This window comes from Erithacus rubecula, assembly GCF_903797595.1.
Source record: "Erithacus rubecula genome assembly, chromosome: 9".
Lineage (NCBI taxonomy): Eukaryota > Metazoa > Chordata > Aves > Passeriformes > Muscicapidae > Erithacus > Erithacus rubecula.
The window spans coordinates 3,170,798-3,240,848 of NC_136660.1; the positions used below are offsets into that span (position 1 = coordinate 3,170,798).

Here is a 70,051-nt window from a genome sequence, read left to right on the forward strand (position 1 = left end):
TGGAGTAATTTCTCCTTGTCCCAAGTCTATCTCCTCCCTGAGGCCTTCTCTTCTCCAGAACACCCTCCGCTCTCCCAGGCTGCATCCACAGCAGAGAGGCTCCAGTCCATGATAATTAATAACCAGGGCGAGCTTACAAACTGTTTTCTTGTTGTTGCTGCTGTCGTTTGTTTGTTTGCGGTGGGTTTCTCTTGTATTTTAACAAAAACCGCGCCTGTCTTTAAGGTTTTACTGCCTCCTCTTCCTGAGGGGAGCGCGGCTTTCCCGCCCTTTCCTCGGCCGCTAGGGGGCGCTGCTCTCCCGCCTTCTCTCCCTGAGGGGAGCGCGGCTTTCCCGCCCTCTCCTTCGCCGCTAGGGGGCGTCGCTCGGCCTGAGGGGGCGTGGCCTCCACGCCCCGTGGGCGGGGCCAGCGGGAAGGGCAAAGCTCGGGGCGGGGCGCGGGCGCGCCGGGACCCCGCGGGCAGCGGGCGGAGGAGGAGGAGGAGAAGGGAGAAAAAGAAGGGAGGAAGGAACCCAAGAGCGGCGGGAGCAGCGATGGTGAGCGCGGAGTGCGAGGCCGGCGTGAGGCGGAGAGGGAGGCGTGAGGCCTGTGAGGCAGCGAGGCCCGGCGCGGGCTGGGAATCCCCTCAGGGGATGGCGGGCCGAGCGCGGCCGCCGGCGGGGTGTGAGGGTGGGCGGTCAGCACCTCTCCGAGCCCCGGACCCTTCCCCTGAACCGCCTCTTATTCCTGCATTCCTGCCCTTATTCCCCGCAATCACCGAGTTTCGGGGCAGATCAGCAGCGGTGTTGTCGCCCGGCTCTGGTTATTTCACATGGGTGGGGCAGAGTGATGTTTTCCTCAGGGTTTTGGCGAAGGTGCTGGTCGGGCCCACAGAACTCGTGTTTGCTGATTGATTGTTGCTTTTTAAAGACGCTGTTTGCTAATTGGCTGTTATTATTTTAGCTAGAAGCAAACTTTGGCATTGTTTGCAGTATAGCTTGCCCTAACCCACATTGGCACGGCACGAATCTTTTGCAATTCCTCAGACCTGGAAGAGGTGCAGGTTTTGATTGATTCTTTGGGACTTTTTTTTAATTTTTATTTTTTTCCTATCAGTGAGGGAAATTGAAATCGCAGCTGCTGACTGATAAACGAAACATCATTATCTTTGTCCCACTCCTTTGTTACTCCATTCCCAAGCATCCAAGTGCTACTGCTGCTTCTTGCTTTGGCATAGCCTGGGACAGCACCAGGAGTCTGCACAGCTTGTGTTGGGGCTGCTTTCAGCTGCCAAAATTTGGCACTGGGCAAATACTTTGCTTTCTGTGCAGAGGAAGGTCTAGATTGTCCTGGGGCTGCTGGGGTCAGGCTGTTCTCACCTTAGTCCCTTCTGTGCCAAAGCTTTGTGGAGAAAATTGCTGCTTATTGCACCTGAAAGACCTGCTCAGGTTCTGCTCTTTTATTCCCTAGATTAGACAGTAGCTACTGCTCAGGGTTCCTGGCTTCTGGAAAGCTTAGGAAGTTGGCTTTGTACTCGGGGAATGAGGCTTCCTCTAGAGACACGCTGATACACAATGTTTTTCCTGAACTGTGGTTTCACTCTGCCATCCTTCCTGTGACATTAGCAAAAGGCAGCAAGAAGCACTGGGATTTTTCTTACCTTGACAGAGTAAAATCTTTCTTTTTCCGTGTTTTGCTGATGTACAGCCCACTCAGAGTTCCCCACTCTCTTCCTACCCTTGGAAGTTGTGTCTGAAGATCTGCTGAGGTTGTGCCTCACTCACTTCCTGCCTTGGATTTCTCCAGCAGTGCTTGGTGGTGTGAAGATAAACCTAATCACAGCATTTATTGTGTGTAGTTTGCCTGGTGTGGCAGCAATCACAGCCTTGCTGTGACTCCTGTGCTCAAAGAGATTCCCTAGAGCCCCTGAGTAAGGATTTTGGGGTTCTGCTTGTCTCATTTTCCAAATGGCCAATAAAAAGATGTCTCTGTCTGATCTGCTGCCTCCTGCCTGGGGGGGCCCAACACGGGAGGGGCCTGGAGCTGTTGGGGTGAGTCTGGAGGAGGCAACAGGACGATTAAAGGGATGGAGCAGCTCAGCTGGGAGAGGTGGGATTGTTCAGCCTGGAGAAGAGAGGCTTTGGGGTGACCTCATTGTGGCCTCCAGTATCTGGAGATAGGTGGAGAGAGACTCTTCACAAGAGATGAGGGGGAATGGCTCCAGACTGACAGAATGTTAGGTTTAGATTAGATATTGGGAAATAATTTCTCCCTGTGAGGGTGGGCAGACCCTGGCACAGGGTGCCCAGAGAAGCTGTGGCTGCTCCTGGATCCCTGGAAGTGTCCCTGGGCAGGTTAGACAGGGCTTGGAGCAGCCTGGGACAGTGGAAGGTGTCCAGGGGGATGGAATGAGATGATCTTCACGGTCTCTTCCAAAACAAATCAATCTGTGATTTTATTGCTCCTGTTCTTTGCATCCCACACAATGAAAGATATTCCCTTTCAAGTTCTGTCAGGCCTTGTATATGCTTTGTCCTGCCCTTAGAGCATGAAGTGAAATTTAGTATTCTTTCAATTGATGTAACAGCAGGTGTTCTGGTCTATTTGCTGTGGTGATTGCGATACGGTTTTCTGTATTAGAAATATTTGTATTTCTTAGAAATTTGAATGTAAAAGTCACTCAGAGTTCTTTGTTTTCTGAGTGTTTCCTTTGCCCCTCTTTGCTCATCAAAATTTATCCATGCCATATCAGAAAGGGCTTGTGACTAGATAATGCAGGGGTCAAAGAGTTTTACATGTTGGTATTGATAAGATAATTTTTGAGGATTCTGCCCTATGGTCAGAGTTGCCCAAGAGCAGGGCCCTTAATGTATAATAGCAGCATTCAGTTAGTGCTGATACTGGGGGCTTTGTCCCAGGCTTGCATAACCCTGCTGGGAAGCTGTGCCAGGGCTGCCTTTGTTCATGGATGCCTGCTCCCAGAACAATTGCCATGACAGGCTCTGCTCCCAGACAGCTCCTGCCAAGACTTCGTGTCTGAGTGCTGTGGTGGCACCCAGGTGCTCACAACATATTTCAAAGAAATGCCCATTTTATTCTCTGGAAGGCATGCAGGGATCTGAGGCTGAGAGGGGCCTAGTGAGGAATGAAATATGTCCAGATGAGCCCCAGCATGCAGGGAGCTGGGCGCTTCTTTAACCCTGATTATTGTGGTGTCAGCAGAGAAGGTTTCCTTGCACATTCTGGTGACCCACAGAGATCCACGAGGTTGGATCCTGTCTCTGTGCTGCCTGGAGTGTGCCTAGATGTTTGCAGAAACTTTTGTAAATTGGTTTACCTAAGCGAGCAAAGTCAGCATGACACCTTGTGTGTGTTTTGGGTTCAATGAAATTTGAACTTGGTTTTAGGAGTCCTTTGGGCTCCTGTAAAATCATACCTTTTGTGAGCCTCCAATCAGTCTTTTCCCATTTTGTTTTGGTGGTTTTGCATTCTGTCTCCCCAGTGGAAGCTGGAATGCTGCTGCTCTTACTGTGACTTGCTGCCTTGTTTGTTTTTGTGCTGAAGCTATAATTAGCCATTGTTTAGCCACTCCTCTTGAACTCTCAGGGTTGGTGGTACAGTATGTATACGTTCATTTTGCAGACACCATACGTGGCAAACACCACCCTCCCCAAGTTGCTGTCATTCTGGAAAAATACAAAATGGTGGTGAAAATAAATGCAATGCAGACAAAACTGGTGGTATTGGGGAGCTGTGGTAAGATGATAATGTGTTTTTAGTTTCACTTCAGCCCATACACCCAAAAATTGGTGATTTTTGATTTCTGAGAGATCACACATCCGGTGTGTCTCTGTCTGCCCACATCCTTTGGTCAGGCTGGGGCAGCACGTGGTCTGAACCTGGAGCTGTAATCAGGAGCTGACTAACAAATATTCCCTGCCTGCTGCTTATGCAAAGGTATTTGTCAGGCTGGGGCTGGCAGGGAGGGCCGGAGGAGCAGAGTCATTGCTGGGCTGCGAGTCAGAGCACCGCAGGCACAGGCAGCGCTCTGAGGAGGCCGGGCTGGTGTTGCTCAATCCCATTCCCATTCTCGGGGAGGAATTCGGCTGCGAGTCCAGCGCTGGTTACTCCGGTCAGATGTGCCTGTTGTGGCCAGAGCACGTGCAGGCAGTGAGGTGTCAGCAAAGGCAGGGCTAATTGGAGTCTTCCTCCTGTTTAGGAGCAGAATAAATGAGCCAGGCTGCCGTGTCCTTGCTGGCTGTGATTCAGGAAGCTTCTCCTCAGGAGAACTCGTTGTGTTGGAGCAGGAGCCTTAATTGCAGTGGCACTACCGGTGTTCCCGTGCTCCCGTAATCGGAGCTGACCTAACCCGTGTTTGGAGCCATGGATTTACTGTGTGACAGCCACCTCCTGCCTCAGCTCTGGGGACATCAGGGATCCTGGTGGCAGAGTGTGGGGAAATGGTCAGAGGGTCCCTAGTTGGGAATATGTGTGGATGCAGGTGAAGGATGAGGATGTGGTATCAACTGACAGAGTGAAATTCTTCCCTATGAGGGTGGGGAGGCCCTGGCACAGCATGCCCAGAGAATCCATGGCTGCTCCATCCCTGGAAGTGTCCCAGGCCAGGCTGGACAGAGCTTGGAGCAGCCTGGGATAGTGGGATAGAAAGCATCCCTTTAAAGTGTCCCTTGTTTGGAACAAGCTGGTCTTTAGGGCATTTTCCAGCCTAAGCCTTTCTGTCATTCTTTGATCTTAGCACTTCTTCCTTGCACAGTCAGCCTCATGGTATTGCATTACATAAACTTGCCTTTAAAAGCTACTTTTATTCTGTGGCCCCATTTTAAACCCACTTTAAATGTTCTTTTAGAGGAAGGAAGATTCAGCTGGCAGAATCTTTCTTCCCGTTTTTCCCACAGGTAAATTCGGACAGTGTTTCAATTTCCACGGAAACAGAAGGCACTTGTAACAAAAGTCTGAGCTTCTCCAGTTTATTGCCTTTTCTCTCTCTCTCTCTCTCTCTCTCTCGCTCTCTCACTCTCTCTCGCTCTCTTTCTTTTAAGCTTTTTTTCTTCCTAAAACTCACAGCTGGGGAAATGCTGTTCTGGCAAAACTGCAAAATGTGCTCTCATTAGCTTTGGCATTCCTCCCCCCTCCGTTTTCTATCATCTGGGACAGAAAGGCATTACCGCAGTTAATTTGTGCTCTTTTGTAGTGGCCTAAGTGCTATCCCTGGAACCAGCTCAGCCAGCTAATGGCTTTTAGAAATAAAGTACTAAGGATGTATTCCTAATCTGTGCAGCTAAGAATTCAATATGTAAACTGCTTAGGTAGCTGAGTGCATTAATATCAGTACAAATGAGCACTGCAAGTCCTAATGATAGCAATTAGAATTTTATCTGATACCTGGGTCTGTCTTACTGCTCTGAGAATTAAAAACAAATCCTCCAGTAGAGTTATTTTTTTTTCTCCCTGCTCTTTATTGTGCTCATAAATCAAGTTTTTAAACTGCTTCTGAAATAATCCTGTGGCCTGTGAAGCTTTTGTATGGGGAAGGTTCTCTTACGGAAATAAAAACAGCTTATCTACTCTTTTCTAATGGGAAGGAGAACCTTTATTTTTTGATGCCTTCACAAATAAGCAGGTTATTGTCCTACATGAAAATTTTAACCCGGCATGTTCCTGGGTATAATAAAAACATTCGATTGCAACCTTCTAAATGGCCTCAGGTTTCTGTGGGAATAAGTGGATAATTCAGAAAGTTAAGGTCTCTCATGTCTTGATGGATACTTTCAGGGAAAGGAGCATTTGGGAAAAACTGAGCCAGGGATAGCCAGGGAGCTGAGAAATTGTAAATTACTGCTAACTCATCTTCTGTGCCAATTTTCACTGGGTTTTTTAATCCCAGTTTTTAATATCCTCCTAAATGGATCAACCTCATCCTTCAAACTCATCTAAGTATGAAATGAGTGAAGAAGGAAAGTGAGAAATGCAGAGAAAACTTTACCTGGTCAAGCTGTAACACTTGTGGATGGATTTCACGTTGGGTTTTTTTAAAGCAAGAAAGGGGAAGAAATTCTGTTAAGATTGAACATAATGAAAATCTTCTGTCATTTGTTCAAAACTTGGATATACTGCTGAGTTCCTGTGTGCCAGTTCTCAAGGGTTTCACTGACAAGAAAATGTGCAGACAGCTGAGACCTTCTGTCCAGAGGTCAATCTCTTGCCAGTTTTATTTATTTTGACCTGGCCATTGACTTTTGTCAAGAAGGTCATGTTCCATTTTGATTCAGAGCTTACAGTGTCCTCCATCTTCAGGAAATAAAAAAAAAAAAAGAAAAAAGCACAGCCCACTTTATGTTAGATGCTGCAGCATTTTCTGGCCATTTCACCCTAGGCAAAGAACCAAAGTCATTCTTGCTGGTTAAACGCTCATTTCCAGGGATTTGCCACTGAAGATTGTGCAAACTCGCTGAAACTTAAGCACCACCTCTGGTTAGCTGGGAAAGGTGGCTCTTCCCTTTAATTCTGGGGTTGGATCGGCTTTGTGGTGAGTGGCTTGGAGGACGGGCCGTTCATTAGCTGGGACATTGCCTAATTGCAGCGGTTTGTGGAGGCTGAAGTGGCTCTGATGTATTTTTAAATCGCCCTTTGCCAAGTAAATAGGTGCTAATTTTCCTTCTCAGAGCTGAGCTTGCCTGCTTTTGCTCGATTCAGTCCGTGTCCCTTTAGCCTGTGCTGTGACATGGGTGAAAACTCTCCTCTGCTAAGGGTAAACGCTTTTAATTCTGCTGGAATTTATGTTTGGGTTGCTTAAATACTTTCAAACTCTGCCGTGTTACATGCATTTTACTGCTTTTCCAAAATAGTGAGTATTTAATAGTGTTGCCTTCTGGTAACAAAAGCTTCCTCCTTTGATTATTTGGAAAACCTTGTCTGTTTTTTTGACTGTTAGTAGCATTTCCAGTTGTATTGGAATGACCCCCTAAGAAAAAATTAATTAAATGCTGCTTTTGTTGTTGGCCTGACCCAGAAGTGAGTCCTGTGGGGTGTCCTGAGAAGCAAAGCTTTAGCAGTTTTTAATTCAGCAATTTGTTGAAAAACTGCTCTATTCCTACCTGAAGTCCAACAGCACAGGAATCAAGGATTTGTTCCTTTCAATCTTTTGAAAGGCCCCATGTACTTTCTTTCCCTGTTTTTTGGAGGGTGAAGCTCTCCAGTGCTGGAGATCTCTCCAGTAAAACTGGGCAGAACTGGGCTGGTCCAGTTCCCCAAAAGGGAAGAGGCATTTGGAAGAGGATTCTGTTCTTGCTTATTCTTCTAATCTCTAGAAAGCTTTTCCCAGAGGATTGGATGGAAGATCCCTGTTTAAGGGGAAATGTCCTTTTTCTCCTGTGCATATCCAGTTTTCCTCACCCTGTTCTGATGCTTTTGAAGAGCATCTGGTTTGAAGCTATTGATTAGGAGCTTGGGCTGTGTCCCGACTGTAATTCCTGCTTTGACATTGTAATTGTGCTTGCATCACCATTTTCTGGGGGTTATTTTGGCAGCAGCAGTGTTTTCCTCTCCCATCCCCCCTTGGTGTGTAACATGCTAATTAGATCTTTAAATTAAGGACTTGCTGAGTGCTTCCATCTTCATTGAAAATTCCAGCCCGAGGTACTTCATGGACCTGTTTTGGTGGTACCTTCACTCAGCACCTGAGAATTCCTTGGAAAAAAATTCTTAGCACAGTTGCTCCTCTTGGGCAATGGTAAGATTTGGGATCTCACATTGCTCATCTGCTCTTGGTGCTTCTCTCTCAGTATTTGAAGTCTCAAGGTGTGTATTTTATCGAGTGGAAGTGAATCAAAACAATCTCCTGCCTGTTGTGTTTGTAGGAATTAAGGAAACCATGGGGTCTGCATACCAGAAAGCACCTTTTTAATCAACAGTTGGCATTTTGATGACCTGCTTGTTTCCATTTGCACTTTCCTCAATATCCTGGTTTTCCTTTGCACAGGATGCCCTTATCCCCTACAAGGAAATCCTCCAGATGTACTGGGAGAAAGTGACAAGCATTGTGAACGCCTGGTGTGATGGACTTGAACCCTGGCAGGTCATTGGGTTGTCAGTTTCTTCCACACTTGCAAGTGTGTGGCTGCATGGCTTCCTGTGCCAGCCTGAGAGTGAGTATTTGGCATGGGGGATTTTCTGACCTTTGCAGGGAGGGGAGGTGGCCCCGAGTTGTTGCTGGGCAGTGGAAGGAAAGAGGGTGGAACAAGGCCAAACACTTGTTAAAACAGACTCTGTTGCCACCTAATATTTACCAAACTCTCTTCTGAATTAAAGTCAAGCCTGTGTGGTAAATGAAGCTCCCCCATTCTGTCAGAGGGTGCATGGAATGTGCTTCTGTCTCCTTCCCTTTTCCTGGTCTCCCTTTTTCCTTTGGCTAAACCATTTGCTTGTCTCGACACCCTCCTCTTGTCCAAACCCTGGGGAGATTCATGGAGAGCTGGGTTCCTGTGAGCTTAGTCACTGCTACAGAGTGTCTGGATAACTCTTGGTTGTTTCTCTTCCTGCTGGGGGAGGAGATGTTGTCTTGATTTCATGTTGAGAGCACATTTCATCCTCAGAACGTTCAAGACAATTGCATGTGATAGTGTGAGGATATTTTCTTCTTGTAATATTTTTTTTTTTTTTAAATTTCCGGAGTATCTTCCTGTTTTGAGTGGTTTCTGATACTGGCAGCTCTTCAGTGGAGCTGAATTCTGCAGAACCTGCAGTTTTCTCTGGTCCTATGGTGGCCTCAGGGTTGCACTCTGGAAAAACAGCCAAGTTTTTAACTTGATGTCTCCTTCTGTGTCTCTGTTTCTCAAGCAGCCTTTCTCTTTTCTCTTTTGAGAACAGTGGGAATGTCTGTAAAGAGCAAATTGGTATGAAACTTTTGTTCAGGACAGTTACCTTCCCAGCTAGTTTTTGTACAATGTATTTTGTTTAGGTAGGGACTAGCTCTTAGAAGATCTGATTAGATGGTCAGAATTTTTCAAGAGTTTGCAGTCTTTTCTCACTGTAAAAGTTATTAATGAAACAAGTGTGCACACTGAGATGTGCAATGGAAATTATATTATCAGGGCACTAACAAGTATTTACCACAGAATGTGCCAATTAGTGTGCTTGGTAGCTTTTTAAATTATATATATGAAGTGTAAATAAAAATGCTAAGTCTTAAAATGGTTGATTTGTGAACTTTGTTTAGTTTTTTTTTTTTTTTTCTGTAACTGTTGGGGTGCAGGTAGGACTGGGAAGGCATTTTTGGTGGCTATAAAGCATCTGTGTCATCCTGATTTCATTCCTGCCTTTAGAACCTGAGGAGTTTCCCAGTGCTTGTCATCAGTGGCTTCTCTCATTTGAGTCTTTGTGCTGTGGTGGAATTTCTGCTCTTGCCTCTGTCCATCTCCTTTCCCTGAGTCACCTCCCAGTGTACCAAAAGGGGCAAATCCATGTTGTTTTGTGACTGACATTGTCACAAGCATCCTTTGGTCTGGGAGCCTGTTTCACACTGCTCAATGGTTTTGTTTTCAAGTAACTATTCTGGTTTGCAGAGGCAGAAAATGATAATAATTTTTGACCTTTAACAAACCCTGAAATCCCTCTTTTCCCTGTAAAATTCCACATGTGGGTGTGAATTCCCATGTAAGTAAGAAACAACTAACTGATTTGTGTATGTGGCTGCTGTTCTGCAGTCCAGATGTTTCCATGGCATGGTCCATCCCTGAGAACCTTGCTCTTGGATTCCTTCATCTGTCTCACCATGTCCCCTGGGTCACTGTGTTATTTCAGCTTGGATCAGCAAGGCTGAGCCTGGATCATGAGCTGCATCAGAAGTTTTTGTTTTATGGGGTTTTTTTTTTTTTTTCTTAGGTTCCTTTCTGCCTTTTGTCTTTCAGGTTTGACATCCCGAACTAAAAAACAGTTCTTTAAACTGCTGAGAAAAATGCCATTTGTTGGGGCTCTAGTAAGTATTTGAACAAGTACTTACAGGGTTATTCCAGGTCCTTGTTTCAGCTCTCTTGGAGAATACACAGTTCTGTGCATTTTTGTTGTCATGTCACTGGGATCCTAATGACCCAGGGTTCAGATCTGGGATGAGCTTCTGCTGCCTCCTGCTTTAATGACACATATGATTTCTATGCAATCATTTTGCCAGTGTCACTCCCATAAGAAGGGGCTTCCACCTCTTTATAACTTTTGAGCTATTTATATTAACCAGGAATGAGTGAATTCTCCAGTAACGTTTCCTCATTGTTAGATTTTAAGAAAATGATTTTTAATTCTTGAAGAGGAGATAGGATTGAACTGGAGTTGTTCTTCTGAAGCAGTGTGAAATGTGAGACAAGGGTTTCTTGGGTGTTGTGGAAGGGTGTTTATTTTAATCAACCAACTGGCCATGATTAGTTCAGGGTTTAGATAACTATTAGCAAAAGTTAGCAGAAGCATATCAGCACTTTGTGTAATCATTAAAATGGCACACTAACTGTAGCATTTGGAAGCTGGTGTGGGGTGTTTCGTTTTTGGTTTTTTTCCATAAAAACTTGAAACCACAACTGTCAGCATGTTTTAGCATGTTAACTACCCAGGATGAAGAAATGCACAGCTGGGTTTATTTTACCTCATAAACGATGGTATCACACTTGATTGCATTTCCTGCTGCTTGCTGTGTTGGTGTATTTGCACATTGATTCCAGAGGTCAGAGCTGTTCCAGGCAAATTTCTCCAAAGAGAGTAGCACAGAGGAATTTTTTTTTCTTTTGCTGTGGAGGCAGAAGGAGTTCTCCAATTTCTTCCACATCTCTCTGGAAGGGGTTAAATCCCCTCCCTGGCCTGTTAAGTGCCCCAGCTTTCACCTCCTAACCTGAGTAGCATCTGTGTCCTCTTTCTGCTCTTTGGCAGGTGGATACCTGATAACTTATCAGGTGCACACAAGAGGCCTTGACTTTGAGGCATTCCAATGTCCAAAAGTCAATATCCCAACACCTGTGTTGCCTGGAAGAAGAATCTTTACTTTGGAATGTGTTGTGAGAAGTCTGGGATTTCCTGAGTGCAGGGTGTGGTTGGGAAGAAAGAAATCTCTGAACTGTGCCTGTGGTGGAGATTTCTTTGTTTTTCTGTTTTCATGAGTTTCTAAACCTTGTGTGTGGTGGTAGAGGAGGCCAAGTCCAAATGCATCTGAAAACCTCTAGATTTAAAAACTGTGACTTGAAAAGGTTTGCTGGATAAAAATTCAGGTTTTTTCCTTGAGTTGTATTTTCTCAAGCACTAAGGAAAGGGGTCAGAGCTCCCAGCAGAACAGTTCTTTCTGTTCCATCAACATCACAGATGTAGGCAGCAGGTCCTGTCCTGCACACACTCAACAATTATTCAGAATCTGACCAGTGCCATTGTTTGATAGGCTTTTTTTCTTTCCTTTTAGATTCAAAAGAAGATTGATGAAGCCTTGAATGATGTCACTTCCAGTTTATCCTTCCTGAAAGATGAAAAGGATTATATCAAAGCACTGCCAGAACAAGGCATGAGCCAGCCTGAAGTGCTGCAGAAGATGAAAGAGTACAGCTCAAAAGGTGAGTCTGTAGTGCAGCAGACACCAAACATGACATTTCCTCTCTAAAATGAGTCCCAGTGATTTTTGCTCATGCTTTCCCCTTGCAAATTTTTGTCTGTTTTTTCTTCTGGATGTGACTAAGATTCATGAGTTCTAATGCTGCATTCAGGTATTTACACTGAAATTCCATTTCTTCCACAAGAATTCTAGGCTGATGGAGAGATGGGACAGCTGAGGACAGGAGAGATATGGAGGAAATTCTCTTTTTGGATTGCATTTCTGAGCAGCTGCCTTGATGCTTGACTTTTACCAGAAATGTAAAGCCTCAGAAAATAGTCACAATCAAAAAAAGCAACTTCCAAGTAGGATTGTTAGGGGATTTCCAAGACTGTCACCTCAATTAAGAGAGACAATAGTTTGTGCCTTGAAAAAGCCTTTTTAGGAAGAGTGATGATGATGTTCTCCTGGCTCAAGTCCACACAAGCAGTGTCTGACACTTAATTTGAGTTGCCTCTCTTATATAAAAATGTTCCCTCTGATTTGTGTGCCTGTTATTTATTCCTAATGAGCAAATTTGGGTGATTTCCTGTCCAGAGGAGAAGACATGACTGCCATGGTCCTATCCCAGATTTGAGAAAAGCCTTGCATTTTCTGCTAGAACAGTGCATCTGCTCCAAATTCAGAAACAATTTCATGATTGAGTGTCCTGGAACAACTTCCTTCTTTTCTACTGCTCTCTATTGCTAATGTTGCTTCTATCTGTGTGTTCTCTTAATTTATTGTTTCCCTCCTTCACTGGATTTTTTTTTCTCTAAAGTCTCCCCTGTTTCTGCCTCCCCTGCCCCCAGCTCCCCTTTGGAAGTTGCCTGGAAGTACCAGCTGAGGTAAAATTTAATTGATGTGCCAGCATTGTGGATTTTAGCAGTACAAACCTGGCTTTTCCATCTCTCCTCAGCTTACAGTGGTGGTGGGTGCTCTTTGAAAGTGGCTTTAATTTAGTGTCCAGTTGGTTGAACAGCAGTTTGGGGAGACTGCTGGGGATTAAGTGGATTATTTATTAATATAACTGCTTGCTCCAGCTACATGTTGGTTATGTGCTGACTCTTTAGTCATCATTTACTTGCTGCTTGCTAAGTCCACACAGTGCCAGGGGCTCAGCTTCACATACAGCTGTCCCTGGGCCACAAAACTCAGGAAAACCTCAAAAGCTGAGTCTCTGTGGAGCTGAGGGGGTTTTCCATGTGCTTTTCCACCCTGGCTGGGAATGGCTGTGTTTGTGAGCAGTGTGCTCTTCCCTCTCTTCCAGGGGATGTACGCTGGCAGGATGGGAAAGTCTCTGGGACTGTGTACAGTGGTGAAGAGAAACTCACCCACCTGCTGGTGAAGGTAAAGTGCAAGCAGGCAAACTTTGCATCTTCAGGGTGACCAGAAACCCCTCAGGGCTGTTCCAGCATCCCAGAATAAATTGGGAGGATCCAAAACTGAAGTCTGGGAAGGGGAATTAGTGGGCAGTGTAACTCTGGCCATGTAACTGTCCCTGTGGAAACACCTCCTAGAGATAACTGGGATCTAATCAGATGAGGTGCTCTTTTGGGTGAGAAAGTAATTAGTAATTACAAGTGAGCTGGAGACTGGTACTGGAACAACTCCCACTGAGCCAAACTAAACTCCTCTTGGTTTGAGCATAAGAGAAGCTTTAGGAAGTGTTTTTTGGCGTGGCTGTGTGGTCTAAATCTTAGACAATGGAGCACTGGCACGCTTCAGTGGAGTTTTGTGAGGTCTGTTTACCTGCTCAGGAACTTCTCCCTCTGAGAAGGCTGCAAAATAACCTAAAAGCCTCAAGGTTTGTTTTCAAGTACATCTCCTTCCAAGGTTGTTTTGTTAGAAAGGGAAGTCTGGCCCTCTTGCTCCTGGGAACAGCTTTTGTAGCAGCTGTAATAGGCTCTGTTTGGTGGCTGCTGTTGCTGTTTTCTTCCTCATGTTGACATTTTCTGTGCCACTTTTGGAGAAACAAAGCTCAGAGCAGCCTTTCTGGAGGGGCCTCAGCTTGGATCACTTTGTGGAAACATTCCCTTTGTTTGTGCTGATTGTTCACTGGTTTGTTTTGCTGTATTTTATTTAACATCCCTGCAGTTGCTTTTTGATCTGGACTGCAGGAGGTTGGGACTGACCTGTTCCAGCCTTGTAGCCTGTGAGTCCACAGTTGTGGAAAGAGCAGAAATACTGGTTTTCACAGCCACTTTTATTGTGGTGTGAGTGGGCATTTGTGCTTTACTGCCTGCTTCAGGACCCCCTCCTAATAGTAAACTTGAGAACAAGTTCTACACAGTAATTTTTTGCCTGATTTGTGTAAAGGAATTGCAGGATGTATCTTGTGCTCTTCAAAACCAGCAAAATTATTAGATCTCTTCTTATACCAAGAGATTGCTGTGCTGTAGTCACTCCAGAGGTCTGAATGCCTTAGGAAAATATTTCTTTTTCTTTATTTTACTCCTCAGCTTCCCAGCTTGTGGCATTTGCTTGCAGGAGCAGTTAAGTCCTGTAATATTCTTACTGTAAAATGCAGCTAATTTGCTTCTACAGTGCACATGGAAAGTTCTCAAAACCTCATCTGCATGTCTAACTTTCTCTCTGTGTTTTCTGAAGGTGTATGAAGAGTTTGCCTGGAGTAATCCTCTCCACCCAGATATATTCCCTGGTCTGAGGAAGATGGAAGCAGAAGTAGTGAGGATGGCCTGTACGCTCTTCCACGGGGGCCCCAACTCTTGTGGTGCTGTAAGTAGCCTGTCTTTGCCTCCTGAACATTTTGGGTATTTTTGACTTTGATAAATACAAATGCACCTTGTGCTCTCCAGATGACCATGAGGGTAAGTTCATTCTGGTGTATTCCATGCCAGCTATGTGGAAGTTGCTTAATTCCTCTTCTTGGTGAAGCTTTATGAGAGAGAATTTCACTCAGAGAAACAAGTTCTCTAAACAAGACCGTTTACTTCAGCTTTTTTTTCTCCACTCTAAAGTGACACAGGCTTGATGACAGTTGGCAAAGAGAACTGCTGTAATGCAGCCTGGCTGGATGGCAGTGAGGAATTGTGAACAGAGAAGTGTCACTCTGAGAAGCTGCCCTCGGTTTTAGTCTCTGAGCTGGAAATCTGTGAGCCTGCCAGATTGCTGAGCTCGAGGGCAAGGCCAGCTGGCTGGCTGGCTACTCACCAACAAGCAGGCATGGCATGGATTGTCAGCTGTCCAGCTGGAAAGCTGTGTTTCCAGGCTCCTGTGGCCTTCCAGTGCAAACCAGTTTTACAGCCTTGATAAAACTTCCAACAAGAGTCCAAATGTGTGTTCTTAAAGTGATGCTTTCAGTGTTGGAAGGCAGTGTTGACACGAGCTTATGAGCTGAGCTGGCCTTGAGTGAGCTTTCCCTGTCAGCTGGAGGCTTGCCTGTGGAGTAGCTTTGTAGAAGGTGTAGTTGGGATCAGACTCCCAGTAGGATTGAGGATGATATCAACTCTGTGGGAGTGCAAGATGTGATTGCCTTTGAGAGGAGGAGGTGATACCCTCTGACCTGACTTTTCTTCTCAGTACCACCACTTTTCTTTCTTGTACCCCCTTCAAGTTTAGAGGAGGAACGTGCCTCTTTGCTTATGAAAACCATTTCACCTCAGCTCAACTCCTCCCTGTCTTGCAGTGCTGAGAACATTGAGGAGATTATCCCTGGAGTGGGGCATGAAGCTGTTGGAACTCGTTCCTATCAGCAGCTGGGACATCAGCTGATCCAGCAGGCAGAGAGCTGTGTGCCTCTGATGGCTGCTTGGGGAGCTTTGCTTGCTGAAGCCTGCACCAGGGACCTGCAGGTTATGTTACATAAAACACCACGTGAAAGTGTCAACCTTGGCCCTGGGTGCTCTCCCACTGAAATGGAAAAGTGGAATTGCCTAAGAGAGGGTCAGAACAGGTATAAAACTGCTGCAGCCAAAGTGAGACCTGCACAAATATACTCTAGAGAGTCCTGCTTTTCCTTCTGTCCTCCTCCTTCTGCCAAGGATGGTGCCACAAAGCAAAGGGGGAAGTGCACAGCCTGCTGTGGAATTCTGGCCTAGCTGCTTAAACACAGCCCCATTTGCAGGAAAAGGGGAGGGCTGGGAAGTAGAGCAGCCAGAAATGGAAGATTAATTGCATCCCTGTAATTATCATGTCTGAATGAGTGTTTCCAGTGGACTTTTTGTCTTCTTCCCACTGCTCTTCCTGACTGTGAAGTGGCCAGAGTTGCTGATCACTGATGGAGAGATATGGGTGGGTATATGGAGGTCACATGTTTTTTAAGTAGTAGGGCTCAAAGACTTCTCTTATTTTCTTTCCTTCTCCCCAGCACTGAGTTAACATTGTAGAATAATTTCTGGCTTGGACAGTTACAAACTCAATTAAAAATAGCATTTTTTCAATCTGATGATTTGCTTTCTGTATTGAGAAGGCCCTGCTGCAGCTGGTTGCTCAGTGCTGCAATTACACTTCTGTAACTGGTGAAGCAGAGAGGTCTTAATGCTAAAGGTGCAGTGCTCTGAGTTATCTTCAATCTGTTCAAGAGGGGCTGTTGGCTCATTCTGCTGAGAATAGTTTGCTCAATTCAACTTTTGCAGTGTTGAAATTTAGATCAACTGTTTTTTTCTCCCTGAACTTCCTCACTGCCACCTCTGAGAGGCAGAGTGTTGCAGTGCCAGACCCCTGTCCACTGGATTTACTAACCTGATTTAAGCAGCAGGGACTGCTTGGCCAATTGTTGGTGTTGGTGGTGGTTCCTGAAGGCACATGGAACTAATTGAGAAGGTGTCTGTGTCTGTGCTGCGTGGAAAGCACCAAAAAGTTTCTGTCTGTGAGGTGGTTTCACTTCCTTTGTGCTCTGATTTCCATAGCACATTGCAGAGCAGCACTTTGTGGGAGTAATATTCTGCTGCTCAGTCTGGGAAAAGCAGCCCAATGACACATCCATGCTCTTCCCAAGGTTTTCAGCAGCCTGGGATCTCTGTGTGGTCCTGCCCTGTGTCATGTGGACACCTCCCTCAGCAGCATCTCTGGGGAGCTTCCTCTTTAAAGGCCTTTGGTGTGTTTCATAAATGCTAGGATGAAATCTGTCTTTTTTACATTTCTGAATGTTAAATTGGATGAGCAGCTTTCATTATTTACAGGAGTTGCCTTTAGCTGAGCCATGTGGGCTGTAATCCTCCTTTGTTGACATGGACATAAAAGCTCTAACAATGCCCTGGTGGTTTGAGGGGGTTCAGACATGCCTTTGCCTTAAATTGCTCTGAGAGAGGTTTCAAATTTTTAAGCAGTTTTACAAGTAAAATTTTCAGCAGTGGATGGATGCTTTATATTTCTCACTAATTACTACTATTGTTCTTACTTTAATTGTGTTATGCAAGAGCAAAGAAACAGGAATTGGTGAGTTTAGGCACCTGGAAAATTCTAATCGTGTTCTTGCAATGATTTGGAAGGACTAATTAAGCTCAGCACATAGAAGAGGAGCAGGGGAGTTTGTTCTTGTCTGATATGCTCATGTTCACAAGGTGCTTTGTTTTGCAGTGTTGGTTGTGTGGATCTCCCCTGTAATTTGGGGAGAAATCACCACTTTTATGCACGCTGCAATATTTTTTTAAGTAGCTTTTTGAACTTTGAAGAGAAAGGGCAGCTTTGAAGTGTAAGGAAAAATTCTGTGGGTGACTGTGAGTATTTGATGTGGATCTCTGAATTCTTCTTCCACCTATTCTACAGCTGAAGACAGAAGAGAGAAGGCAAAATCACCAGATGCAAGCCTAAACCTCCTGTAGAAACCTATTTTCTCTCTTCTCCCCAATTCTGTGGCTTCCAAACTTTGGCTGCACTTTTGAAGCAGGGAGATGTGAGTGATGTGTCTTGAGGGGGGCTTAAACTGTGCAGATCTGTCAGTTTTTATCTGTAGTGATGAGAACATCACCTTGAGAGACACAAGTTGTGGAATTTACAACCTGCACAACCTGCAGGTTTCCAGGGGTTTTATGGGAGGCTACCACAACATTATGACCATGCAGTGGATTGTGGTGTGGGTTTTTTTTTTGGTTTTTTTTTTTTTTTTCTTTTACTGTTGCCCTAGAAATAAATTGTAGTTTGCTTTTTTGTTTTTAATTCATGGGGTGGTTCAGCTTAGTGAAACTCTTGGTCATCTTTGTCTCCAGGGTCTGAATGGGCATATTTCTTCAGGTGAAAATGGAGCAAAACTTCATCACAAACCCAAGTGGTTCTTTAATGTCTGAAAGTTTGACAGTGGAATATTCCAGCCCAAAGGAATAATGGAATAGAGACCATATCTCTTATTGCTGTTGTAATGTTGAGGTTCCAGAGCACTGGGATTTAGAGGGAGGGAAGCAATGGAAGTGATACAGTGAGTTTGGAAAGCAGGAGGGATATTTATCCCCTGTGCTCTCTCTCCTCCCATTTGCAAAACAACAAATCAAGAACACAAAACGTCTGTTTACTTTCCCTTTCCCCCCACGTTTTTCCTGGCCTTTGAAGCTAGTGCAGAGTTGCAGAGCTGTTTAAAACAATTCCTGCTTCCAGCCCCTTTTCCCCATGGCGTGGCCCGAGCCTGTGACTTTGATTGAGGGGAGAGAAGAATGCGTGTGAGCCCTGGGCGGTGCTGAATCACCGCGCCCTGGCCGGGCGCCGGCGCCGCAGGCACTGGGGAACTTGCATCCTGTGACAGTGATTCAGGCTGCAGCAGAACGAGTTTGCTGTCAGTGGCCGAGCTGACAAAGCTTCCTGTAGAGGAGCAGGCTCCATCCACAGGTATAATCCATGTGGACCAAGAGGGTTTTGCTGTTGGAGCTGTGCTGGGCTAAAGGTGCTGCTCCAGACTCGGGCACTTCTCTTTGGTGGACACTCATGATATGCTGACTGTGGGCCAATTTAGGAAGCTGAGCTGGCTGAAATTTGGCTTTTTGGGTGGATTTTCAGCTGTCTGAACAAGCTTTGTGTGGTTGTCTGGGAGAAGAATCCTAGATCTCCTCCTTACCCTGCATGTGACAGATTGCTGACAAGTGTTGACTCTGACCTACCACAAACTGTGTGTGGCTCAGCATTCCATGCAGGAGATAAAGCCAGACTTTGAGGAAAGGCTTGTCACATATGAATGCAAGGTGTTTGGATTGAAATGGGAATAAGACTGTACAGAGGCTGCTATTTCAAGAGCAGATTATCTAGGTGAGCATAGGGAATGCTGCCCAACAAGGAGCAGGCCTGGTGTTCAGTAACATGAATCCCAAGATCCCCACGTCCTTCCTAGCAAGGTTTTCACAATCATTACCCTAAGCAGTGTTGCAAGGATAGGCACAAGTATGCAATAATCCCATTCCTCTTCTCCCACCCAGTAGGAAGGCAGTCTATCACTAGCTGGATTTTTTTTTTTCCCCCCAAAGGTAATCACAACCTGACTGATGTTTTAGTAAAGGACATTGAGAACTGAGTGGCACAGCCCATAAAACCCTTTAAACATGGTGTTCCTGCTGCCATCCATTTGCTCCACAGTTAATGCAGCAATGTCTTTATCCAGTGTGAAGCTCTGTTAGGTTTTATCTCTGACAGCTGTTGCTTTTAAACATCCCCCAAAAAGCAGGAATTTTCTGTGGTGTGACAGTTGCTTCCACACTGCCTGTGGCAGCAGGTGCTGCTGGCTTGGATTGTGTTAGGAACAAATCCTGGCAAGCTGTGAACTTTGTTCCTTATATCTGTACCTCATGTTTAGTCATTGTCACACAGTCACACTTCTTGGCATTTTCAGGGTTTGCAGCTGTGTCAGCAGGGAAAAAACAAAGGAAAACCCAAACTTAGAGATGTCATAAGGCATACCAATGGGATTGGGTCCTTTTTATGTTTACTTTTGTGGGGGAAGAGGTAAAAAGGGGAAGTTGCAGTTGGTTCAGCAGGTCTGAAGAGCTAAATTAGTTCCCCATAAGCAGTATAAGTAGATTTTGATTCCTCATTTCCCTGAACCTCTGTGTAAGTGTCCCAGCTACCACATATCCTCAGGTTATGGCTCACCCAGTCAGTCGTGCAGGCTGCTTGACAAACCAACCTCACATTTTCCCAGGTTAAAATTTTACTGGGGAAGGTTGTACCCCTGCATGCCAGAACTCATAAAAGCTGACTACAAGAGACCTCTCACTTGAGGAACTCCTCCCTGTAAAGAGTTTAATTTGTATATTTGCACCAACTCTTGAGTTCAAGTATGCAGTAGTAAAGCTGTGTGTGTCTTTCTCTCTTCCACCTCCTGATGCAGACCCAGGGTTAGTGGGTGGTGTGGGTGCTGAGGGACTGGCTGAGGAGAGGAGTGCACAAATTCCTCCTGGTGTAAAATTTCTTGTGTCCCTGAGGGCTTGGCAGCTCTGGTGTACAGCAGGCGTACTGCTGGTCTCAGCAGAGAGGAGGTGGGTGAGAGCTCCAAGTCCTGCAGCATTCCAGGTTCTGGGAAGGTTTTGGAGCTCAGGGGTGGTGCCAACCCTGAAGTGACTCCATGCCTTGGCATGGCACTGCTCCAGACCTAATAAACCCTGCTGGACTTTGCTGACTCAGCACAGAACCAACTTCATTGTTTCCATGTGCGTGGCATAATTAATCTGTAATGCAGATAAACAGTCCTCAGGTAATCAAGAGTTTAAGTGGGAATAGTTTTGTGAGGTGAGGTGACTGTGCAATGTGATCCCCTCCTCTTGGGCTCTGGAATGCTATACTGTTTGTTTGTTTTCCCTTTCCCCCATCCCATTTAAATATTCAGCGTCTAAATGTGTATTTTCAAGCTGAGTGTCAGAAAGCTGCCCTGTGCTGTTCAGTGATTTCTGCTGCCCTTTAAACCCCGAGTTGTCTCATGCACCTCTGAAGCAGAGCCAAGAGATGCTGTGCCTACACCCCCTTTCTGCTTTTCCCTCCTGCAACACCCATTGTTATTTTTCCTTGTTTGCTTCTCTTCTGGTGACAGATGACATCTGGGGGGACTGAGAGCATCCTGATGGCCTGCAAGGCATACAGAGACCTGGCTTATGAGAGAGGCATCAAACAGCCAGAAATGTGAGTGCTGCCACCACAGCTTCTTCCTTTGGTGACTTGTGGGATTTACTGTCCCCTTGAGCCGAGATGGTGCTGGTCCTCAATAATCCTTAATTTCATAGCTCATTGCCACCTATTCCTTGTCCATCTCTGTCTGGAGGAGAGAAAAACCTGTGTGGAAAGGAGAGTTCCAAAGCACAGGAAGCTTTAAAGCAGCCCGGGGGGCACCGATGTTGTTGGGGGCTGTGCTGAGCAGCTGTATTTTGGCAATACCTGTCTGCTGCTCTAGACAGCCTGCTCAGATTGTCAGCCCCTTTGAAGTATTCAAGGGGTTTGATTTATTCAGATCAAAGAAGGCTTAGCTTTCTTCTTAGCCAGCTCTGAGGCTGGAGTTGGGCTGGTTGGAGCTCAAAGGGGGAATTGTGCTAATCATTACACTGCTAATAGAGGATTTGCTGTTTCTAATGTGCTGCCTCTTTTCTAGATGGTGCATGGAAAATATTTCTCTGGTTAATTGCTTTGAGGAGAAAACATAAAAAGAAACAAAACACTGGTGGTTCTTTTCTTCCCTCTCTAACATTTAAGGCTCTGATAATGATATGAGGCCTCAAAAAACAGGGTTAATTAGGGCTGTTCAGCCACTGTCACTCAAGATGGGAGACAGCAAATGTTACATTCATTTCATCTGTTCCTTTTCCAGGCTGGTCCCAGTGAGTGCCCATGCAGCCTTTGACAAGGCAGCACACTACTTTGGGCTGAAGCTGATCCAAATACCACTGACCAAGGCTATGGAAGTGGATGTTCAGGTATCACTTTAGTCTCTCTCTGTGAGGAAATTAATATTGCACAGCAACTAGGCAGGAAATCTACCTGTCCAGGTAGGGAGTCAGTGGATAAAGAGGGAGGAGTGCTTTCTGGAAAAATGAAAAACAGCATGAGTGAGTGCCTGTCATTGCAGATGAAACTGTATTTGAATTAACTGGATGTTATCCCTTTGTCCCATGGATTTAATTTAGTCTCAGTAATTTGTTTTTCATAAATAGCCCAGATTCCAGAGGAGGGTGAACAAAAATATGATGGTATTTCCAAGTGGATGAGTGCTTGCAACTCATCGCTTTCCTCTCTCTACACTTTTCTTGCATTGGTTTTTAAGACCAGGCTCTGCACATTCTCACTGTTTATCTTTTTTGGCAGGATGGCACTTGGTAAATGGAATGTGAGCATCTTCTCTCTTTAAATCTTCAGGCAATGAGGAGAGCCATCTCGAGGAACACAGCCATGCTGGTCTGTTCTGCTCCCCAGTTCCCACATGGAATTATGGACCCCATTGAAGAGGTGGCAGAGGTAGGACACCCCTACCTGTAAGAACTTGTGTGTTGTAGCAGTAAAGCCAGCACAAGAAGAGTAGAGGGGTTCCAGGATGATGAGCAGTGAATTTGGTGGGGGAAGAGTATTACTGTCCTCAAATGAGCTCAAATGTAGGATGTAGCAAGTGCTCTTTCTTTGCTGCCTGAGAGGAAAGAACACCCAAATGGCTCACCTGGTGAAAAGGCTTTGATTTAGGGCCTGCTGGTTGCAGCAAAATTGATAAGGAAGTCTGAGGAATGTATGGAGAGAGTAGGAGTCAGAGCTGGGATCTTATTTTCCAAACACACCTCTTGATTTCTTTCCTCTCTGTGTTCCAGTTATTTATTTTGTATGTGACCAGCCAGGGCCTCTGACCTTCTGTTCATTTAGCTCACACTCTTTTACTTTATTATGGATACTCCTTTCAGACAATGTTGTCACATTCCTTTGGCAAACACAGCAAACTACCAAAATGCCAAGTTGTTTTTCCTGTGTGTGGAATGCAGGAAAAGGCACATCACCAACAGCAGCCCTTCCACATTGCCACATTGAGAGTGCTGTGATGTTCTCAAAGGGCTCAATGGACATTGAACTGTGAAATGCCAATACATTTTGGTGACTGGAGTTTGGGTGCCCCAGCCACATCATTTTGTTCCCTGATCTCTTGTTCACACACAGCTTGCAGTGAAGTACAAAATCCCCTTCCATGTGGATGCCTGCCTGGGTGGATTCCTTATTGCTTTCATGGACAAGGCAGGGTTCCCCTTAAAGCGTCCCTTTGACTTCCGTGTGGAAGGTGTGACCAGCATTTCTGCTGACACCCACAAGGTAAGGAGAGGGGAGAGGGGTCTTCCAGTGCTTGCATTTTTGGGGTGTGACTCCTGTTGCCATCCTGCCATCTTTGGACATTTCTTCCCTACTGTGTGGAGGAGCTCTGAGGTGCAGGGGTAGGGGCTGCTCTGTTCACGTGCTTTGTGCAATGTGCTGAAGTACAGAACCACTCAGGCTGGAAAAGACCTCCGAAATTGAGTCCAGCCTGTGACCAATCCCCACCTCATCAACCAGATCAGTGCACTGAGTGCCACATCCAGTCATTCCATGAACACCTCCAGGCATGGAGACTCTACTGCCTTCCTGGACATCCCCTTTTCCCCCTTCCACAAATAAATTTCTCCTTATTTCCAACCTTAACATCCCCTGGCACAACTTGAAGCTGTTTCCTCTTGTCCTATCACTTGCTTTCTCTGAGCACAACCTGACCCCCACCTGGCTGGGAGTTGTGCAGAGCCAGAAGGTCCTCCCTGAGCCTCCTTTTGTCCAGGCTGAGTCCCTTTCCCAGCTCCCTCACCTGCTCCTGGGGCTCCAGACCCTTTCCTGGACACGCTTCAGCCCCTCTAAGGCTCTCTGGATGTGAGGGCCCAGAACTGGACACAGCACTCAAGGGCCCCAGCACAGAGGGACAATCAGTGTCCTGGTCCTGCTGGTCACACTATTCCTGATCCAGCCCAGCTGCCATTGCCACATGTACAGCCACTGTCACCAGCACCCCAAGGCCCTTTCCACCCCTCTGCCCCAGCCTGGAGCTGCAGAATGTTGCTGTGACTCAGCCTGGCACTTGGCCTTGTTGAACCTCTGCCCATGGATCCAGCCTGTCTCAAGCCCTCTGCAGAGCCTTCTGCTGTCCAGCAGATGAACAAATGGGATCTGGGTGAGGACTTGGGTGCATCCCTGTGCCCTCTTGCTGCTTTCTAACCCTTTCTGTGCTCCTTGCAGTATGGCTACGCTCCCAAGGGCTCCTCGGTGGTGCTCTACAGTGACAAGGAGTACAGGAAGTACCAGTTCTTCATCGCCCCAGACTGGCAAGGGGGAATTTATGCCTCCCCCTCTGTGGCAGGCTCCAGGCCTGGTGGGATCATAGCTGCATGTTGGGCAACCCTGCTGCACATTGGAGAGTCAGGCTACGTTGAGGCTACGAAGAGGATCATTCAAACTGCTCGTTTCCTCGAGTCTGAGTATGTGGGTGCCTCAGTGTTTGGATCCTGCTCCTCAGCCCTGGGCTGGACCCCTCCTCCTAAACTGCTGTTGTTTTGTTTTGTAACAACCTGGTATCTGCTGGGGGGGACCTACTGGGCAGTTCTGGGAGAACATTTGTGCCCAGATATCTGAGGGACACAGATGGGAGCAGTGTGCACACCTTTATTCAGCCTGGCTTTGAGAATTCCTTCTGCTTCAGCTGTGGCTGAGGGGGAATCTGGAGAGAGGACAAAAGAAGGGTTATACTCTTCTTTGTTGGGGTGCTTGGGTGGCTGTGTAAGAGAAGCTGATTTTCTGTCTTCCCTTGCTTTTCTGCCTTCCCTCCTTTCCATTTCTTCCTGAGTTTACTTGACTTTTGGGTATGTAATGACCCAGGTCCTCTGGCAAGTCCCAATGGCCCAGGCTGGGTGCAGGGTGGGAATGTGCTGCCATGTGTTCCCTTCTGTAGCTTTACCTTTAAGGCTCTAGCTGAGTGGACAGAATGCCTGAACCCTGTAACCCTGATCAGTCACTTCTTTTTTTCCTTCTTTTCAAGGTTGAGAAAAATTGATAGCATCTTCATTTTTGGGAAGCCAGAGGTGTCTGTCCTCTCCATTGGCTCAGACACTTTTGACATCTATCGATTATCTAATTTTCTGGCTGCAAAAGGATGGAACTTGAATGTCCTGCAGTTTCCACCAAGGTGAGTGTGTGGGGACTGTGGAGTGATGTATTTAGGCAGGGTATGCAGGATGATCAGCTTCAGGCCACACAGCTCTTGTGATTTGCTGAGTACTGTTGTCCACAGCTGATAAATTGTATGTAGAATTTTCCTCTGCAGAGCAGAAATCACTTTTGTAATTGCCATTATATAGCAGTGAAGATAAAGTACTACTAATTTTAATGAGCCTGGCAGAGGACATATCTGCGGCTCCCTTTCTATTTACCTCTATCTAATACAAGCAGAAAAATATAAATAACCAAGGCTCTATCTCTTGTTTAGTTAACTGAGGATTTGTAGATCAGTTTATTTATTTTCACTGTCATCCTCCTGCCCACTGAAGATGGAGGAAATTAAAACAACAGTGAAGGGCTGATCATTTTCAATGTAAGATTAAGCTTTGTCAGAGACTTGCCTTAAGTGGGAAATGGGGCTTTTGTTGGCAAAAGGGGCCAGTACTTCCAGACTGAAAAAAAATTTTTGACTTGCCATGTGAAGCAAAGTCCAGAGAGCCTGAGGTGATAGTTCAGAGTTGTGTGCTTCCTTCTGGTGATGGCTTCAAAGCTGCAGAGGAAGGAAAGGGTAGCAGGGGTCATTGTGCTTGCAGGCAGCTGCATTTTACTCACCAAAGGTGCCTGGAATGAGGTGAGAAACTAACCTAACGGTGAAGTAAGGAAAGAAGAAGGAGCTGGTTCCAGCAAGCATTTTGCAGGAATTACCCTTAGTGGGAATGCTGTTGTAAGGAGATCCAGAGTTATCCCCAGGCCACAGAAGGGCTCAGCTGCTGCTGGGTGCTCAGAAAACGTGGAGCTGTGTGTAGTGGAGGTGGTTAATGTCTTCTCTCTGCCCTGCCTGCCCAGCATCCATCTCTGCATCACGCAGCTGCACACGAAGCCCGGTGTTGCCGAGCAGTTCCTGAAGGATGTCAGGGACAGCATCCAGGACATCATGAAGGACCTCCACGCCAAGACCACTGGCATGGTGAGGAGGGCAGCACAGTGTGAGGGGCTGTTGGGCTGAGAGTGTTTCTCCTGTGTAACAGCCTGCTCTTCTCTGCTTAGGGAGCCATCTATGGAATGGCACAGTCTGTCCCAGACAGGAGCCTGGTAGCAGAGATTTCCCAGGCATACCTGGATGGCCTCTACAGCACGGATGTTCCCAGCAGTGAGAAGCACATGAACGGCTCTCCCGGCCACCACTGACTGCAGTGCAACAATCAGTGCCTTGCCAGCCAGCACTGGGGTGGTTCCAAAGGTTTCCTAGGCAAAGAGATTGCAGTTCTTACAATTGCAGGTCTGAGGGTGGCTTGGTCTGGAAAAATTCCTCCTCTGTCTTAGTCTGTTCTGAAATCTGCATTGTTTTCATGCCCAATTTCAGTTTTAGGGCTTTTCCTCCCTCCCCCCTGCCTGTTTTCATCATGGCTGTTGATGGTGAATTGAATGTCCATTCCACACCTCCGAATTCCTCAGGTATTCTGCATGTCACTTCATTCCTCAGTTGTTGTTTCTCCTCAGATCAGTGTCCAGCCAAGTGTTAAATTTGAGTTCTCACATTGTGTTCTGCGGCTCCAATCTTTCCAGAAGTTAATGGTAGACAGCAAATTGGAAATTCTGTGTTCTCTTGAGTATTCCTGTAAGCTGCTGCATTTAACAGACCGTGCTAGGAGCCTTATATCTGTGTAATGCAGAGCTGATAAATTGGCAGAGAGAAGGTAGTCACTGCCTCCTTTTGAAATCCCCTCTGGAGATCTCAATGAGGCTGCAATCAATATCTGCTGAGGGGGAGGAAAAAAACAACACAGAATCCTTTTGTGGAATCTCTTGAACAACAGCAGAAATAGAAATCAAGCAGGTGGTGTAGGGAGAGGAACTGGATGGTACTGAAAACCCCGGCTACATCGTGGCTGTTTTGCTCCCCTGCCTCTTGTAGAAGACATGCATTGACCACCCAGGAGTGCTGTTTTCCTTGCACAAATCTAGAGGGAGGTGCAGAGCTCATTTCATGTTCAGAACTTGAAGGTTTTACACTGTCCCCTCATGCTGTAGCAGAGCCAGGCCTGGCCCGTGTCACAGCCAGGGACGTCGCGCAGACGGTTTTTATAACCACGGTCTTTTAGTATCAAAAAGGTGACTTTTGTAATAGCAGTAATCTCAACTCTTTGCACTGATTCTTTTAAGGCACATTCTCAAAAGGGCATTCACCATTGTGCCTTGATGCTTCTCTGGCTTTTTTTTTTTTGTGGCATGCCAGGGATGGTTGGAGGGTTCAGCTGTTTGACCATGACCTTGGTTGTGGTCGTTTCTTTATGGTACTAATTCTGAAAACAGACCTCAAAGGCAGGCTGGCCTCAGAGGAAGCACCCTTGCCTGTTAGGTAGTAGTTGTAATGAGCCAAGTCCCTTCACAGTATTACAAAGATGCTGGGAGAAGCTGAGGAAAGGATGCAGCAAGTCAGAGGTGTTCCAGCCTTGGGCATGTGGCTCAGCCTTCCTATTTTTCCCTGCTGTTTTTAGGGTGAGAGAGTTTTCCCAGCACAGCCTTGTGAGGCAGTTGTGGCCTCGAGGACAAGTCAGAATCTCTCAAGTAGTGTTGGAGTTTCTCCTGCAGGGCTTTCCCATGTTTCCTCTCAGCTTTTTGCATGGAGCAGAGAGTTTCCCAGGCAAAAATCCCACATGTGGGTGAAGACTTCATGCTGTGTCTGCACAGTCCTGTGAAGGACATCTGAAGGCATCTCTCTGCTGTAGCCTGTTAGCCTGAAGCACAGGAATTTTAAGGAATGAGAAAGTCGCTGACCAGCTTCTGCACAAACCAGCCCAGCCTTGGGCCCAGCCACTGTAGGAAGGATCCTGGCTTTCCAACAGCTTTATTCCTTGTGGTGGGAGACACAAGCATTTTGGCCATCTGCCCTGAGCTTGATGACTTCATGCAAGTCTCTGAGCCCTTTTGAAATCATTGAATTGCCTGAGAGTCTCTTGATGAGAGAGAGACTCTCAGCTCTGGCAGTTTGTATTGGACCTATTTGTTCCCTCAAGGTCTTGCCAATATGACCATTACTGTGTCTCTGAGTTTGCAGTACTTTGGAGACAAGTCTTCAGTGTCTGGCTACTGTGATGGTTCTCTTTGGAACCGAGATTTAACAAAACAAAAAAAAGGGAGGTACTCTTTTTGTTTCTGCTTTAAAAGAAAGAAGGGGTGGATTGGGGTGGGCTGAAGGAGAGCGAAACTCCCTTCTCTTCCTTCCCTGGTTGCATTTTCCTCCCAGGAAGTAGGTGGATCTAACAGATCAGTGCTCCATTTCACATTTTTGGATGTATTTGAAGATGTTATTTGTAAGTCAATGTATTCTATCCTGGGCTTTGCTTATTAATAATATTTGTGGGTTTAATTGTTCCACGTGTATTTGTCCTGTACTGTAAATGTAATCCTGTGGTCAGGAATAGGCCACTGTAATTCCCTGGTGTGTAGTTTTTATTCATCCTTGTCATCTAACATGTAATCTGCATTTACTTTATCATGCCAAATGGTCTTGGAAATACGGATTTACAGGCTGTGTGATTGTTTCAAGGACAAAAAAAAAAAAGAATTTGATGAACTGGATTATGATCTGAAACTGGATGGTACTTTTAGACCTGGAGGGATCCTTGCCACTGTTAATTCATGCAGGATTTTCAGGTTTTCCAAGCGGGACACTCAATCTGTTGCTTGTGCAAAGAACTCCCAAGGGATTCACCTGTTTTTAGGTACTAGAATGAAGAATATCCAATGGGATGGACCAAGAAGAGATGTGTGTCTTCATGCCATGGATTTCATCTGCACTTTTCTGATGACTCGGGGGAGAGGGGAGCGGAAGGGTTGCATACAACAAAATAATACCTTGCCCAATAAATCCACAAGGACTTTTTAATGGACAAATGGGATGAGTTGATCTGCCAGCAGTTTTCTGCTTTGCTCTGATTTGCCACTGTTGAACTGGAGGCAGCTGGAGAGCTGGTGAAAATGGGCCTGGTTTGTATTAAAATGGTGCGTTTAGTTATCTATGCTAACTGAGCTCTTGTTTTTCTGCTTCAGTGCTTGTCTGAATGGATAGGGACCTGTTGTTCCTGGAATTTGCTCATGCACAGCCTGGTCTGTGGCAGAGAGGATGGTTTATGAATCTTACTAACTCTGCCTGAGGGCTGCTCTGTCCTTCTGGGAAAATGAAGGTGGTGTCTGTGTCTGCATCTTGTGTGTGATGTTCAAGGATGCTGGAAGTTAAGAGCTATGGATTTTCTATTAATACTTTGTAGAACTTGAAAGGGTTAAAAAAGGAGAAGAAAAAAAGACATGAACTGGGTGTTTGTAGTGTTTTTCCCCAGACTTGTGCTGAAAGCAAATGCTGTTGGCTTCATATGAGATTGCTCATTGTATTGGTGAAAATCTTGTACCACCAAATCCACCCACAACCTCTTCTTGGGAAGTATTCCACCCCAAGCAACCCTTGCCCTGATGCTGTGCTGCTTTTATGCCTTTTGGTTGTACTTTGCCTGTGTTTGTACCTTGGCTGTGGCACAGCTGTGATTTTACACAAGCAGTTTTTACCTGCCCTGGCTTTGATCATCTCTTTGTCTTTCTGACCCAATCACTGTGAATTGAAGGCACCTGCCATTTCTGTGTGAAATTTTTCTGTGGCAGAAGCACCTCCTTGAGAGCAGTCAGGGCAGTACCTGCCCTCAGGAAAAACCTGTTGGTGTAACTTGATCAGTGAGGCCCCTTTCCAAAGAGCCATTGGGTTAAATGAGATGTTTATTGTAAACACTTGCAGTTGGTGCCCTGCTAAAGGCTGGCTGCAGTCAGGGTGAGACCACGTGCCTCATGTAATACTGCTGGAGAGGGTTACAGCCATGACAAATTGCACAGCATGTTTGCTGCTTGGTTACAGAGAAGCCAGAGGGTTCACAAAACATGTTTTGGGCAAAAAGCACGTTCCAGGAGGCGAGCAGCAACAAGAGGGGCTGGATGGGGGCAGGCTCTGGACAGATTTACTGGTGCAGTGGTGTTACTTGACTCTGGAAGGGATCGACCTGTTGGAGAGAGTCCAGGGGAGGCACCAAGATGATCAAAGGGGATGGAGCACCTCTGCTGTGAGGGAAGGCTGAGAGAATTGGGATTGTTCAGCCCAGAGAAGAGAAGCTTTTGGATGACCTAAGTACAGCCTTCCAGTACCTTGAAAGAACTGACAAGAAACATGGAGAAGGACTTTTTACAAGAATGTGTAGTAAGAGGACGAGGGGGAATGGATTCACACAGAATAGATGGGATATTGGGAAGGAATTCTTCCCTGTGAGGGTGGGCAGGCCCTGGCACAGGGTGCCCAGAGCAGCTGTGGCTGCCCCTGGATCCCTGGCAGTGTCCCAGGCCAGGCTGGATGGGACTGGGAGCAGCCTGGGATGGTGGAAGGTGTCCCTGCCCATGCCAGGGGTGGAATGAGGTGATCTTTAAGGTTCCTTCCCACCCAATTCCATGACTGTGGTATGAGTGATTCCTGTTAAGAGGCTCAGCAGTTGGGGGTGTGGGATCACACGGCTAAGGAGGGGCTGTAGGATGGAATTGGCAGGATCAGAGATGGATACATGGCACCAGGAGAAATGCCTCCATCCATCTGAGCTGCACTGGGGGAGGTTGGCGAGGTGTTAGCGCTGTCTGGATCCAGGATCCAGCTTGGAAGTGGGAAAAGGCTCTGGGTGCAGCCATCTAGGCAGGGCACAGTGGGATTTTGGCAGCATGGATCCCTGCTCAGGAGAGGGAAGCTGCCACCTGCTCGATGAAGCTGGCCAGGTTGATGTCCCGCTCCGATAAACCCCCGCAGTCGTGGGTGCTCAAGGTGATGTGAACCTGAAGCAGACAGACAGGCAAGTGTTGTTGACAGAAACAGCAGGGCTGGTTTCCCCAGTGCTGCATCTGATGAGGCACAGGAGCTCCAAATTTGTTAGCAAAGTTCCTTGGGGTGGAAGAGGTGCTCTGTCACTTTGCCTGATTTTTCTTCTTCCTACAGCTCATCCTGGCCATAAGCTGTCACTGCCACCCCTGCCTTGGTCACAGCAGCCACCTGTGCCCATTCTCAACTCACTCTTTCCTCAGAAGCTTTCCTGTGGCTGCTACTTGATACAGATTTTAAAAAGCAATCCTGGTGCTAGCCTTTAGCAGCTACTGCTCAGCTGGACCATGAAAAAGGAAAGGATCTGCGACAGCTGTAGGCTGGGAATAGCATCTGAGGGAAGAGATCCTGCTGATGAGAGCAGGACTTGCTGCTCCTGTTTTATCCCTCAAAAAAGGGAGCTGCTCCCTGATGTGCTCTGCTTTGTCCCCACCATCTGTGTTTCTTACCTTATTGTACACATTGAACCATTCAGGATGATGATCCAGTTTTTCTGCCTGTAGAGCCACTCTGGTCATAAAGCCAAAGGCCTGCAGTGTAAGAAGGAAAAGTTAACTCTAAATATATCGTTTTTCACCCCATCACTATCAATTTTACACTGCCTATGTCTACATAACCCAATCAAGTTTAAGGTCTGGCATATTCTGTGAGTTTTCCATGGGTTGTACCCGGTTGAAGTCCTTGAAGTGGAACTCTTTGAAGATGGCATCTCTGCCTTCCACCTCGTTCCACCCCACGGCTCGCAGGTTTGGCAGCAGCTGCTCCCTCTCCTCTGTGCTCAGCCTGTGGGCTTTTCCTGCCTGGCAAGGAAAGGAAAGTGAAAAGGAGCAGGTCAGTGTGGCAGAAGTGGCATGTTCAGAGCAATCCCATGGGTTGTGGAGTTGTGGGAACATGGAGGCAGCTGCAGCGTGGGTGGGAGGGTTTGGAATATCCATGTCCTGTGCTCCCTGCCTGGAATGCATCCTGCTGGTCCCTTCTGTCCTCTCAACCTGCAACACCTCCCACAGTGCCTGAGGTACTATGAAATGATACCTGTGTGAAGTTAAACTCCAAAATGCATTTTCTTTTACATATAATCTTCTGGGGAAAAAAAAAAAAAAAGCTTAAAAAGCTGAAGCTCTTGTGATCATTCTAGTTCTGAGAGTTGCTTTAGGGTTCCCAAAGCAGGAGTGCTTATTTATTTATTTATTTATTTTATTTATTTATTTGGAGCCTGCTTTTGAAGAGAAAAAAGTGGTTTGGGTCAGAGATGAGTCACACTAAGCTGCAGTACAGCTCCTTCTTCCATCTCCTTTATATTACAATGGATTTTAAGAGGCTGTTTCTGCCTGTGAGGAACAAAGGGCAGAGGGAGGGATTGTGGTTGAGCTCTGCCTTGGGCAGAGCTGCTGGTATTTAGTTTTTAAGGGGTAGTGGTGGGGAAGCAGCAGTTCTTGGCTTTGAGGAGTGTTTATAGGCAGAGATGAAACTAAAATGAAGCTCTTGGGGATGGAGGCTGCCCAAGCCATCTCTGTTCTGGCTCAGTGGGGAAGGCAGGAGTAAGTGCAGAGGGGCTGTGCTCTCTGAAATGTTATGTACTGGCAATTAAAATTCTTTCACAGAATCACAGATTGTTCTGGGTTGGAAAGGACCCACAAGGATCATCAAATTCCAACTCCTGGCCCTGCACAGGACAGCCCCAAGAATCTCACCATGTGCTGAGAGCATTGTCCAAGCACTCCTTGAGCTCTGGCAGGTTTGGGTGAGTTGATCTTTCCAGACCTCTTTGTAATTTCCTTTATGTGCTATAGAGCCAAGTATGAGCCTTGACAAATCTGGCCCAGTTTTTTGTGGGTATTTGATCAGACACACTTTGCTTGGGCATCAATGCTCAGAATTGGCATTGGGCAGCTGAGGCAGATAATCCTCTCCTGTGGTTTTCCTGCTCACAGGCTGTACAAAACCAAAGAGCCAGCTGTGAAATGAATGTTTTTGTGGGTGGTTCTTGCACGTTTTGGGGAAGACTGGAAAGATGATACCCCACTCCCATGGCTGCCTGTCTGTGTAGCCAGGACCCTTTGACTGCATGGAGTGGGGAGTGCCAGGCTGTCACTGAACCCTAGTGTGGGGTGGCTGGGATCTTTCCTGTCCCCCTGGATTTTTGGGGAAGCCCCTCCTTGCATTTTGGCCTCACTGCATTTTGGATGACCCCTCCCCACCCCCAAATGTCAACGGCAGCTGTGCTGGGAGGGAAGGCAGTGAGTAAACATGACTTAGCTCAATAAACCCCGGGCCGTTGCCCTTCCCTGCTGATGGTGTGATAAGCCGGGCACAGGTAGCTTAGCAACTGGATAACGTGGGGACAGAGGATGGCTCTGCACAGGGCTCTGGCAGGGGGGGACCCCCGGGGCCTCTGGTGGGGGTAGGGCAGAATTTGGGACCAGGGGCTGAAACCCTTTGCGGTGCTAAAGGGAGGAAAGGTAAAAGCTGCTTGGAGCAGAGGGGTATGGATGCAGGGGGCTGGGTTCCAAACCAGCCTTCCCTGGGCACAGCAACAGAGAGATGTGGTGTAATTGTTCTTTTTCTCCATTGTGACTCTGTGGGAGGATGGCCCCCGGGGCTTTTTCCAGCCCAGCTCCTCCATGGGCAGGCTGAGGTTTGGCCCATAGAGCACCCAGAGCCTGGAGCACCCCCCTACCCTCCATCCTGCTCCAATCCATCCTTCTCCACCCCAGGACTGCTGGCTTTGTCATGCTGACAATGCCTTCATGTGCCCTCATTCCTTTAAAACACACTCTTCTCATTAGGGAAATGAAATTATTCTGTTTTCTTCTGCTGCTTCTCAACTGCCAAAAAGTTGGGATTTTAAGTTTTGGTTTTTTGCCAACAGGAAACCAAGGAACCGACATGGGAAATTGGGAGAATCTGAACCTTCTTTGCTCTAACTAAATTTTTCCCTTTTATAGAATCATGGAATGGTTTGGGCTGGAAAGGGAACTTAAAGGCCATCCAGTTCCACCCCCTGCCATGGGCAGGGACACCTTCCACTATCCCAGGTGCTCCAAGCCCTGCCCAACCTGGCCTTGAACACTTCCAGAGATCCAGGGGCAGCCACAGCTCCTTTGGGCACCCTGTTCCATGCTCACTGGGAAGAATTTTTTCCTAATGAAAGGCAGAATTTCCGCCAAGGAGAAGGCACAGGGGAGACAGCCCTGGGTGAGCGGGCAGGATTTTGAGACCAAAATTTCCAGGTTTTTTGGGGCCAGAATTCCTGGGGTTTTGGGGCAGGAATGGCCCAGGCTTTTGGGGCAGAAATTCCCAGGATTTTCAGGCTGAAATTCTGAGAGTTCTAAGCTTGGAATCCCCAAGTTTTTGGGGCCGGAATTCCAAGGGCTTGGGTCTGGAGTGGAATGGTGTATTCCACAAGGCCCACGGTCTTTTTGGCGCTGTGGAAAAGCAGATTTCCAGCTGGCCTGAGTGTATTGCGGGCTTGTGCAGATGGAGCACATATGGGGGTCGTCCTTGCCCTACAGAACGAGAGGGGAGGGGTCGTTTGTGTCGGATCCCTTTCCCTGCGAGCCCGGAGAGCGCTGCCTTTGGAAACGCAGCAGCGGCCGGCGGAGCCGCCGCGTTACTGATTAACCAGAGCACAGCGCTCTGCTCCTTCCTCCCTTCCCTCCTGCCTCTCCTCGCAGCCTCCGAAACATTCCCGCCTTGGAGAAGGCAGAACCATCAGCCGGCTCTGCCGGCAGCCACTCACCATGGCCCGCGGCTCTCGGTGCGCTCCGTCCCCGGCGCGGCTCGGGTGATGCTCGCCCCGCCGGATCCCGATGGCACCGGGGCTTGGCCGGGGTGGCGGGAGGCGTGGCGAGCCTACCGGGTCCACCCACGGCCAGCCGAGCCTTCCCGGCGCTGGCCACCTGCCTGCGGGGCCCCAGGGCGCTGCGGGATGCCCACGGGCTCTTGGAAGCCCTGCCCGACAAAGGCGTGATGCTTTTCCCCTCGAGCAGCGCAGGGTCTCTCCCTCCACCTGGGGCACAAGTGCCAGGAAAATTAATCCACAAACACCAGAGGTTTATGTCCGAAAAGGAGACAGAGGAGTCCTTTTTGCTTTATTCGAATAAAGGGACAGGCCGTGGGGCATTCCCCTGGGATCTCTTAAAGTTTTGGAGTACGCAGCCTCCTTTTATCCAAATTTCCCGGCTTCATTTCCCTATCTCTTTCCCCGTTGGCTGAGGTCCTTGAGAGGTACAGACTTCCCAAACACCTGATAACTGAGATTCCCCTCTAATGTATAACTCCACCTTTTAATTTTTAATTCTTATGGAATTAATTGTTTTTCCCCGTTGCTTCTTTCATCTTCCGATATCCAATTTCATTTATCAGCAAATCTACAGTTTGTTTGTAAAGGCAAATATCTTTACCATTCATCAATCGGTGGAATCCATCCCATTGTTTCTTTTATCTTTCAGTACCAGCAGATCTACAGCTTGTTTGTAAAGACAAATCCCTCATTCCTCTCACAAGGAAACCTTCACCTGGGACACAAGGAAAAGGTGGAGAGGGATGGAGGGGCAGTGGAGCTGGACGCTGCTGGCAGCACGTGTGAGGATGCTGAGAGCATCCATGAGCTCACTGCACCCATAATAATTTTCTAGGACAGCCTGATTATATCACAACACGGGACTGAGAGCCATGGAGATGGGGTGGAGGAAGGCCAAGTGCCCCACACAGCACTTCAGAGCATTTTTAAGGTGTTTTCTGGGAATGGTGTGTTCATGGATGCTCAGTGCTGCTCCCTGGCATTTTCCCTCTCCAGGCCAGATGGATTTGTGCCCATGTCCTGCAGCTCGTTGTCTGCTAAACCCACTCACATGATGGGCAGTTTTCCAGTGCTGACAGCAATTTTTCACTGTGCTGGTGTATGTGTCAGACAGAAATTCAGCCCCCTGCTATTCCCTCATGGCTTTCTTCACCTTTGAAACAACTAATTCCAGATTATTTTTTTAATGCAGTGTGACATATATCCCTTGTATATACTCTTGTGCCCATTTTATTTTCTACTGTAAGGGATTGTGGGTACCACAGAGATGATTGTTTTTTCTAAAAGGCAAGTTAGAGGGGGAAGCAAATCCCCCCTTTCCCCTTTCTTTCCCTCTGTAGGTTTCTTTGACAAGACAATGAGAAGGAAAAATCAGCATCTTATGTGTCCTGGAAGATCCTGAGTGTCTGTCCAGGGAGAAAAGTCTTGGAGAGCAATGAAGCACCTCAGAAAAAAATGATTGTGTGCAGATGCAGGGCTGGAAGCTTTGCTTTGATGGCAGGAGGAGGTGTGCTCTGAGGTTTCCAGCAATGAAACCAGAAGGTGGGGTTGCTTGTAGGGTTGGGAAAGGCCAGCAGACTGTTTTCTTGGCCTAAATTGGAAGTGCAGGATTGACAATTTCATCACAGCCCCTGTAAATAATAGTTTGAGCAGGTGAACTGAGGGCAGCTGGGCTGGGTGACAGTGGCTCTGTTGGCCTCCCCGCTGATCTGGAGACGGGCAGGAAACAAATCCCTCATGTTTGGCTTTCCCCTCATTGGATTTTGCTCCAGCCTGCCTGGGATCTCATCCTATTTCCTTTGGCAACATCTGTGCTGCCAGTGCAGAGGAACTTATGGCCACCTCAGCTCCCTAGGGGTGGAGAACAACAGGGGAAAAAGGATTCCTTACACTGCCTTCTGATTGCTCAGCTCCTTTGTAATGGCATTTTCTTTCCTGGGTGATAAATCCAGCCCTAAGTGGCAGCTGTTCCTGGGAGGGGTCTCTTGCAGAGGGAGGGACTGGTCCTGAAAAACAACAGGGCAGTTGAGATTTTCCTCTACAGCATGGAATTGTGCCCAGGGGAATCCTTTGGCTGACTCCAGCTCCTGAACATCTAAGCTCCCCTTCTGCACAGTTCTAATTTCCCTTTGTGAAATGGAACCCTTTAGGTTTGTTTTTAATGATTAATTGAGGGGTGTTGGGCAAGGTGTTTGCTCAGAGCAGTTTGCACCCTGTGCAAGGGGTGAACCTGTTTACTGGGAACAAATTTTTGCTCTTTTTCCCCTCTCCTTTTTATCTATTTTACATCTGTGCTGCTTTGGTGGCAGCTAAACCCACACGTGTGCAGAATTCTGCATATTTGGAGGGAGGTTTCATATCACTCACTACCCATACTCTTATTTTGTCAATAACTTTTTAACAAAATATATCTGACCCTGAAAGCTGCTTTGCTTGGGAGCAGTGCTCTGTCTCCCACCTCAAAATTTGCTTTTGCAAGGATAGATGGGATATTGGGAAGGAATTCTCCCCTGTGTGTGTGGGGAGGCCCTGGCACAGGTTGCCCAGAAGAGCTGTGACCCAAAGGGTGTTTTAAACCAGGGTGGGACAAATTCTTTCATCATCTACAATTTGAAACATTGCTCTGATGGCACAATAGATTTAATTAAAGAGTTTGTTTAGCACTGGAGGGGATTTATGGCAGGTGTGACAAGTTTAAGTTGACAAAAGGCCCAATAAACAGAAATGAATCATTAATTAATTAATGTGCGAGCTTTCCTCTTGTAGCAGTGTTTTATCAAAATCAGTGAGACCCTCAGAGCAATGAACAAAATAAATTGGAGCCTGGCAGAAACTGGGGCTTTGTTCTGCTCACACTGTGTGTGAGGTTAAGGTCTTTTGTCTCAGGCAGAGTACCCTGCATGGAAAATAAGATGGAAAAATTGGCAATAAAATGGCATAACCACTTCTAAAATGTCAAACACGTGAATGAAAGTGGGAGGTGATGGCTTTCAGGAATATCAGAGCTTATAGGTGTGAGCAGTGTTTCATTGAAGGGAGTTTTCTTGGAGGAGAAGGATGTTACAAACCTGAGTCCAAGGTGTCCAGGAGCACTTTGCTGTGGATCCCTTTTCCTGTGTCAGACTGCTGGAAGACACATCCCATTCCAAGCCAATTCATGGAGAAACCTGGCATGGTTTAGAATGGGAAACTCAAGAGTTGGGACAGCATTATCCTGTTTGGATTCTCTGTTTGCCCTAGTGTCTTGGGTTGCAATATAGGATGTGGCCAGCAATGTGTGTTCTGTCACCATCTGTTGAAGTGGGTGGGGCAGTGACCCTGATCTCCTGACACATATTATCTGCTAATGGGCCATCTTTAAACCAACTGGGGCAAACATCTTTATCTTTCCACAGCCCATCCTCCCTCCAGGAGATATCATCTGCTGCTGGGATATTGAGTCCCACTGCATGACTGATAAAATTACATCATCCCACTGGGAGATGCTCCAGCCAGGGGAGGAGCCAAGCCTTTCCTACCCAGATAAAAACTGATATTTTGGACGCCAAGTTATCCATCTTTCCCCTGAATTCCAAAAGAAAACTTAACCTTTTCCACATAATTCCTAAACCTTCAGAAAAAAACTACACCCTTCTCCAGGAGCACTGCTCCAGCTGAACCACATCTGCCACTGCAGGAGGATGCAGCCACCATTGAATGGGACTGCTGCCAACACCCTGACTGACTGACAGAGTGTCGGGTTGGATTCTGACTCTTTCAGTGTTTTGGGATTGTTCTTTGTAATACTGTACTTCTCTTTAAATTTTCCTAGTAAAGAACTGTTATTCCTAATTCCTATATTCCTGAGGGCCCTTAATTTCAGAATTATAATAATAATTTGGAGGAAGTGGGTTTACATTCTCCATTTCAAAGAGAATCTTCTGCCTTTATTGGCAGATACCTGTCCTTCCAACCAGGATACCTTGAAACCAAACACAAGGGCCCTGGGTCCTGGCAGCTGATGTACCCCTGTGTCCCAGGTCTTGTCTGCTGCCTTCCCAGGAGTTTGCACCACGGTCCATAGCAGACAGCAGTGAGATCATGGGGTTTGTGGCCTTGCCAAGGTCACCCTCAACAGGATGCAATTGCCCCAGGAGAAGGCAATCCATCAAAACTGCCTCCTCCCCACCTCTTGTTTTGTTTGGTTTGCTGATGGATTAGTCCTGTAGCTCAGCTTGCCTGGGCACAGCTGGAGCCCGGCACAAGGGAGGCTTCAGCTTGTTCCCTGAGTTTCAGTCCAAATTTGAGTCTCTTTGTTAAACAAGTTGGATGTTCTGGCAAATTTGCAGGGGTGGTGGAGGGCGAGTATCTTGACAGATCTGGAAACCGTTTTCCCATGTTAAAGAGTTTTGTTCCTTGTTTATTCAGGGAGAGCTCGGCGCTGCATGTTAAGCAGCTGCTGTATAGCCACTTGTCACTAGGGGTCAGGAAAATGCTGGAAAACTGAGGATGTTCCTGAAACGGCAGTCTCTTGCAGGAGAGCACAGGGTGAGGGCTCTCAGAAACCCACCTGGTCCCCAAAATCCCCTTAAATCTCTCCTCCCAGTTTAAAAACATCCCCCTTGTCCTGTCACTCCAGTTCCTCCAGTTCAGCATGTAGATCCCTATTGCAACAGTCTCTGCTAAGAGCTTGTCCTCAGATCATTTGGCTGCCATTTCTGTTTTCAAGTCCTGGAAGTCCTAGGGTTTTATTCCTGACTTTGCAATTGCAGGAAAAAAGCAGCAAGGGGACAGGAGAGGGGCCTGAGTGTGGATGTGAGGTCTGTCTGTACAAATGTTTTATGGGGTAGGATTAGAAGAAGGTAGGGAAGCTTCTGGGTGAACAAACCCTCTGATCAGAACTGGAAACATCAGGCTACAAAGCCAGGTGAGAACAGTTGCTCAGAGATTAGTGGGGTATTTAACACCTGGGGATGTGACTAACACACAGGAGATGGTGAGAGGAGAAAATATATGCTAAGGCAGATGATTTCCTTGGAGACAGAGAGGCAGTTTATGGGCATGGCACATGAGAGGTGTTAGAAGGGGCAGGGGCCAACTCCAGGAGCTTTGCTATATGGTAGAGTTGTGGATTTTATTTCCTAAATCTGCCTGTGGGTGGTTTTCATAGTAGTATATTTTTTTTTTTTTTCCGATCAGGGCAGAGAGAGCAGACAGAGTGGGGTTTTTTTTGGGTGATAAATGGTTTCCTGGTGGCTGGGGGTGTGTCTGTCTCTCACAGATTGTCTGTGGGAGTGTGCTGGGGTGCTCAGCTTCATCTGCAGCCCTTCTAGAAGAGAGTGAAAGCACACCCCCATGCATGGAGTGTGGTGTACAGGGAGCTGCTGGAGACACATTGTCAAATTTTATATTTTTGTTAATGCAGAACCTGCTACTGGAAACTCGTGGTATTCATGTCAGGTGCAGCACTGTTTTTTTTTTTCCTTGTTAGCATTAAACATACTCTTTTGATGAGGTTACTCTCTTATTTACATTGCCACCTCTCTTCCTTCCCAGCCTATAATGAGCTTTGTGCTGCTTCTCACAAACTGAATTTGTGTGCTCTGCTTGTTCTTGCTATTAGTGGGAAGGACCACTGGACCATGCTGTCTGTGCTGCTTGTTCAAAGCTGGATCAAAATTAATGGGAAAGTTGTGTACATGGCAATCCTAAGAACCCAAAATGCTGCTGTGCCTCACCTGCTGGGGGTAGCAAATTAGATAACAGAACAGCTCATTTCAAAGTCTGGGGATAAAGAATTCCATGGTGAGGAGGGGAGAGATGGAATACTGCAGAGTGTCATTGATTCACAGCCTGGGCTGGGCACTTGGTGGATGTTACAGCAGAATGGAGCTGTGTGAGTCCAGCCAGCTCTGCTGCCCTCTGTGACAGCTCTGCCTTGCTTGGAAGGGCTTTGGGCTCTAAAGGAGGGACTTGGTGGTTTGTTTCAGCTCTTGGGCTTGTGCTGACATCCCTCTGAAGTGCTGCTGAGGGTTGAGTGAGTAGGGCCTTGGAATGACTCCCCTGTGTTTATGACCTTGCAAAGCCAAAGTGCTGGAGCTGGAGGGGAAGAAGGAGAAAGGGAGCTGGTTGGTTGTGACCCAGAGTAGAAAATCACTGGTGCTGTGAGCTCCTGGGGGACATGTGGCACCAGCTGTCCTGTGTTGTCATCTCATAGCTAATGTCCTGTGGCAAGACAGCTTTCACTGGGAACTGCTGCTGCTGCTTGCTCGAGGCACTGTGGGCAGTGGAGATGTTGGTGACAGTGTTGTAGTGCTGGGAAAGAGACCTGACTGTTTTCTGGAATGGTGTAGATTTAGATTAGATAATAGGAAGATTTAGATGGGATATTAGTCAGAAATTGTTCCCTGTGAGGGTGGTGAGGCCCATCCCTAGAGGTGTCCAAGTCAAAGCTGGACAAGGCTTGGAGCAACCTGGGCTAGAGGAAGGTGTCCCTGCCAATGGCATGGGGTGTCACTGGATGATTTTTAAAGTAGTTTCTAACCCAAACCATTCTGGGATTCTGTGTATTGTAGGATTTCTTTCACCCTGAGCCCCTGAGAAGATTCTTGCCCTTGTGCTGGTCACACAAAGGGAAGGAGAGGAGTGGGACTGTGTCCCACAGGGGCAGACAGTGTTCATGGGATGGGAGATTCCACTGTGAAGGGTGTATCAGGGAATCTACCTTTAATATATCATCAGGCTCAGGAGAGCTCATCAATGGCTTTGGACAAACTGCCTGCAAAGCAAAGGAGGAACAGACCCAGTGGCCAAGGGCAGAAGAAGAGGGAGAACAAACCAGGAATTCTTCTCCCCAGATTCCTTTGGTGATAACAAAAAAGATGAACAGCTCCAGGGCAAGTGGGAGATGTGCTATCCTGCCATGGCAGCAAGGACTGAAGCCAGCAGCATCAGCAGCATCACTCAGCAAAGGGAGGGTTTTTCTCCAGGTATTGATCAGCACTTTACAACAAATGCCCAGCATGGAAATAAATAGTTTCTGTGGTGGTGCTGCAGACCTGAGCCTGAGGCCAGGGAGCTCTGCAATAACTCAGCCATCTCTTGTGATTCACTCCAGCCTGGTGACTGCAGCTGCTCTGCCTTCTTCAGCAGGTAACTGAGGGTTGATATGACTGACAGGTGCCTTAAACCAGCTGAAGGGTTTGGGAGTGTCTCACTCCAATAACTCCTGGGAAATTCAGCCTTGCTTTTGTGGGCATATTCAGCTTAGGGTAGGAGGGAGAGCTGTGATATTTAAAGGCACTTATAGTTTTGGGCACCCTGCTGGTGCCTCTGCAGTTCTTCTGTGCACAGATGAGGGGGAAGGAGTGAGCCCACCTGGTGTGTCTTACCCACCTCATCAGCACAGCAGAATTTGGGATCTGAATTGTTGTGTCTGGAGCTCAGGGGTAGACTGCAGCATCAGGCTCCCATTTTGATTAGTGGTGCATAGCTTTCATTAATTAATGCTGTAAAATACCTGCTACAAACCTGCTGGTTTCTGGGCTACAAACCAGAAAAATCTGACTGTAGCTGCTGTGGTTCTGGGGTATCTTTTGGGTATTCATTGCCAGAAGTCACAACCAGGAGGGAGGAGTTGGAGGGAAGGTTTTTTGCTGTCTTTGTGGTACCATCTTCTGATAAAATTTGAGGGACAACCTGAGATATACTCCAGGTTTAGTTCAACAGATGCTAGATTGGCTTTTATTTCACTTGCTTCCATTTACACTGCTGGGAGATTTAGCTGCACTTTAGTGGATGGAATTGTGGTTTTTCCTTACAGAGCTTCAGAAAAAAGGGTATTTTAGAGTTTGTGGGGAAACCAGCAAAGTGGAGAACAGGCCAGGATCTTTCCCCTCTTTGCCCTGTGCCTCTGTCTTCACTGGCAGTAAACCTGGTGCAAAACCCACCTGTCTTCCTTTCCAAACCTCTGTAGCAAGTGATCAAGTCTGCCCTGTCAACAAAAAACATGAAGACCTCTGCTCTCTGCTGAGGCAGAAAGATAATTTGTGGCTCAGGCATGACCGAGATGTTAGGCACCAAAATTATGACCACTCTGTCAGATTGGCTGGATAATTTTTACCCCTAAGCCTTCTACCAAGATGATTTTCAGTGCTTAGAAATTAGTCTTACTCTGCAGAGCTGTCAGTGTCTCCCAGCTGTGTCAGTGTATGCTCTAACAAATGTGTGTGTGTGTGATAGAGCTATTTCATCATCATTCCCTGCACTCCTCCAGACACCTGGGAAGCTTATCTTAAGTGCAGCTCTCCTCTCCCAGGGGTCACTTTTATTATTTCTTTTTTTGGTTTGTTTTCCAGTAGTGTAGAAAAACTTGTATAACAAGCTGCTTGTTGTGGGGTTGTTGTTGCTGTTTGTATTTTTCCTAGGCTGTGTAGTCACACAGGGAGAAAAATTTCATGTTTTGAGTAGATTATGCTTGAAATGGATGTGGAGGGGATTTTATTTGTAGAGGTAGGGAACTGAAGCAAGGAGAAATTGAGACCTCCAAGTGTTGGAGTAAAATTCTGAGTAAAAGTTTATATCCTCAAAAGGTAGAAAGTTGTAAAGAGGGGTTGTGTTGAGGTCTTTTGTCAGGTCTGAAAGGGCTGTGGAGCCCCTTGCAGAAAAGGAGCAGCAGATCCATTCTCTGACCTCTGCACTGGTCCTCCCTGAGGACACCTGGCCCTCTGACACCCCTTCAGGGTGGGAGGTGCAAAGAATCCATCTGGAAGGTTTTTGCCTTTGTTTCTTGTGGTGAAGGTGAGCTGTGAGCCTACAGTTGCCTCATCCTTTTGGCTCTGCTTCCCAGCTGATTTGGGTTCTATTATTAGCAGCTGATGTGCTGGTGGAGTCACTCTCATCCTAACTCTGCTAATTAATCAATGTGCCCCGTGACAGCTCTTGACCATTAAATAATATTCATTAGTATCCAGACCCCAACAGTATGGATGAACCCATCTATCTTCATTAGCTCTTAGATTTCAACATCAGGAGCAGGAGCCAAAAAGGACAGTGAAAGGGCACTTTTCTTCCTCATCCCAGTGAAAACTGACCTTGATGGTATTTTTCTTTCTTCTCCTCCCTGCCCCTTGTGTGTTGGTTAAAGGACAAGGTGGGCAGGAGCTTCAGCTCCTCTCCTTATCCCAAGTGACCATCCTTGGGGAAAAAGGAGACAGGATGCTCTTTAAAGGTGGCAAATATTGTATGATTATCCTCATTTTGTAAGAGAATGTGTCTTGGGCCATGAAGGAGAGAAATTGAAGATGAATATTTATTGATGTCCAAATTACCTTCCTCCTCCTAACAATTAACTTGGCCAGTGATAGAACCACATCTGCACTCAGGTAACCCTAAATTGTCCAAAGCTGTCTGCACAACCTCAGAACCAGGAAGGAGGAGTTGCATTTTTTGGAAGTGTTTCCTGACCCAGGCAAACATCTGGTGTTTTTCTGGGAAGCCATGGCTGTGTTCTTACCTTTGCTCCCCAAAATAAGAGAGTATTGCTGTCCTTGCTCATCCATGAGGTTATTTCCTGAATGTTCCTGCAACACAGCAAATGCTTGGTCATGTTGGGAAGTCATGTAATTTCCTTCCTGCCAGGTGAATCTGCCCTGAAGCAATTCCTTCTTTTGTCAGATTAAAATTATTTAAATTGAGGAGCTAAAAGGATTCAGTGAGGCCTCCTGAGATGCTGAAGTTTGTCCCCTGCTCTTGGGTTATCCAATGTGACCCTCCAATGCCCCATGAATGTCCTAGGGCAGTGGATTTGTCTCCTGTTAACAATCCCATGGGTGACCCAGGGAGGGATTGTGCAGTGGATAATTTCCCTGTGTCTCTCAGACCTTTTGGGCCTTGCTCCCTGTGGTGCTGTGGCTCTTGGAAATGAATTTTTAAACTTTTTAACGGGTGATATTTTTGCTCATTGCAGGCTGCCATACTCAGGCTTACTCTGGTTTTCCAATAGAGTTCCTGGAATTAGTATTTTTTTTTCCCATCCTCCTGTAGATCTTAATTTGGATCCACCTCAGTTGATACAGGTCTGCTGAGAAGATGAAAGTCAGTCGTTTGCCTGCAGCCACCACTGGAAGTTATTTATACAGTGATTAGTTAAAGCTTCAGATATTTAATGCAACCTTTAAATCACATATCCACCAACAGCAATTGGTTGCATAAAACTTCATTGAGTGGTATCTATCACTTACTGTTTTTCTCAATATGTGCATATATTTAATTTTCCACAGAGCTCTCGCTGATATTTTCTGCTGAGGAACCAGTAAATCGAGGGGCTTCATAAAGTGTTTTGTTGCATGGCTCTGAGTGAATTACTTGTAAAGGGAGCATGGAATATAAAAATTCATCTTGCAAGGAAGTTGCCCTGTTGGATGAATCCCATTTCTATGTTAAAACAGGCTCAAACCTTAAAATGAAATGTATTTTCATAAGAGAAGTAGTTAGTAAAGGCTCTTCCACCCAGGCAGCTTTGAATATTCAACCTGGTTGGTTTTGCTTCCTCTTCTGCCTCAACTTGTGGGACAACACTGCTTTATGCCAGGGGTTCAACATTGTACCTGCAAACACTTAAATTCACAGGTATGGTCAAAATTTAATGGTTTAAAGTTGGCTCAGAAAGCCAAATTCTTTAGCTTAGGAGAGGAAATGGAACTTGAATAGGTAGAAAATGTAAAGCTGAAATCTAATGAACTTAATTTTTGGAAGAAATGGGAATTAAATAAATGAGACAAGGTTCTGCCTGCATTGAGAAGCAAGAGAACATTCCAGCTGGGGGAGCTGGGCTGAGCCCAAACCAGCACAGACACTTGAAGTGAAGCATTTGGGCACCTTGTGTCACACCCTGGCTGGGTTGAATTGAACTGCTCCACCAGGGTCTGTCCATGACCTGAGCTGCACCTGGCAGTGCCTGGGACTGAGTAGGCTGAGTGCCAGCCTACAGACTCAAATCTTTGACTCAGGTTTGGGATTTCTCTCATTCTGGAGGCAAATATGCCACTCGTTTCTGTGTCAAATATGCATCAGGCAGGGTTAGCTGCTGCTGCTACAGCAAAAGCCTCTGCTTTAGCTTGTGCTAATTATGTCATTTTTTAAATACTCTCTAAATATTTCCTCCTCCCCTTTTTTGAAACAAGGATGGAGCCACAGTTCCTTTGGTTTAACTGGGCTTGGTGGGCTGAGTAATAACCACAGTGTCAGGTGTCAGAGCTGCGAGTGCTTCACTGCAAGTCTCGTTATAAACAGGGGCTTGACCTCTTTTTATCTGCACATAAAAGCAGTGTAGCCCCCTCCCAGCATTGCTATGGCACAAGGAAAGGGGAAAAGAATGTCCATAGATTCCAGAGGACCTTTTCCAGGTGTGAGTGAGCTCCTGCTGTATCTGAAGTTCACCACCAGAAACTGTCTCAATGCATTGTATTTAACTTTGTCCAATTCCCTTCCCATTTTCTGAAGTGATAAAACCCCTATTGCTCTTTCATCTCTCCCCATTTTTTCCCAAGTAGGTTCTGTGAAAGCTGTGTTTGGGGGCAGTAAATCACAAAATGGAAGCCTGCCTTCATAAAATGCTTTATGCCTCCCTCCATCAATATTTCAACGTACAACACAGACACCAACATTTCATTTTAATTATGCTGCAAATTTCCTGGCTGAGGGAGAGAGCTGAACTCTGCAAGGCAGCCCAGCCCCATCCCCTCCTTGCCCTGGGATCCCTGCAGCATCCAATTATCCATGGGTTTTGTCCATCTGATTCCTGGGGCTGTGTGCATGCCCACTGCACAGGAGGAGGACTTGCAGCTGGGCTGAGTCTGGCCTGGCTCCTTCTTTCCCTGCCCTGGGGTGAGAGGAGGGCTTGGATGTATCTGTGGGAGCTGGCACATAGCCTGGAGCCCTCCAGCCCAAACAGAAGGGTTGGGAAGATAGGCTCTGACAGTGATTAGAGGCAAGGGAAGGCTTCCCTGCTATAGCAAGCATCACATTTTCACACTCAACTTCCTGAGGCTGGTTTATTTGCAAGGACTGTTCCCATTTGCAGAAGAGACAGAGCAATAACTGAGATGTTTGAGTCATTGAATGACATTGGCAAGTCACCTGTGCCCTTTTTGGGAGTTTTAAGTGATGGTCACCTGCAGCTGGGGGGCAATACAGGCATCAATAGTTGTTCACTCAGTTAATGTGCCAAACTGCAAAACTCTTTCCCAGAATCACAGAACGGTTTGGGTTGAAAAGGATATTAAAGCTCATCTTGTTCCACCCTCGTGCCACAGGCAGGGGCACCTTCCACCATCCCAGGTTGCTCCAAGCCCCATCCAGCCTGGCCTTGGACACTGCCAGAGATCCAGGGGCAGCCACAGCTGCTCTGGGCACCCTGTGCCAGGGCTTCTCCAGCCTCTTGGGGAACAATTTCTTTCTAACATCCCATCTAAACCTCCCTCTGTCAGTTTAAAACCACTGCTCCTTGTCCTGTCACTATCAGTCCATTTAAAAAGTCACTCTTCCTCTTTTTTATACGGTCCCATCTAGGCACAGGAAGGGTTTCTCCCAGCCTGTCTTCATGGCAGAGGTGCTCCAGCCCTCATACATCTTCATGGCTGATACTGTTGTGTCCCTCCCAAAAAACCACAGCAGGTGTTCTGAACGTGCAGCATTCCCAGGTATGTGGGGCAGGATGGAAATCCAAGTGACCAAACACAGAAGGAAAGGAGGAGGTGCCCTGATGCACAGGAAATCTGTCCCTCGTGGTGGTGCTGTTCCATCATTGTCAATTAGCAGGAGAGTTAAATCCGCAGCAGCTGGTGTGGGGTATGGGTGGAGAGAGGGCACCAAATTGGATGGTTTATCAGTGTAATTCGGTGTGACAATTCCCGTGGTCGCATCCTGAAGCCGGTGGGGAGAGGGAGAGGCGCCCGTGACACACACCAATGCTAACTGGAAGGGAAGGAGCCATTCATTCCTTGTTAGCACATGCAGACGTGAGTGTACTGATTTATGTAACTTCCCAAAGCCTGCCTGCTGCAGAGCCCTTCCTAGAACACGCGTCCAAATTAAGATGCCACGCAGCAGACAAATTGCTCCGTGTGGAAACTTTGTTTGCAAAGTCAACGTTTTTGCAACAGCTTATTTAAAGCACTAAAAAAACCCCCCAAAACAAGCTGCTTGGAGAAACAAATGTTTCAGGAAATGGTTTTGAGGCTACAGTCTCTGGGAAAACAGAATGTCACAGCAGTTCAGGCTTTCAGGGACAAGGGTTGGCATCTTTGGATATGGATTCACTAAAATTAATTCAAGTCCAGACAGCACCAAAGAAATTATTTAACAAATGAATCACCTGCCCGAGCAGAGCAATTTGGGATTCTGGAACAGAGGGCTACATGTTTTGAGCTGAGAGGGGGAGTGTGGGATGTGATATCCTTCACCCAGTATCTTAATGCAGCATTTCCTCTGCCAAGGAAAGTGTGAAAAGTGAAGTTAAAGCTGTGATCCCTGTTTTTTTTTCCTCTCCTAGGGTTGGTGACTCCCTTTTACTCAGAGCTACAGCAGAGGAGCTCTCAGCTGGTGTTATCCATAGGGTAATGGGAATTTTCCTTCTCCTAAGTGTGTACAATGCTCAAGCCATGTTAGGGCAAGAACAGAGTTGTTTGGAGAACCTTTCCTAGAATCTCCTTAAAGTTCTTCTAAAAGAGTTTTCCAGGAGTCCCACTTACAGAAAAATTAATCTGGTTATGATGACAGAAGATGGGGAGGTAAGGGTAAGGCAGAGGGCCCTGAAAGAAGGTTGATTTACAGAAAAACTGCAATAATTCAAAAGACAAGTCTTCTGCAAGCCTGGAGAGAGTCAGGAGGGTTGGGAGCTGTTAGAAGGAAGTGCCATGGGATCAGAGGTAGGGACAGCACCAAAAAGTATCTCTGAAGAGGTGAGAAAGGCAGTCCCAATTGTTAGCAAGGTCATGAGATGACACTGACCATCCTAACAACCAGTGTTGGACAGGAGAGTTTAAAAGGGGTTGAAATTTGTCTGTCCTTGCAGGAAATGAGTGCTGGCAGGTTTAGGTTGATCTGGAGGAGAAGTGTCTGGGTGGGCAGAGTTGTTTGCCAGGAGAATTTCCCTCCCTGCTTGGTGTCAGACTTAAAGAACCTGGGGCTGTTGGATGTGGCCTGTATGTGAGTAGCCAGTGAGGATTTTTGGGGTGAGACTTTTGGTCTGAACCCTGAACGGCAGAACTGGGAGGAGAATAGCACCATGGCAGTGTTTTTTGAGTGTCTGCTCCCCAAATACTCTTGGGCACATCCCAGTGCAGCACAGAAATAAACAGAAGGGATCTTCTTACGAGGTTATGGGTTTGCTATCCTTGGACCCTGCTTAAATACACTCTGTCCCAGAGTTGTTTTGCATTTCACCAGGGAGTCTTTTGTCTAAAGGGCATCACTGCCACAGCAGAGTGGAGCTGTCCCTGCCCCTGCTTTCTCCAGTGGAGATCACATTTCATTACCCTGATGAGCCTGAGCGAGTTCTCCGGGTTGTGTTAATTTGCCCACAAGCCAGCCTGTGTCACGTCCTCAAGAAGTCTGTGACATTTTCCAGCCTCCCCCATCCCTCCTGGCTCTGAAACCTCGAATAATAACCACAGCCTTGTCTATTTTTTTTCTGCTTCTTGCTTCTGAAGCAGAGGGGCTGAGACAATCCCAGCCCTGGGCTGGGTGAGTGTGGGAGGCATCTCCTTCCCAGGGCTCTGTGTTAGTGTCCTGAGGGGCAGGGTGAGCAGAGTGGAGTGATTTGCACAGTTCTTGTGGTTTTGAGTTTCTGGATTTTGGAGCTCACCAGTGGAATAGAGTGGGGTGGCTGCTTTGGGATTGTCCTAAGCTTTGGGTTGGTGTGTTTGGAGGAGTAGAGTGCTCTTATGCACTTTATGCCTTCATACCCTTTTTCTCCCTTCCTCTAAGGAAAGGGCCACATCTCATTGGGCAAGGAAATGTTTTAAACCCAGGATCTGGATGCTGCCATTTCCCCACACCTTGGCTATAAGGATTTAAATTTAGATGCATGGGGGCAGGTGAGAAGTAAACTATGTGTGCTTCTGTGGTGCTGCTCCTACTCCACAGCTCCAGTTTGATCCATATTTTGGATTATATTGATAGAAAATAAGAGTTCAGGCTGTTTTCCAAAATGTTTGTAGCCAGAAGTGTGAATTGAGGTGGTCAGACAGTGAACAGGATGCCCAAGGAATGATCATGGCCCCAAACTTGCCAGAGTTCAAGGAGCATTTGGACAATGTTCTCAGGGTGGGATTCTTGGGGTGTCCTGTTCAGGGCCAGGAGTTGGACTTGATAATCCTTATGGGCCCTTTCCACCTCTGCATATTTTATGATTCTATCAGATGTGCTTCTGCATTTATCACAGAGAATATTAATGCATGTTATTTTTGCTTTAAATAATGAAACTTCTGCTTTACCTAATCACACATGATGATAATTTTGCTGTTCTACAAGCCTGAAGCTGAGCCATTGAAAAATCATCAGTGCTTGTATCATCCTAACCTTAAGGATAGGTATTAATTTCTCAAGAAATCAAACAAGCTCTAGCAGGACTGAGAAAATCAGCTCCTGATTATTGGTAGTTTTGAGGGAGAGGAAGGAACACTTTTTCAAAATACTTCTGTGCTTATTTCGCTCATCCAAGCACCCCAAGAAGGCAGTTCACCACTCTGCAAGGCTGCAGCTGTTCCTCCTGCTCTCCACTGGTTATTAGGCCTTTGGGGTAATGTTGGTTCTCCATATTCAGGTTTTTTAAAGGAAAGGTTAATGCACATTGGTCCATAAACTCCACTCTGGAGGTGCTGAGAGGTGTGGACAAGAGCACTTCCAGGAGGAGAACTGATTGAAAAAGAGCTTTGGGATAAGTGTGTGAAGGGGTCTCTGAATGGGTTTGGCTGTAACACAAAGCTGCTCCTGGAGAGCTCTTTGGCAGAAGGAAAGAGGCTCTTGTGAAGAATTAGTTGCGTGTTGCATCAAAAGATGTGGGGTCAAGGATTGGAGTAAGTGGACCTTATGGCAAATGGATCAGAGATCTGGATACAGAAACTAGAGTGGAAGGTAATGACAGGGAAGAGTCACCACTGATGAAATGTGAAGCTTGAGGCATTTAAAATGTGGTGAAGAAGATCCAGGAGCTTCCCTCAGCCCTAAACATGCAGGATAGGCAGGCAGCAGCAGCAGTGGTGTCTGAGTGCATCCACCCAGGCTGAACTGCTGAAGGACAGGTCAGTACAGGTGGAAGCTCACAGAGGATGCCTGGATACTCCTGGAGAAAAAGTTGGAATCTGCACAAAGTGTGCACAGGCTGACCTGTGGTGGAGGTGACTGAGTTACAAGGGACAGGTAATAGGCTGTGAAATGTCAGAGGTGGGGCTTTGGAGCCACCACCACTGCTGATCTCGGTGGAACCTCCAAATGTTACTGTAAAAGGGTTACAGAGTGGAGAAAGGACATGGCACTCTCTTGCATGTTGCAAGAAAGAACAAGAAAGAGCAATTTATTGAATTTATTGCTTTAAATATGGCAGTTTGTGCAAAACAAAATACAGATGGTTCATTGGTCAGAGAAGGAGACACCTCTTGTCCCAGGCTTTCTCACAGATCCAGCAGGTGTTTACCTTTTGTTATAATTCTTTCTCTTATGTTTAGCCTCTAGCTTGGGAAAAATCCCAGCTGAGCCTGAGAAAGCCACACTGGAAAAATCCTTTAAGGTTCTCCCTGGGCCTGTAATGGCCACACACCACCAATGGATCCCACTGACATCTTGGGTGCTGCTGACCCACCAAGACAGGACTCCAGTTTGTGCAGAAAAACCAGTGTCCACAAAGGAGACAGAGGAGTCCTGCAGCTTTATTTGAATAAGGAGAGAGTCCACTGGGGCATATCCCCCTGAGGTCTCAGTTTTACAGGACTCAGCCTCTTATCCTAAACTCCTGGCTGTGTGTTGTTCTCTTCCTTTCCCTTTTGCTGAGGTAGGAGGAAGGTGCAGCCTTCCCAAGCCTCCCATCACACATTCCCTCCCTTGAACATGTTATTTTCTTCCATAATTAGAAGTTTAGACCATCTGGATTCTGCAATTGGCTTGTGCTGGCCCATTTCTCCTGTTACCCTAAAGTTCAGGAGTCACACTGGGCTCTGTAACAAAGACTTGAGGTATAGACACAAAACCCACTTCGAAGACATTAACACCCATTTCTCCTAATTGGGTTGTTTGTAACGGCATCAGCATCCATCTTTCAAATTCAACCTCCACCCTCCAGGCCAAGACCACTTTCCATGCTTCAAAGGGTACAGAAATCCTCCAGCAAAAGCCAACAAGGAGAAGGCAGCAACTGAGGAGGATTTTTAGGGTGTCCTGAGCTCAGCCACCTTCTGAGGTGTTTTATTCTCTCTCCAGGAGCCTGCAATGCCAACTCAACACCTCAGCAGCTGCTTAACCTCCAGGGAAATCAGCATTTCCTTCCTGGGACAAACTAGGATCTACCTCAGCCTAAGCACAGACAGATAATCTCCAAACCATCTTGGCCAGAAGCTGCTGTGGCCAGTGATTTCTAGCCCAAAGAGAACTTTTTCCTTCTGAGGCATTTTCCTTTTTCCCCAAAAGGCTTCCTGCCTGTTTGAGTCATGCTTGAAGCTGTGCTTGTTAAATAAGTGCTGCTGAGCTGTGCTTTAAACAAATGAAGCTGGTTTAACAGGGCTGTAGGATGGCCAGGTATCTGTGTTATTTAAGAGTATTGGCAGTTCGAAGGCCGAGCACTAAAAGCACTTCATTTTTATTTCAGCCCTTAATTGAAAATCAGCTGGTTTGTCTTGTTCTCCCCCTTCTGCTGCTTCCCTTTCCCAGCTCCCGTGCCCTGCTGGTGGGATAAGGGCTGTTAATGCCACACAGTGTGTTTGTCAAAAAGTGGCACAAGCCCAGGCTTTCACTTGTGGTTTATTAGTTTAATTAACCAGGGTCTTGCAAATACTTCTCAGTGAGGCAGAAATGAGAGAATCTAATGTTTCTTGAGCCGGATCCTTACATCATGTGAAGCCACCTGGTGAAGGCACCAAGGTAAAAACGTGGCTCCTGTGATTAACCTTGGCTGAATTCAATAATACCTCCGAGTCACATTATTGCTGACCTTGTGCTTTGCTACCTTCTCATCTTTCTAATTTGTCTTTTCTTTCTGCCTTTGCAATAACACTCAGAGGTGTTAAAAAATAAAAACCTCCTGCTGCCTCGTGGGAGAGAGCTCCTCTTCCTGCAATGATTTTTTTTTTTTTTTACTTTCAGCATATTTCTTGCTGTTTGTTTTTCTGCCATTTGTGCACACAAACACTTGCATGAGAATAGGTCCTTTAAGAGCTGTTTGGAGCTCTTTTTTGCTTTAAAAAATGAATTTGTGTGATGATGTGCTGAATACTGCCAGTCATCAAGATGATTTGTTCACACTAAAAGAAGTTCTTCCCAATGTCCACTTTAAGAGATGGTCCTGATGCTTTATGTGAGAAAGGCAGGGTTGAAGCTGGGATGTCCACCAAGAAAAGTCCAGGTGCTGCCTAGTCTTCTTTCTAGTGATTTGATATTCTTTGTGGGTATTTTGTTTCTTTTTTTCTTTTTTTTTTTGGGGGGGGGGTTGGGTTGGGTTGTTTGGTCAACCACTGCCACAAATCATTTGTTGAACACTTCCACCATCTTGCTGGGCAGCCCTTTCCATTGTTTTACAACCTTTTCTGTGAAGAAATTCTTCCTGATGTCCAGCCTGAACCCTTTCCTGTCACAGTTTGAGGCCAGATACCTCTTCACTAGGAATTCTGAAGCAGAAATGTGGATTCCAGGATCTAAGCAAGTAAAATGCTTGGAAAATACCTTGCTCATCCCAACATCCAGCATTAGGAACAACCTCTCTTCATGTGACTTTCACCCAGAAACACCAGCAAGTGTAAAATTTGTTAAACACATCCCTCTGGCTTTTTTTTTTCTTTTTTTTTTTTAATCTGGAGCATGTGGCACTACCAGCTGTCCTATTTTCTCCATGGTATAATTTAAGATGCTGGTTGGAGATGCAGCATCCTTAGGTGAGAGTTCCAGGCTACCCAAAACATTTTATCCTGATGGAAGTTGCAGTCTGCTGGATTTACTGAGGATTATCTCCTCTAGAAGGAGATTTAATCTCTCAGCTAACACTCAGCTGACCTGGGTGGTACATCACAGGTTCCAGCCATTTCTCTGGGACTTTGGGAAAAAGGTAGATGGGATGTTTATCTTTCATTCGGAGTGGCTTTACTTGAGAATGTATCAGTACAGAATTTTCTCTCTGCAGGTCAAGAGGAAATCTACATGTGTTTTTAGAAACACAGACAGTGAAACCATTACATTAATTTGTCTTTGCTTTAATAAAAGCGCTTCTTGCCTTTAGAGAATGATAATGGAACCAGATTGGTGTATCCAGGGGTTCCATTGTGAGTGGCAGCTGGAGAATGAGAGCTTGATGCGATCTAAAATGAAAGAAAAATGTTTGCAATCAGTTTTGTGCTTCGTTCTCCTCTTACCCCGGCTACCTGAGATGTTCAACACATAATTCTACAATTACGTGGTGTATTTTATTTTTTTTTTAAGGCTAGGTATTGTAAGTCTTCTGTAAGAAACTCTCAAGATGCTATTTTCATGCAAATAGCTTTGTGTGCTAAATTGAGGAACTTAAGAACCACAGAAAATACAGGAAATGTGGGCAGAATGCATTCAAAATGTAAAAGTTTCCTGGGAGTTGTCAACAGCTCTTTAAGAAGTCTATTGCCTGCACCTTTCAGCAGCTTTTCTTTGTGATTGCTGGCGGAAAAGAAAAAAAAAAAAAAAAAACAACCCAACGCAACAATTACCGAAGTGAAAAGATTGTAAGTAGCTTGTTGGGTTGAGGAGCAGCTCTGGAGAGCGATAAAGGAACGCGCTCCGCAATCCGCCTCTCTGGCTCCGGCGGAAAAAAACCGAGAGGACTTTCAAACAAAGCCCCACTTCTTTTTCTAGTTCCCCCCATTTAAAGTCAGAGGATGCTCAGGTTTCTTGATGGCTTTTCCTTAAGGTTACTCCGGCACTTTTTAGTGCGTGCGCCTTTCCTCCAGCAGCGAGCAGAGCGAAAGAAACCCGAATTTCCCGGTGGAAGGATCCTTATCGCTGGTACAGAAGATGAGTGTATAAGCCGCGATTCCCGAGGGCCGAGCCAGCCTGGAAAGCATCCTCTTGAAATTGAGTGGGGTATGAATAAAGCGAGTGGCTTTTCCCCCACCGCAAAGATGAGCGCTTTCTACTTCACTGCTGCGGATGATTAAGGAAAACAATTGCGCTCTGACAACATGCACTGACATTTCCAAATGAAAAAGGAATGGAGAACAGATTCTGCGAGTCTCGCCATTGATGAGGATGGATTTCCCTGGATGGCAGCCTTTTTGAAAGTCCGATTTTATATATATTTATATATTTATTTTTTTAAAAATGCTGCCTAGAACAGGCAATCCTGTCACGGGGATCAGAGGAGTTCAGGGGATAATCTGGAGCACAAAAATGACTCTGCACTCGCACTCATGAGCCCACTGAAAGGCAAACAGGAAAAAGGCCTGAGTGAGTGAGGAGGACAAAGAGGGAGGGGCAGCTGGGTTAATGCTGATAAATGAATATTTGACGTTTTAGTTCAACTTCCATTTGCTTGCAAATGAAAACAATTCTGTCAACACTGCAGGAGACGGTCCATGCAGGTTTTTAATTTACCTTTCCCCCCCCAAAGGTTAATTCTTCTTTGATTTGGAAGGTAAAAAGAAAGCGAGAAACGTTGACTTTAAATGATAGGCAAACACACGGAGGGTCTCGCTGCATATCCAGCCCCGAGCTTAAAACCAGGATGTTTACAGCTGCATCTTTTTATAGGCAGCATGTGATAGGTAATTTTATGTGAAAAATCTATTTAGTCCCTCTGATGGAAGAAGTAAACTTAGGTGAGACTCATTCTCCTGTGAATTCTTGGCATGCCATAAAAAAAAACCCCGTTGCAGTTCTCAAAAATATTAGCTGTAAAGCTTGTTCCTTGTTAAAGTTACAATCAGAAGGTGTAATAAAGGGATTATTCAGGCATGCATTGCCACAGAGTGTTCATCTCCAGGATTTTGAGTCTGTAGTAGTACCGTGCTTTGCCTGGTAAATCTCGTGGTGGCTGCTGGGGCAGAAAACACAAACCCTCCTTTAAATAATGCATCCCTTCCCTGCTGTGCCTCTCCTCTGGTTCAAAGACAGCCCCCCTTTAAAGTTTCATCAGTAGTTTTATCCTTGCTCACAGGAAAAAGGTACCGATCCCCAAAAACCCCCCAGGAAAACTGGCATGGAAAAGTTGGACACTGGGTGGAATTGCACCTTCTCCTCGGCTCCTGCTGGTTTTAATTGATCCTTCATGATGCTGTGTGCTTGTCTGGGAGGGTGACAGGAGCCTGTTCTGGCTGGCATCCCCACCTCTGCCAGCCCATCCACGGGGGAACCAAGCTCTTGGTGAATCTGTGCTAGAGCAGGGAACAGGGAGTTCTTTGAGTGTTTGGTTGGATTTCTTTCCCCAGGTGTCTCTCTCAGAACTGTTCTGTCCTTGCAAAAGGCCTTTTTGTGTTACCTGTGACCTGTGGATGCTCCTGAAACACTGAAGGGTGTGGGGCATGGCTCAGTGCAGCAATTGAAAGGTGGATCTGCTATAAAAGGGACTGAGAGACCTGAGCTGATGCTTTCCCAAAACATCACTAATGTTATTTTCCAGAGCAGAGACCCAGTGATCCCACAATGGGAGAGGTCCCTCCTGGGGGAAAGCACTGGGAAATCATGGACTCATGGGTTTTAAAGGACTTTAAAGCTCAACTCATTTCCAAACCCTGCCATGGGCAGGGACACCTTCCAGGCTGCTCGGAGCTCCAAGCTGGGAAGGTATGAAACACAAGCTGCTGGAATCTGTCCTTGTGTCCAAGCTGCTGCTCCCTGTTGACTTTTCAGTGGTTTGGAGGTGTCTGACTAACAGGAATGGCTTGGTACAGGTTCATGGGGTGGGGGGGGGGGGGGGGGGGGGGAAATTTAAGCCATCTCATTTTCCATGGGTACTGTTTTATCTAGAGCCTGCTTGTCCTTTTGTGCTGAGGCTGCATTCATCCTGGCTTGGTAGAGGGCACTTCATTATTTCAGTGGGATAATTTCAATCTGTTGGTGTTCAGTCTGCACCTGTGTGTTCATGTTATATTTGTTATGTTTGTTATTGCTACCATCTCTTTCTCTCCAAAACCCCTGCAAAGCCAGTCTGGGCAAAAAGGCTTGTTTTGAACTCTGAATCACCAGTATTCTCTGGAGTCTCCTACAAGCCTCAATTTGGATTTTAAAGCTGGGAAAAACGATCCAGCTTAGGATGCTGTTGGTTTTGATGAGCGTGTACTACCCCACCAAACATTTTTCTTTGTCAGTCCAGCTGCCACTTTAGATCTCTAGACCATATTGTGCTGCTTTTCTGCTTGAAGAAAGATGCAAGAAAATCACCTTGTAACAGCCAGGGCTGTGAGGCATTTCCAGCCTTTGAATTTTCTTTTTTTTTTTTTTTTTTCCTCCCTCATGATTGCTCTCTGCATAGGTAAAGCCCAGCACAGCAAATGCTGATAATTCAGCTAAAATGCCCAGCATTTAGGTCTTGTATTCTTAACTGTGGGGAGGAAAAGAGGCATTTTGTACAGCTTTGCCATGGATTGATATGGAGATGGAAGCAGAGAAGACAGAGGAGGGGTTTTCTTGGAAGCCTGGTGCAGGATTTTTATGCATGGCTTCCTGGCTATCTGCACAGGTATTTTATATAAATAGGAGATTGACATCTTTATAGAACTATTACAGATGTGTTCCCATCTCAAGGTCACAGATTTCCTTGTTTCCTGTGTGAGGCTCATGGGCTGCTGACCCATGCTGGGAGCTCTCCTGCCTCTCATACTTCTTTTACTGCAGGGATTTCTCCTGTGAGCTGTAACGTGCTCATGCATTTCCTGGATGTGATTGGTGATGTATACATAACATTGAAATACCTGGTTTTATAAATTGTGCAGATTTGAAGCTTTAGGATGTGTTTTCCCCTGGAATCTAATAAATTTGAGGGGGTTTTCTGTAGGTGTGAAAGTACTGAAGGGTTTTTTTGTACCCCTTAATGGTGTTCCCCTTTTTTAAGGGTTGGACTTGGTCTAGGAGCTCTTTACAACCCTAATGATTCTATAGAATGGGTTACTTAATAAACCAGCTGGATTTCTACTTTTAGCCTGAGCTTGATGCCCAAATCAATGTCTGGTTTCTTGGAGCACCACAGAGACTTAATTGACCTCCCACACCCCCAAAACTTCTAATTAAAGGGGTGAATAACTTTGCAAGGACATACCAACTGTGATTCCCCAATGTAGAGGAGTAAGTTGTTTTTTTTTTTTAATGCAATTTGTGTTCCCTTCTGTCAACTGATATTTCATTTTGCATTGTTCTCTGATATTCCTGTAAAATCCAACTTCAGCAAAGGTTCTTCCTTGAAACTTCAGGCATGTGGAGAGGTGGAAAAAGGAAGAATATGGGAATTCATGGAGGTTGCTAGAAGGCACTCTTGGGAAGCTGCATTTGCCTGTAGGATTATGCCAAGACACCCAACCCTCTTGATTTCCCAAGCTATTTAATGGTATTGTTATACAACCTCCAGGCTCAGCTTTTCTCACCTGCAGCCTGTTCCTCCCCACCAACCTCACCTCCCAGAGCAACACCTTTCCCACCTGTCCTTCAAGGCTTTCTCAGCCACAGAAATTCCTGCAGGTGGAGCTGGAACGACGTCCTGCTGCTGGAATAAGTGATGGGGCAGGGGTGGGCTCTGCTGCCCTGTGGTTTTGGGTTCTCACCTTCCTCTCCGTGTGCCTGTGTTTGCCATGTCCAAGGATATTGTGCAGCACCTGGGTTAATTTTCTCCTGACAGTTGTCCTAATTTTATTCTGAAAGGAGGGAATCTCATTCCACTGCTTGTCCCCTAAGGACTTGTGATGAAAAGCACAGACTTTGAGTGGAAAACAATCTGTTTCTAGGCTCAGCTATTTGATATTATCCATGATAAGGTTGTCCTTTGCACTAATTTATCTAGAAAGGCTTGTGGGCATTCCCAGATGCTGGGCAGCCCGAGGGGATGTGAGAATAAGAAATTCCATGCTGTTGGTGCCTAATTTTCCTGCTGACTGTTTTCTGCAGGTGGCTGTTTCCTTTAAGCCTCAAGCTGGGAGTGTGAATCCCTGGTCTGGCTCCCACTGCACCTCACTGTGCTGTTCAATCCCACCAGCAGAGTGTCTCCCAGGATGAGAAATAGCTGCTAAAGCACAGGAGAGCTCTGAAAGGCTGGGAACGTGCTCAAAACATCAACAAATTGATCTGTGCAAGGTTCCTGCTGTGAGCACTGGTATGAAAAACAGGATGGGAGAAACTAGACAGGCTGGTTTTGCATGAGGTGACAGAAATGAATTGCAGGGGAAGCTTGGAGAATTTTCACTGTGGTGTGTCCAGTCTGGAAAGTTCCCCAGTGGGGTTCCAGCAAGGGGCAGGATCCTCAGAAAGAATCTACACCCAGAATCTTGCTCCCTCCCAGTCTGGGGCATTTTGCAGCTTCAAGGCTTCCTGAGCTGAGAGTTAATCTGTAACTTTATGTTGAATAGTCCTTGATGGACTTTTGCCAGATTGCTCAAGCCTTTTGTGTTCTGGGCCCCTTGCGTGCCCTGTTGTAAAGGATTCATGCCTGGTGTGACAGAGCTAGAGGCTGTTCCAGTAATGCTTCAAAGTCTTTGTTTTTCCTGGTAGGTTGATTTTTTGCTGGTATTTCTCAGGCCTCTGGCATCCCTTGACCTTTCTCTGGCAGGAGGAGCATCTTGCAGCCCTGCTTCTGATACCACTTTTTCCTCTCTCTGATGATCTTTTGAGAATGTGATCTGCTGTCATGCTGGCTATCAGGCCTGGGCTGGGGGGAGCTGCTGTGCAACCTGTTGAGTTTTTGATGGGGTTTGGTCCAGTCCCACAAACTCTGCTTAAAAAAAGAAAGAAAAAAAAAAAGGTGTGTTCTCAGCTCTGCCCAAAAAGCAGAGCTCAGCTCCAACACTGAGCCAAGCAGTGTATGCTTCCCCCTTCCTTCCTGCTTTCCCTGTTAATATCTGCTGGAAAAGCTCATGTCTGTCCCATCTCAATGTCCACCTGGCCATGTCTAAGCCCTTTGTACAGAGCTGATGTTCTCACACTTCCCTCTTCTCTGGGTGTTTTCTCCTTCTTCTTCTTTTTTTTTTTTTTTTTTCCTTACTGCGGGTTATTTTAGCGCAGTAAACATTTCTTTGACAGTTAGTGACACGAATAAATCCTTTTCCTGTCCTGCCCCCAGTTTATTATTTAAGGGGAGAAGCTGATTAAATCCAGCAGGGCTGATTTGAATTCTCTGTTGGCAGGAAGAGGGTGGTTGATGGGGGTCTGTCAAGCTGCAGAGTTTGTGCTCATCAGCATCTTGGGAGAAACAACGATGCCAGCTGCTCAAAACATCTGGTTTGGCTTGTTCCCTCCACTCCCTATCTCTGCTTTCCTTTCTTTTTCTTTTCTTCAGGAGAGTTCAGCCTTGCTGATTCCCAGTGCTGGATCCAGAGGGGTGACAGCTTGGTTTGTGCTGCTCCACTCGAGCTCCAGAGCCTGGGTTGGAGTCCCAGCCAGGGTCAGCCAGAGCAGTAAAGAGCCACCATCTGCTCCCAGATTTCTGCAGGAGAGGCTCTCAGAGCTTAGGGCCGGGCTCTGTGTGCCCAAGGGCTCACTCTGTGCCCCGTGGATCAGCCCTGGAGCAGGGAGGGCCCCTCTGTGCTCAGGGAGGAGGAGTTTTCCTAACCTCGGTGGCATGGAAACACAAGCAGCCAGAGCCAAAGCAGCCCCAGTAGAGTTAATTAAGTGTTGCATTTAAGAGGTGCAATCGAATGGAATCACTTTGCATTTATTGGAGTTGGCTTTTCCTGCTCTCAGGGCTTGGAGGAGGGCTGAGTACCTGTGCATTAGTGGGGATTTGTGGGTTTGAGAGAGGAGTTTTGAGCTCTCTGGGCAGTGGATTTGCTCACCAGCCTGCCTGATGAAGGCAGAGTGCTCTAAGTACTGTCAGGAAGATGCAGGGGTGAGGATCCCCTCCTTTCTACCCCCTTTCCCATCCTCTTGGCTAAAAGATATGTCTATAAAACCAGTCCCTTCTGGAGACTGAACTCACCAAGCTGGTGCATCTCTGAAGTGAATCCCATGCTCAGATCCTGCTGTCATCTCCCAGTGCAGCTCAGCCTGGCTAATTAAGCCGGGGCTGAATCCCAGGATTATTTATGTTGGAAAAGCCCTCCAAGATCACTGAGTCCAAGCTGTGCCCAACCAGCCCAGAACACTGAGAGCCACATCCAGTCATTCCCTGGACAATTTCAGGGATGGGGACTCCACCACCTCCCTGGACATCCATTCCATAGCTTGACACCCCTTTCCATGAGGAAATTCTTCCTGATTTCCAACCTGAGCCTTCTTTGGTGCTGCTTCAGGTTGTTTCCTCTCATCCTATCCCTGTTCCCTGGCAGCAGAGCCTGACCCCCCATCACTGCCCCTCCTGGCAGGGAGTTGTGCAGAGCCACAAGGTCACCCCTGAGCCTCCTTTTCTCCAGGCTGAGCCCCTTTCCCAGCTCCCTCAGCCACTCTTAAGGCTTCAGCTCTTTTTCCTTCTCTGGTCATGCTCTGGCCCCTCAGCATCTTTCTTGTGAGGGTCCCAGAACTGCACACAGCATTTAAGATCAATATAAACCCCATAAACAACCCAAAATATGATGCTGGGCTCTGTGAACAGAGGAAACAGTGGCTGTGAGTACAGACACCCCCTCAAGGCTGAGGCTTGGCCATCACCAGGGTTAGGAACTTGCCACTTGGAATAATCAGAGATGTTTCCTGTGCTCTGGATGCCATTGAGTCTGGAAAATTCCAACTAATCTTGTTTGGTGTGTGCCTGCACCTTGCTGGAGGGGAGTTCTGTTCTGCTGGAAATCACACTGCCAAAAGGAGCAGGTCTGTGTCTGAGGCAGAGCCAGCCCCTCCTCTCAGCACAGAAATGGAGCTCCTGGACTCACCTGGCCTCATCCTCCACTGCCAGCATTTTAGAGGGATAGGTTATCTCACAATATTTTGGCCACAGAGGATGACTTGCAGTATTTTGTGTTTTCCTGGCTTGTCCTTTCACCTGCCTGTCTTTTCCTTTCATCCTCCTGTGCTTCTGGTGCCTGGCTTTATTATCTTTGCTATTTCTAACTCTTTTTTTGGTCTCTGCTGGAGCCTGATTTCTGCTGGGGGGAAGATGGAAAAGGTCAGGTTCTCACTAGTGAAGCTTATTTAATTTGTTTGCAGCATCTGTGGACAAAGTTTGCATGTATGTTGCAAGTATGACCTACCAGGAGCCTCCTGGGCACGTGGGCTCCCTGGTTGTTTATTTCTTTTAATCTCTCCTCCGTTGTTCTTTTCTCCCACCTGATCCAGTATTCCCAATTTTACCTCTCCTGCAAGACAAAAAAGCTTAGTGGTCTGCAAACAGTAAATAAAGCTGACATTTGCAGCAGTCAGTCTGATACCAGAGCAGGGGGATGCAGCAGCACTTTTCTGGGTTTGTTTCCACTCCTTATTTAAAATCTCTTTTAATCAAGGTCTAATGACAAGTTTTGGTCACAAGAGCTGATGCACAGGGAAAAAAAAAAATACCCACCAGTTTGCATTCAAAATAATGCAAACCATTATAAATAGGGAGATCTGCAAGGATATAATCAAGCTAAATTGCTCATTGTTGCTCTCACCAGAGATGATTTCTTGCCTCTGTCTGGGTTGGGCTGTCGTCTGGCTTTAGGGAGGATGTGTTCTCTCTTTATTCTAGTTATAAACCTTTGCAGCAGCAGCTGGTGGCTGCAAGAGTTTGTTTTTTTCCTCTGGGTTTTGTGCAGATCAAGCAAATATTCTGGTGGCTTGGATGTTGCTGTCCAAAGTGTGGCAGGAAAATTGTCCTAGAGGTTTGTGCCACTCTCCTCCCTCAGCTGAGCTGACCCCTTAAGGTGGAGCTGTCTCCTCTGGGACTCTGCTGCAGGCACACACAGAAATCTTGCAACAGGTCACAGCAGCAGCCTGCCAGGAAAACAGTTCTGGCTGGGGAATAGAGGACTCTCTCTGCCTGCAGATGGTGTGCAATAAGCTCAGGATTTTAGTGACTCTGTGCAATTTATCCTATTGAAAGGAGCTGAGCCTGGAGAGAATCAGGAGCTGATGCTGAAATCTCCAAACAAATCATAATGCGTTTAATACTTGGGGGGCTTTTTGTCCTAATTTTCTTCAACTGTGTTGTATGTGAACACAGCATAAAAACTGTGCACTTTTCTGTGTTCTGAGTGAAATAGTGTGATGGTTTGGGTTGGAAAGGACATTAAAATTCAGCCAGACCACCCTCCTCCCATGGGCAGGGACACCTTCCACTATCCCAGGTTGTTCCAAGCCCCATCCATCCTGGCATTTGACACTTCCAGGGATCCAGGGACAGTCACAGTTTCTCTAGGCACCCTGTGCCAGGGCTTCCCCACCCTCACAGGGAAGAATTTTTTCCCAATATCCCATCTAAACTTTTCCTCCTTCACCTTTCTCCTTGTTCCCTCACTCCATACATTTGTGAAAAGTGGCTGTGCTTTGTATCTTGTGGAGTCAGCTTCTAAAGCTGGGCAGCAGTATTCTGTTTTGCTGATTTTCCTACTAAACTCTGTTTTAAAATCTTTTAATACTAATTTGCTTGGTTGTTTCTTCACTGGGCAGTTCTCTGAGAAGTGTAGGTGGCAGTGAAACTTGACATGGAAATATCCTGAAAAACTTCATGGTTATGGAAGGCAAAAGTGGCTTTATGATGTCACTTTTGTCCCCAAAACACAGGCTTTGGCTCAATGATTCTCCATGTGTCTCTCTTAAAGCTTTTCCCCCATTGGCTCCACTGTGTGTGGAGCAACTTTTGCTGAGGAGTGGGAATGTCCTGAGGGTTAAGTGACCTAATTTCATCTGTGCTGTTTTCATATTTCTAACCTCAGAAGGCAGAGACCCTGAACTGAAAAGTACATAAAAAGATTCTATTTAGTACAGGACACACACACACACACAAAAAAAGGGTTCCCTTGAAAAGGGGGACTGTTTCAAATCTTCTAAATTAACACAAGGGTGGAGATACAGGCAGCAACCAGCTGGCTCAGGAGATCCCACAAGGAGCTGCTCTTCCAGAGAAGGCAGGCACCCAGAAATGATGGGCTTTGGGGTGGCTCCTGGAAAAATTTCTGCTGTATTTGGGGTTAGGCACTAGGACATCACAGCTTGCAGCCTCTTTGGCCAGGTGCCTGTTGAGCCAGGGCATTTTTGCCAGGTGGAGATGAAGAGTTTTGCTGGGTGCTTGGAGAGCTCTGTAATTTTTCAACTTTCATTCCTCTTTATTGCAGTTTTTCTAATTTTTCTCTGGGTTTCTAATGACAGTGATTATTCCAAATGTGGCACATTTCATGTGCTGTGGAAATGACTTTCAGACCCAACTCTCAGTGCTTAAAGGACCATTAAAACCCTTGCTTTTCAGAACTAAGCTTTGGTGTTCTCCCCACTCTATTTCCAGTCCTGTGTTAAGCTGTAAAGTAGTAAAATTGCTGACTTGATTATGTTGCATTAATTAATTATCTCTATAGCAACATGCACTGATGTCATAAATATGGGAATTCAGCAGTGCAGCTGGATGGAAGAGGAGCTAATGGATAAATGGGGAGAAAGTTTTTTTTTTTTTAATCTCTGCAGTTAAGTAAACAGATTACTAATAGAGTAACATTTTGCATAGTTTCTCTTTCACTGCCCTTTTGATGGAACCTTCTGCATTGCACAGGTTGTGTGTGTTCCTTCTAAAGAAGTTTTGCAAGCTACAGGTCTCATTCTCAGCCTGTTCAAAGCACTGGGTTATATCCCCTGCTCGATTTTATACTGAAATTGAGGCAGCAGGGCTTCTCCTTGCAGGAGGAATCCCTTTGCCTTCAGCAAAGCCATCCTGCTAGGGATGGTGGGGTAGGGAAGGGCGTGGATCCTGAGAAGGGAAAACACAGTTAATTTTGGCATTGTGGGGTGGAGAGGGTGACACAGTGTGAGACAGGAGATGTCAGGAGGCAGAGGAATGGAAAAAGTGAATTTTGGCTGTGAGAAGGCTGGGATGCTCCACTCTGCTTAATGTGGGGACAAGTAGTTGTTACTTGTCTGGCTGTTAGGAGTCCTGGGCTGTCTCTGGAAGTCCTGACTCTCCTATTCTGGCTCTTGGATTAAAGGCAGAATGAGCAGTGCTTGTGCAGTGGGGCTCAGAGAGGGACTCTCTCCCTGGAATTTGCAGGTGTGGTGTTCTACAAACCCAGCAGGAATGGCTTGTGATGATAACTGCAAAATTGGGCTGGGAAGAGGAATAATCAGTTGTTTGAAAGGAAGAAATATGGTCAGAAGAGTCTGTAATTGCACTGCAGGTCTAAAGCTCCCAAGAGGTTGAGACCCGAGGCTTTTCTCACTCCTTTTTTTTTTATTTTTTTGTCAGTCTATCCCCTGAATAATTTTGTTTTGCTGTTTGTTTGCCACTATCAACTGTGAAGCTGATCAGTCCTTACCAGTCCAGCACAACATTTGAGGAGCTCTGGGTTGAATGATTTATTCAGTTGATCTATTTTGATGTCTGTCATTTGACAGGTCTCAGGCAGGGTCTGTGTGGAGGAGGCTGGGAGTGCAGCACTGCTCTTTATGCACTTGGGGAAGCACTGCAAGGGGTGAATATCTTGTGATCTCAGAGCTCTTGGGAATGTCAGGCACTCCTGAGTCCTGCTTCCTACAGCAGAAAAAGACTTTGGGATTTTTGCTGAGTTTTGTGTTGTGGTGGAGTAAGGGGAAATTCACAGTGAGAGTGTGCTGGGCACTGCTACATGAGCTCCAAGTTCCTCACCTAGGGAGGTGCTGAGGGTTTAAAACCTTCTGTGGAGCAGCCCAGACCACATGCCACTGCTGGGAAAAGAGCACCCCAAATTTTGCTGGCCTGCCCCATGTTTAATTATCTGCCACAGCAAGTCAGGGCAGGTTTAACTCAGAGTGCAGGACACTGCACAAGCATCACGTTATAAATCACACCTCTCTGCCTGGGATATGTGCAGGAAGGGTTAAGCTGTAAAACAACCTGCCCTTTCCTACATAAATTAAAAAACTTGTTAAGGCAATGATGTTTTGACTTCCATTGAAAAGTGTTTATTTTGGTAGCCTGTGCAAAGTTTCAGCTATTCTAAAACTCGGAGATTTCACAGCCGAGCTTTCATCTTCCCAGCAGAGAAGGAGGTGAGACACTCAAAGAATCTCTGTTCTTATTTCAGCACTGCACTTGCCAGCCAGATTTTCAAAAGAGCCCAGTTTGCTGACATAAATGGGGTTGCTGATGTGCCCAAGGAGAGGGAAGCACTGGAGAACACATCCCTCCCTGGGTCCAAGACTCTCCCATCTTATCTTTCCTTTCCATATGTTTCCCCTGTAATGAGAGGAATTATTTATCATTAAAGTGATATATAATTTAAAAATTAAAGTTAATGAATGCTTAAATTAATTTACTGACAAAAACAAATGCCTGTCCTTCAGATCCTATAATTTTAATTGGAGTGGGCTACGGCTTAATTAACATGTATTGATTGTAGTCCTGAGTGCATCTATAGGTGGGTGGACTATGTTGGGAGAAATCCTCCTTGGAGATGAAGATTTTCTGATAACATTCTGAATAATTGTCTTGTGAAGAGACAGAAGTCTTTGCTGTTTTCTCTGCAGAAAGCTTTAAACAAAAGGTATTGTTTATAATTAAGGCAAAAATTTGGCACAGCCGCTTTATAGATGGGAAGAGAGTTCTGCTGCAAAAATATTAATGAATTGACTCATTAATTAGGTGAACAAAGAAGAGAGAAAATTGGAGGAGAGTTGGAGCAAATAAGGAAGCAGCTGCAACTGGAAACTTTTTTGGGGATAAGAAGGTAGGCTTCAATTTGGTGTTTCCTCCCTACCCTCTTTGCCCTGGGGAGGTGTCCCCAGTTTCACAGTGGGGATAAGCAGTGTGACAGCAGGGGGTGGCTTTTTTAGGGGTGTGAGGACCACCTGCTTTGGGCCAGTGGGAGGAGAAGACATCCCAAGGCACCTCCATTCCCCAGATATTCTGGGAGCTGGAGCTGGAGACAGACAGGCACTGGAGCCCAGGGTGTGAGAAGAAAAACAGGCAATCCTCAGTCCCTGGCACAAAAACCTCTGTCTGATGCTCAGAACCTTTCCCCTGACCTGTTCCATGTGGCAAAGGACCCAAATTCATCTCTTTAAAGAGACTTCTGTATTATTCTCTGGTGTTAATATTTTATGTTTTATGAATGAAAGATGTGCCACAAGTCTCCTTGCAGCTTCAGTCTCCTCTCCAGGATTTAAGAGAGAGGTACCCACAGGAGCCTCCTGGCACTTTGGGGAAGGTTTGGGTGCCTGCAAGGGGAAAAAGCCAGAAAATTCTTGTTTTCTCTGGACAGGACAAGAGGAAACAGCTTCAGGCTGCACCAGGGCAGGTTCAGGTTGGATATCAGGAAGAATTTCTTCACAGAAAAGTTTGTCAGGCATTGGGAAAGGCTGCCCAGGGAGGTGATGGAGTTGCCACCCCTGGAATTGTTCAAGATACAACTGGATGTGGCAGTCAGTCCTCTTTAAAGTGGTGGTTGATCAAAGGTTGGAGGAGATGATCTTGGAGACCTTTTCCTACTTAAATGGTTTTGTGATTCTCTCAGCCTTGGGTTTGAGAGGTTTTTTCTCCCACAGCACAGACTCCTCCTCCTTCAAAAATATTTTTTTTAAATAGAACTATACAGGTGCAAAGAAAACAACCTGTCCTCTAGACTTGACTCACAGCAAAATGTTTATAAATTCAGATCCAGGTTGCAGAGACAAAGAGTAAAACAGAAGAAGAGGGGATTTTGTGAAGTCCCTGGGTGAAAGAGCTTCACAGCTGCCCCCCATCAGCACTTTCTGCACAGGGGATGGGAAGGGGGCAAGTGGGGATGATTTGGGGAGCCCCTCACCCCTTTTTCTGCACCTGAGCACAACTGGCAGCCCATTGAGTTCTTTGTTAGGATCACAGAACCCTTTGGTTTGGAAAAGACTTCTAAGAGATCATGAGCCCAACCATTAACCCAGCACTGCCAAGGCCACTATTGAACTGTGTCCCCAGGCACCACATCCACACATTTTTTTAAACACTTCCAAGGATGGTGATTCCAACACTTCCCTCAGCCTGTTCCAGTGACTGACCATCCTTTCAGTGAAGAATTTTTCCTAATATACAACCTAAACATCCCCTTGAAGCCATTTCCTCCACCCTGTCCCTTTTTTCCTGGGAGAAGAGCCTGAACCTCACCTGGCTACAACCTAATTAAAGTTTTCTTTTTGGCCTACAGGAGGAGGATTTTGATTCATCCAGTGGGGTGGTGTAGATGGAAACTCCTCTTCCAACTTCTCAAGCCCCTCCCTTGTGCTGTCCTTTTTTATTAATGCCCTGCACAGACATTGCCTTCCTGGAGACCTTTCTTCCCCCTCCAATATATTGAATAAATTCTACATCAGGAAGGAAAGTAACTTGCAATAATGAACCATCAGTGAGTATTTAAGATTGCTTTAATGGGTCACATTGATGTAATCTCCACTTTTTCCTGGGAAGATGGTGCTGGGCCATAACCTCAATTCATATTTATGTCAGAAAAAACTATAAGGTGGAGATGGCTCAGAAAGAGAATTTTCCCTGCTAAGCAGTTGGATACAAATGTACAGATCTGCCAGAAATATGCTGGGATTTGTAGGGAGATAGGGAAAAACTAGATGTTCAGGGCATTTCTCTCTTGCTTGAAAAAATTCCTGAAAAACTGGTTTCTCACTCTAGGATGTAACCCTAGAAGAAGGTGTGTGCTCATGGGCCCAGAAATGTGCCCATTTGGTGGAGTGACTTCAGGATTACTCTTAGAAACACTTTTATCATCTTTTTGCATGTGGGCATGAGAGGTGTCTGTAGTTATTCTGGCTAAAAAAAAAATCAGGAGGGAAAGCAAAATAGTCAGAGCTAAATAAATAAAAGCAATGGAGGTGTATGTATATAAATATACATACATACAATAGAAAAAAATATATACATACAATATAACAATATGTACATGCAATATAACTATATATACATACAATATAACAATCTATGCATACAATATAATTATTTATATATATGCATACAATATATCAATATATGCATACAGTATAACAATATATACATACAATATAACTATATAACTATACATACATACATACAATGTAAATATATACACATATAATATCAGTGATGTTTGACCTTCCAGTCATGTCCTTATGCCTGTTACTCCTTATTGGTCAGACCCTTCTGAAGGCCAAAAACTAGCCAGGATTAGGGTATCAGGGACATTTGTGTTGTCTATAAAATAAAATAAAGGATGAAAATTGCATTTAAGGCCATTCCTCTTGGCCAGAAGCAGCAGCTCTGTCTTGATCCAGCGCTGCAGGAAGATGAGATAAAGTTGCAAGTTCACTTGGTCAGGATGGATGAGGGTGCAGGGGAAGGCAATGAAAATAACACAAATTCCCAGAGCTGTCTAGATGAGGAAGGGACAAACATGACTAATGCTGCCTGAGTGATTTGCACAAAAGGATTTCTTGGACAAACTTTGCCTTTCTGGAGGTAAACTGTCAGAGGGCACAAGGCAAGTTTTCTGATGTGTTCATGAGTCAGAATTATTTAATGAGGGAATGGAGCAGCCATCCCCCAGGCCTTGGAGCTGGGTTACCCAGGGGACCACTGCTGCTCAGTTTCTATAAATGCTTCCAGTGGTTCCCATCTAGCCATACTTTATTTTTTTTTTTTTTTTTTTTGGGCACACCATCTAATTTTTTTGTTCTTCCTGTCAACCCTTTTGATGCACCTGTGAGAAGAATAATTTATTCAGCCATTTTTTCGGTGTGATTATCTGTTAGCAGAAAGCCAACAACTAAAAATTAGTGGTGTAGCACACACACATAGGCTAAAGAATTTTTTCCTTTCCTTCCTTCTCTTTTCTTTTTCTCTGAAGGCATTCATTTGTTGAGAAATAGCATTTCAGGTCAGCTGAAATGATTTGTGTTGAACTCAACAAAAAGATGACAACGGAAAGTAGCAATTTGGAAAAAATCAAACCACTTTTTTGTGCATTTTTGGAATTAGATGCTTTTACTTCTGTGTTTTGAAGTGATGTTTGGAGCCAAAATGAAACTAATGTTAACTTTAAAAATATGTTCTTTGGAGCTTCCCCATTGAATCTTCTCCCCTAGCCCCAATTTTTTTTCCTTGCTTTAAATTTTGTTTTGGAAGAAACTGGCATGTTTGTCATGAGCTGGCTCAGGATGATCCCACCTACCCCA

At 46.1% G+C, this 70,051-nt stretch overlaps 2 protein-coding genes across 2 annotated transcripts; one reads left to right on the top strand and one right to left on the bottom strand.

Annotated features, from left to right (window-relative positions):
- The first annotated feature begins 389 nt into the window (after positions 1-389).
- On the top strand, positions 390-28,742 carry SGPL1 (sphingosine-1-phosphate lyase 1). The gene is made up of 14 exons (XM_079313003.1): positions 390-537; positions 7,980-8,145; positions 9,907-9,974; positions 11,430-11,577; positions 12,865-12,944; positions 14,205-14,333; positions 20,560-20,648; positions 21,328-21,433; positions 21,873-21,971; positions 22,653-22,802; positions 23,748-23,986; positions 24,544-24,690; positions 25,569-25,689; positions 25,770-28,742. Exons 1-14 carry the CDS (start codon positions 535-537, stop codon positions 25,908-25,910), a joined length of 1,686 nt encoding a protein of 561 aa, XP_079169129.1. The 5' UTR covers positions 390-534; the 3' UTR covers positions 25,911-28,742.
- Positions 28,166-34,511, bottom strand: PCBD1 (pterin-4 alpha-carbinolamine dehydratase 1). The gene is made up of 4 exons (XM_079313014.1): positions 34,361-34,511; positions 31,290-31,421; positions 31,071-31,151; positions 28,166-30,578 (listed from the first exon to the last, which is right to left on the bottom strand). The coding sequence occupies exons 1-4, from the start codon at positions 34,361-34,363 to the stop codon at positions 30,480-30,482; spliced, it is 315 nt and encodes a 104-aa protein (XP_079169140.1). The 5' UTR covers positions 34,364-34,511; the 3' UTR covers positions 28,166-30,479.
- Positions 34,512-70,051: the final 35,540 nt, after the last annotated feature.

Bases quoted from the DNA above. Each gene is read 5' to 3' on its own strand.
- SGPL1 (XM_079313003.1), top strand. The intron at 20,649-21,327 runs GTGAGTGCTGCC...TTCCTTTTCCAG, and splicing joins GGCATCAAACAGCCAGAAAT to GCTGGTCCCAGTGAGTGCCC. The intron at 21,972-22,652 runs GTAGGACACCCC...GTTCACACACAG, and splicing joins CCATTGAAGAGGTGGCAGAG to CTTGCAGTGAAGTACAAAAT.
- PCBD1 (XM_079313014.1), bottom strand. The intron at 31,152-31,289 runs GTACAACCCATG...CTTACACTGCAG, and splicing joins ACTTCAAGGACTTCAACCGG to GCCTTTGGCTTTATGACCAG. The intron at 30,579-31,070 runs GTAAGAAACACA...TGTCTGCTTCAG, and splicing joins GGTTCAATGTGTACAATAAG to GTTCACATCACCTTGAGCAC.